The sequence below is a fragment of the Manis javanica genome, chromosome 10 (genome assembly GCF_040802235.1).
Source record: "Manis javanica isolate MJ-LG chromosome 10, MJ_LKY, whole genome shotgun sequence".
Taxonomy (NCBI): Eukaryota; Metazoa; Chordata; class Mammalia; order Pholidota; family Manidae; genus Manis; species Manis javanica.
The window spans coordinates 32,503,302-32,558,466 of record NC_133165.1 but is presented as its reverse complement, the minus strand read 5'-3'; the positions used below and the strand labels follow the sequence as shown (position 1 = coordinate 32,558,466).

At 40.5% G+C, this 55,165-nt stretch overlaps 2 protein-coding genes and 1 pseudogene across 2 annotated transcripts; 1 reads left to right on the top strand and 2 right to left on the bottom strand.

Moving 5' to 3' along the window:
• The first annotated feature begins 6,600 nt into the window (after nt 1–6,600).
• Nucleotides 6,601–18,277, top strand: OR2AE1 (olfactory receptor family 2 subfamily AE member 1). Its single transcript, XM_037011876.2, has 2 exons — nt 6,601–10,388; nt 13,242–18,277. Exon 2 carries the CDS (start codon nt 13,288–13,290, stop codon nt 14,302–14,304), a length of 1,017 nt encoding a protein of 338 aa, XP_036867771.2. The 5' UTR covers nt 6,601–10,388; nt 13,242–13,287; the 3' UTR covers nt 14,305–18,277.
• Nucleotides 18,278–19,310: 1,033 nt separating this feature from the next.
• On the bottom strand, nt 19,311–30,989 carry LOC140843849 (vomeronasal type-2 receptor 116-like; annotated as a pseudogene).
• Nucleotides 30,990–39,336: 8,347 nt separating this feature from the next.
• On the bottom strand, nt 39,337–50,752 carry LOC140844040 (cytochrome P450 3A19-like). Its single transcript, XM_073215108.1, is given in 5 exon segments — nt 39,337–40,427; nt 40,430–40,477; nt 40,480–40,541; nt 47,227–47,453; nt 50,472–50,752. Coding segments are annotated over 5 exon segments (570 nt in total). The 5' UTR covers nt 50,622–50,752; the 3' UTR covers nt 39,337–40,344.
• Nucleotides 50,753–55,165: the final 4,413 nt, after the last annotated feature.

Here is a 55,165-nt window from a genome sequence, read left to right as displayed (position 1 = left end):
TGGCCTTTAATTGATCTGTTTAGTCCCTTTATACTTAATGAAATTATTGATATAGTTGAGTTAAAAATTTTGCTGTTTAAGGTTTGCAATATTTTTTCTCTATTACTCTTTTCCTACCTTCTTTTGGGCAGGACAAATATTTTAATAAAGTATTAAACTATATATATATATATAAAGCAGTTCCTGTGTGGTGACCTCCAATGAGTTCTACACAATGGTATAAAGGGCATATCAAAGTGTGGGCAAAGGATCTGTTTGTGTTTATACAGAGGATCAAAGCCTAATTTGGCTACCCAGAAAATGAACTAAGATACGATATGAAGAAGAACTTCCAACATCAGCACTCTATGGAAGACTCATACCAGAAGATGATCATCAAAAATCCTCAGCAAAGATCCAGGCACTGCTGCAGTTGTAGCTGCATCCATTCCACCAGTTTCTGAACTTGCCATTGGAATGAAGAAGGAGATATCTAAGCTGGCCTGTGCTTTCAGTAAAACAACAAATTTGACTGGATCTATACTGTTGGAACTCAACCAAGAATTAGGAGAAGTGCAAGTTGTAGTGCTCCAAAATCTTACAACTACAGACTATCTACTGTTAAAAGAACATATGGGATGTGAACAGTTCCCAGGAATGGGTTGTTTTAATTTGTCTGATTTCTCTCAGACTGTTCAAGTACAGTTAGACAATATCCATTATATCATAGACAAATTTTCACAAATGCCTACGGTGCCTAACTGGTTTTCTTGGCTTCACTGGAGATGGCTGGTAATTATAGATCTGCTTTGGTTATGTAACTGTATTCCTATTATGTTAATGTGTGTGTGCAATTTAATTAGTAGTTTAAAACCTATACATGCTTAAATTACAAGAAGATATGTCAAAGAAATAATCAATCTTCCCATGTTTTCTTCCATCTGCTACCTCTATAGCTTTTCTTCTTCCTTCCTAATTACAACCCTTAAATAGAATTCGTGCCTCATATCAAATTCACTGAGTATCATAATTCCTCCAAGTGGTAAAGATACCTCAAGACAAATGCTGGGCATAGAAGCCACAGGGCATAAGTCTGCAAAGAAGTAAAAAGCCAACCTTTTCAAACAATATGGCTTCTCTCTCACTTACCAACTTTACATTTCCCTGTATGTGGCCCCGGAAGATGACTGGTTAGCCAGAGACGGGTAAGATTCCTCAAGGGAGGAACAACCTAAGACAGGCACAGTCGCAGGGAGGCCATCAGGTGAGAAATTGGGGATCAACAGAGGTGAGGCTTAGAACCTCAAACCGCCCCCCCTGTTTTGAGAGAAATCTTCTGCATCCGTGGATGTTTTATTGCCCTTGTCTAGCTTGCATTAACACATAGTCTACAGGCACACACCTGATCATCTACATTTGCTCTCTTACAACACTAAACTGTGTTTTCTACCTTTATCTTGCATCTACCTACCACTTCAGCATTTTATTAAGAAAAATAATAATAAAGGGAGAAATGTGGTATCCACATATAAATCAAGTATAAAAATCAAACGAATATTCATATTTGACCTGATTGTTTATAGTTCATAATGAGTTATCAAAACCAAAAGTTTCTGTGATGACTGCCCTTGTACTGTTCACCATGTAAGAACTTACTCACTGTGTAAGAATTTGTTCACCATGTAAGAACTTGTTCGTTATGCTTCAGAAGATTGGAGACTGATGAGAATTAGGCTGGGGGTGGATTAATGATTGTGTAGTGAGCATTGACTCCCCTATACAGAATTGTTAACAACCATTTGATCAATAAATATGAGAGATGCCCTCTCAAAAAAAAAGTATTAAAGTATAGTATTTAAAAATTTTATTTTATTTCACCTATTGGATCTTTAAAGAGCTATACCTCTTAAAAAATAATTTTAATTTTGATGTTTTGGCCAACTGTTCCTCAATAAGGAGACCAAGAATACACAATGGGGAAATTATAGGCTCTTCAGTAAGTGTTTTTTGGAAAATTAGATATCCACATCCAAAAGAATGAAATTGGGTCCTTATGCTATACACAAAAGTTAGCTCATAAATAGTTTAAAAAATGAAATGTCAAACTGTAAAACTCCTAGAAGGAAAAAGAGAAAAGGCTTCTTGACATTGGATTGTCAATGATTTCTTGGATATGACATCAAAAGCATAGGCAACAAAAATAAAAGTGGAATTGCATTAAATTAAAACTGCATAGCAAAAGAAATAAAATGAAAAGACAACCTACAAAATGGAAAAGATATTTAAACCATAATTTGGTGAAGGGTTAATAACCAAAATGTATAAAGGATTCCTAATAACTCAGTACCAAAAATCACATAACCCTATTACAAATGGGCAAAGGATCTGAGTAGACATTTCCCCAAAGAAGACATACAAATGCCCAACAGGTACACGAAAAGGTGCTCAAGACGACTAATCAGGGACATGCAAATCAAAACCACAGGGAGATACCACCTTACACTTGTTTGGATGGCTGTTACCAAGAAAGCAGATTATGACAAACAGTATGGAGGCTCCTCAAAAAATTAAAAATAGCTACCACGTGATCTAGCCATCCCTCTTCTAAACACAACCAAAGACTTGAAATTGGTATTGGGAAGAGGTAGGTACCTGCTCTCCCATGTTCATGGGGTATTATTCACAATAACCGAGACATGGAAGCAATCTAAATGTCCATTATCAGATGAATGGATAAAGAAAATGTTATTATCACAATAAAATATTATTCAGCCTTAAAAAAAAAAAAAAGGAAATCCTGTCACTGTGACATGGGTGAGCCTGGAGGATTAGCTAAGTGAAATAAGCCAGGCAGAAGGGTGAATGCTGTATGATACCACTTACGTAAGGAATCTAAAATAGTCAAACTCAGGAGCAGAGATTAGATTAGTGGTTGCAAGGGACTGGGGGAAGGGAGAGAGGGGGAGAAATTGGTCAAAGGGTACAAAGTTTCAGTTATACAAGATGATTAAGTTCTAGCGATCTACCGTGCAGCATAGATCCTATAGTTAACAACACTGTGTTGTATACTTAAACATTTTCTAAGAGGGAGGAGCTTATGTTACATGTTCTTATCACACACAAGCAAATAATAAGACAGAAGACAACTGGAGGTGTACGGTGTTATGAGGATGGTTTCATGGACACATCTTCAAACTCATCAAATTTTGTTAAATATATACAACTTTTTGTCAATCATACTTCAGTAAAGTGGTTTAAACAAAAGTACCTTCTTTTGATTTCTCCTTTGATATGGGTTACTTAGGAGGTATGCTATTTACTTTCCAAATGTTTGGGATTTTTTTGGAGATCTGTTAGAATTTCTAATAACGTTGTGTTCTGAGAAAATCACTTTGTGTGACTTAAATTTTTTAAAAGTGTATTGACAGGCCAGAATATGGTCTGTCTTAATAAATGTTCCATATGTACTTGAAAGTGGTATATTATTCTTTGGTTGAGTGGAGTGCTCTTTAAGTGTCAGTTAGGTCTGGTTAGTTAATAGCATTCTATTTTTTCTTAAAATATTTTTTCTGTCCCTTCTGCCTCTGCTTTTTTAAGACTCCAGTGTTATGTATATTAGGCTGTTTGAGGTTGTCCTAAAGCTTACGCTTTGTTCATTATTTCTCAGATGTTTTTCCAAATCTTGTTTCATTTTGGATAGTTTTTATTGCTACATCTTTGTGCATCAGTATTTTCTTTTGCATTGTCCACTCTGCTACTAATTCCTCTGGTGTGTTTTTCATTTCAGATATTGTAGTTTTCAAGTCTAGGAACATGTGTGTGTGTATGTGTTATTTTCCTTGCCTCTAGTAAAATGTTTAATTTTTCCTCTAGCATTTTGAACAGGTTACAGGTATAATAAGTGTTTTAATGTCCATCTGGTAATTCTGTCTGATGTAATCAACATAATAAGATACCTCAAATCGGTCTATTAAGTATCAGTTCTGGTTTCAAGTCACTGATTTTTCTATTCACATGGGTAATAGTTTCCTGTGTCTGTGCATGTCTGGTAAATTTTTAATGGATTCTAGACATTGTAAATTTTGCCTTGTGTGCTGGATATTTTTGTATTCCTGCAAATATTCTTGAGCTTTGTTCTAGAATGAAGTTAAGATATGGGGATTATTATCCTTTCGGATCTTGCTTTTAGGATTTGTTAGGCAGAACCATAGCAGGGTTTAGAGTAGGTCTAATTATTCCTCACTACTGAGGCAAAACTCTTTTTGAGTATTGCACCCGGTCCTCCAAAATGGGTTTTTCAGTTTGTCTGGCTAGGAACAGGCACCTTTCCTAGCCTGGTCCAGATTGAGGTATTGTTCCCCCAAAGTTTTCAGTAGTTCTTTTTCCCAGAATTGGGTAGTTTTACCAAACACATGGGGTGATCAATACTCTGCTTAGGACCTGAGGGAGAGCTCCTGCCCGTCTCTCTGTGCAGCTTTCTTCTCTTCAGTGCTCTGACCAGAAAATTCTAGTAAGTTGGAATTTGCAGACTCTCAACTCTTATCTTCTCAACTCAGGATGCTGGTTCAGTCCCACCTGGCTTCCTCCCAGCACCGCAGCCTGGAAGCTCTCAAGGCCAGGATCACTGTCTTTTTTTGGTCTGATGTCCAGCATCTTAAGCTGTTGTTTCATTCAGTTTATGCAGTGTTTTCATTGTTTCAGGCAGGAGAAATCCCACCCATGTCACTGTATCTTGGTTAGAAGCAGAAGTCTATGAAGTATATATTATTTTTGCCATCATTTTTTAAAAAAAGGATGTAAGCACAGATTGTTGAAGTGACTTGCCTGAGCTCACATACCCAGTAAGCAGTAAAATTGATATTTGAACTCAGTGCCTGTGGTCCCATAATCCTGTGTTTAATCACTACACCATCCAGATTCTTCAGTGGACCACTATGAGCTATCTTATTATGTTGCTTAGGTATCTTTTTTTCTTCAGCCTTTACTTACATTTTTGTCCACTCAACCTTACTTTGACTGAGAGAGGTGGATTAAACTTTTCTTCCTCCAGTGAATTTCTGTTTCTCTTTGAAGTTTCTGTAATTTTATTAAGGAATTTTATTAAGTTCCTTTTTATTAAGGAGCCTTATTAAGTGTTGCTGCTGTGTCAGTGTTTATATTTTCATAACTACTTTATTTTCATTATATGTGCATCCATTTGTGCAACATTTTAACTGATTTTTGTTTCAGTATTATTTATACTTCAGAGAATGCCCTTTAATATTACTTAATATTTGCTGTTTTCTTTGTCTTTCATGCCTTTGGAATTGAATTCCAGTTTTTCAAATGATAAGCTCAAAATCCTTATTTAAAAAATTTTCATTTGGCTCTGCCCATTCTTCAATTTTTAGAGATACATTCTTTTATACTGCATAGAGTTTGATTTTGCTTTGTGTCCTAATTTGAAAATCCTTTTCTATGAAAGCTAGATTAAGTCTGTTTACATTTATTAATAGCTTAGGTATTTTTGTCCTGAATTCTGTCACACTGTAGTCATATGCTCTCTGATTTTATTTAAAACATTTTTCTATGTGTATATCTATTTTGTTTGCTTTTTAAATGGTTCTGAAATTTGGGGAAGATGTATATTTTTGTCAGAGTAGTTTCTTTCATAATTAATCTTACATGATAATCCTTAACCCTCTGTTTTTAAAGCCATTTTATTAGTTTCCTGTCATGATATTCCTATCATGATTTAATGTGGGGAGTTGAGCATAATTCAACTGCTCCAAGGGGTGGTCACCAAGTTAAACTGTGGAATTGATTTCTTTCCCAGAGTTTTCTAAATTGGAAGTGGGGGAGCATTGGATTTTAAGCCATAAATATGGCATCAGAGCTTCCATCCATGTGTGTGCCCTCCATATAAAAGGGCCTGAGAGAATGTCAACATGGAGACCTAAGCCAAGGTGAAAGACGGTAAAAGAGGCACTGACACTGTTCAAATTACTGAATCTAGATCATTCTGAGATCAGCTTTACCCCATTCATTGCTGATTCCACTCCCTTAAGATAGTGTAAGTTTTGTTTTATGTTGCTTGCTTTTTTTTCAAACTTTAAAAAAATATTGGTATCATTAATATACAATCACATGAGCAACACTGTGGTTACTAGATTCCCCCATTAACAAGTCCCCACCACATACCGCATTACAGTCACTGTCCATTAGTGTAGTAAGATGCTATAGAGTCACTCCTTGTCTTCTCTGTGCTATACTGCCCTCCCTGTGCCCCCCACTATGTTATGTGTACTAATCTTAATGGCCCTTATTCCCCTTCACCCTGCCTTCCTACCCACCCTCGCCAGTCCATTTCCCTTTGGTAACTCTTAGTCCATTCTTGGGTTCTGTGATTCTGCTGCTGTTTTGTTCCTTCAGTTTTTGCTTTGTTCTTATGCTCCACAGATGAGTGAAATCATTTGGTACTTGTCTTTCTCTGCCTGGCTTATTTCACTGAGCATAATACCCTCTAGCTCCATCCATGTTGTTGCAAATGGTAGGATTTGTTTTCTTCTTATGGCTGAATAATACTCCATTGTGTGTATGTACCATGTCTTCTTTATCCATTCATCTACTGATGGACACTTAGGTTGCTTCCATTTCTGGGCTATTATTAATAGTGTTGCGATAAACATAGCGGTATATATGTCTTTTTGAAACTTGGCTGCTGCATTCTTAGGGTAAATTCCTAGGAGTGGAATTCCTGGGTCAAATGGTATTTCTATTTTGAGTTTTTTGAGGAACCTCCATACTACTTTCCACAATAGTTGAATCAGTTTATATTCCCACCAGCAGTGTAGGAGGGTTCCCCTTTCTCCGCATCCTCACCAGCATTTGTTCCTATTCTTTTCTATGCTGGCCATCCTAACTGTTGTGAGATGATACCTCACTGTGGTTTTAATTTGCATTTCCCCGATAATTAGTGATGTGGAGCATCTTTTCATGTGCCTGTTGGCCATCTGAATTTCTTCTTTGGAGAAGTGTCTGTTCATATCCTCTACCCATTTTTTAATAGGTTATCTGCTTTTTGGGTGTTGAGGCATGTGAGTTCTTTATATATTTTGGATGTTAACCCCTTATTGGCTATGTCATTTACAAATATATTCTCCCATACTGTAGGATGCCTTTTTGTTCTGATGGTGTCCTTTGCTGTACAGAAACTTTTTAGCATGATGTAGGCCCATTTGTTCATTTTTGATTTTGTTTCCCATGCCTGAGGAGATGCATTCAGGAAAAAGTTGCTCATGTTTATATTCAAGAGAGTTTTGCCTATGTTTTCTTCTAAGAGTTTTATGGTTTCATGACTTACATTCAGGTCTATGATCTATTTTGTTTACTTTTGTGTATGGAGTTAGACAAAAATCCAGTTTCATTCTCTTGCACGTAGCTGTCCAGTTTTGCTAACACCAGTTGTTGAAGAGGCTGTCATTTCCCCATTGTATATCTATGGCTCCTTTATTGTATATTGACCATATATGCTTAGGTTTATATCTGGGCTTTCTAGTCTGTTACATTGGTCTATGGGTCTGTTTTTGTGCCAGTACCAAATTGTCTTGATGATTGTGGTTTTGTATTAGAGCTTGAAGTCAGGGAGCGTACTCCCCCTGTTTTGTTCTTCCTTCTCAGGATTGCTTTGGCTATTTGGGGTCTTTTGTGGTTCCATATGAATTTTAGAAATATTTGCTCTAGTTCGTTGAAGAATGCTGTTGGTATTTTGATAGGGATTGCATTGAATCTGTAGATTGCTTTAGGCAGGATGGCCATTTTGACTTATTTTGAAGAGTCACTTACTTTTGAAGAGTTTTGGTTGATACAAATTCTTAACCCAATCTGATACTCTGTATTTGTTTATTTATTTGTTTTATCTTTAAGTCCCGTGGGTGAAGGGACCATGCCTGCTTGTTAATTAATGTGTACATGCTACTCAATATAGGGCTTGGGACATAGAAGGGGATCATTAATATTTGTCAAATAAATCATTGAATTATATAAATGCCATAGCTGCCTTAGAGAGACATATTCTAGTGAGAAGGAGAATGCCAGGCAAAAGCATCAGATAGGAGGTTATGAAGAAAGTGATGATGATACCTTGAATCTACTCAAAGAATAAATAATAAGCTCAGTGAAGTAAGACATTTTGTATCTGAGTTGAGATAGAGAAACAAAGAATAGTTCAACATACACTGATAATGAGGAGGAAGATGAGGGCATGAGAACGAGAAGGTAGGAGACAAGGAGATGCACAGATCTGCCATATTCTTTTACTTCCATATCTGACATCTTTTCATGTATTATGTTAATGTAATCTGTAAAATTGGAGTGTGACTGACAACTAGGATGGGTCACACCAGCAGTAATTGTCTGCTTCCATTCCTTCTTTTCTACATTATGGCACACGGGGAAACCCTCAGAAGGGTTCTCTGGGCAACAGGGACTAGATCTTTCTCACTGTCTTCTCAAAAGGGTTGGATGGAAAGGGGCCAGAAGGATCTGGGTTCCAAGATGAAAACAGCTAGAGATTCCAGGAGTTGCTTCTCTTCATTGTTAATTGGCCCGTGGAGAAGATATTCCCATGTTATCTTCAGAGCCACACTCCTCAAAACATATAATTCCCCTTACAAATAAACTTCAAGCAAAGCCCCTTGGGAGTGCTTACCGCAATGGTTGCAGCAAGTCTAATTGGCATCTTGAGAAATGGTTTCCAGAAGAGATTCAGGATGTGTCCTCTGGGTTGGAATCCCTGATGCTGTGTATTTAGTGTTCTCCATTTGCCTCAGCTGATGTCATAGATCCTCTAGGTTACAAGGATGTTTTATTTCTCACAGATGGTGCCCCTCTTGCTGCATGATCAGCTCATGTCAGGCCAAGTCTGTCTTCATTCTAACCCCTGTGATTCCTGCTGAGTCAGGAAGGGGCTTATTCTAAAAATACCAATGCTAGAGCCAAATTCTTATTTTATTAAGCAGGAAAGGAGGTTTAAACCTAGGAAGAGAGTGCCTTGAGTGATCCACAAAAGCAGAAAATCCGTAACATTTCTTTTGACCCTGGACTCATTGATGACTAAGCTGGGATTAAGTATAGCTTCTTAATCAGATAACATTCATGGAAATTTCTATTGCCCAGGCTCTCAGTGTCATTTTGGGATGGAGAGGCAGCTTAGGTATATGTTTAGAGCCAGAGGAAGCATATGTATAATTCAGAGGCACAACTAGCAGAGGTCAGAGAACTTAATCTGTCCAAATGTGTGCTGATGGAGTACAAAAACTGAGCACAGATTGTAAGAGCGTTACAGAATTACATCTACTGTCACTCCTGGTGAATGCTCTGTACCGAGGATAATTCATGTGAACAATGACGACTGTACAGGACAGCACCCTCTATGCCATTTCCACCAGTAAATGGAGACTTCTGGGGTTAGAGAAGGAAGTCTGATGAGCACCTGGGAAAAGGCCTGTTTGGATGCCCCACAGCCATTGTGTGGGTCACTGTGGGCCTATCCTGCCCTGTCCATTTCACTTCTATACTTGTTCTGCCCGCAGATCTGCAGAGGGAATTCCAGGTAAGGTAAATGTTGGGTCTTGAGATAACCAGGAAAACTTTATTAGAAACTAGGGCATCCTCTGACATTGTCAGCTAATTTCTCCATGCCTCAAGTCAGAGGTTGATATTTGGTCAGTCCATGAGGCGACTGCTTGAGAAGGCAGAGGAAAGAAGCCGCCTGAGGGCCACAGATCAGAATGGGAGATCGTTAGGAAAGTTGCCTAAGGGAGGAAGGGAGACCTGAAAGAGATGATGGAAGAACTTATGCAATGGAGATTTATAGAAAAAGATAGAAACTGACAAGGAAAGAGGGACATACACGTATACCTAAGTAAAGGAAAATGTGTGGGTGGTTTGACTGGGTTGGAGTAATCCAGGGAACATGGAGAAACCGGGCTCTTAGTTCACAAGAAGCTGAGTTTGAAATAACAGTGGGAGATGACAGCCAAAAAAATGATCCTAGGATGCATTAAAATGAAGAGAGGTAATAAATGTGGCCTCTTTCTTACTGGTCAACTTCAGCTTTGATAAATACATACACTTCTGAGTTCTTCACTTTAAAAAGGAGATGACCTGGGATGCATGAAGATCTAGGGAGATGTTTAGGGGGAAGACACAAAGAGGGATAGGGTGGATATTTGGAGGATCAATTTTTTTTTTTACTTGGGTTTCAGCATGGAGATCAAGCTCTTATTCTGATCAGTATTCCTGTGAAAATTAGGTAAGGGGCTGATTGGGAAATTTGGCTGATTAACTGTTAAAATCCTTGTTTTATCAGCCTGATCCATAATTGAAGGCTCTCATGTCTACCCAAGACATACCTCGTTTGTTTTCAGGTACGTAAGTACAAAGGCTTGTTCTGATCTACTTGGCACACCCATACACCTCTCTTTAAACCAAACTTAATCTGTAAATAAAGACAATGCCAAGTTATCCTTCCACCTAATATGATACAACTATTCCATGTACAACCAAAAACATGGTAACTTTTTCCCAAGAAAAGAATATAAAACACACCAACCCATTTTCCATAAGAGGATGGAAAAATCCCTTTTTTATCTTTAGGTAAAATTCATTCTATTCCAATCTGATTCATACTCTCCCTTTTATATCCTGCAACTTAAATGCTGAGCCATGAAGTTAACTATATTAATTTATACTATGTGAGAAAAGGGAATGACTGAGGGGAATACACACACACACATACATCCTTCCCCTGCACAGTATTCACATCAATATAAGGAGGAAATACCTATAGCTATTACAGTTTTTGTTTCTGCAGCTGCTCACCTGGTCATGGCTCATGTTTATAACCACCTTCTTTCGCTACCCAATCCATAGTCTCTTTGTCCGCAGTTGGTCATGGGTCTTTGGTCAGGTGACCCAGACTTTCATTCCTGAAGGATCTGGGCCATTAGGAGTCCTGTCTGAATTGGCTTGTTGTAGTTTTCCACTGGCTTTCATCACAGGACATTTGAGTACAGAGAGGCACCCTAGAAAATGTGCATTCCTAGACGTGCTCTTCTTTACGCCCACGGATAGAGCAGTGGCAACTCAGTTTCCCCTGCTGGCCAGGATCAGTCACACCAGCCAGTATAGTAGCCTTTTTGATTGTTGATTCAGTTATATGGAGTGTGTCGAGTGGCAGGGTGGTAGTTTCAACTCTCAGTCAACAGAACCATTATTGTGTCACCTGTTGGAAGAATTCCTCCCCTGGAACTGAGACGTCTAAACCAGCAGAGGCTAAAAGTGCAGGGGCAGGCAGCAAACATTTTGCTGGTGGGTCACAGTAATAGATGTCACAGTGAGAACACTCTTTCCCATTTCTACCTCTTGATACCTGGTCTCGTGAACCTCTGCAATGGGAGACGCAGCACCGTATATTGGATGCAGACTAAGAGCACATACCACATCTTGGAAGGCATTGCTCCAGCAGCATGAGGTGTTGCCAAATACCTGTGCTATAATTCAGTCTTCAAAAGGCCATTCCACCGTTCTGTCAAGCCAGTTGTTTCAGAGTAATAGAGAACATGGTAAGACCAGTGGATTCCATAAGCATGGGCCCATTCTCACACTTTATTTGTGGTGAAATTAGCTCCTTAGAGCAATGCTTCATGGAAAAGCGTAGTGAATAAAGTGTTCTAGAAGTCCATAGGTGGTAGTTTTGGCAGCAGAACTGTAGCCAAGGAAGGCAAATCCATCTCCAGAGTAAATGTCTACTCCAACAGGAACAAAGCAATGTCATCTTCCATGATTGGGGCTATCCAATATACTCAGTGTACCATCAAGCACCTGGCTGATTCCCCTGGGGGATGATGCCGTATCAGGAGCTCAGTGTTGGTTTCTGCTGTTGGCAGATTGGGCATCCAGAGACTGGCCTTGGTGAGTAGAAGTCCAGGTTGCTGAGCCCATGTGTAGCCTCCATCCCTGCTGCCATAGCTACTTTGTTTGGGAGTCCATTGGCATGAACAGGAGTGACTGAAAAAGAGTGCTGATGTCCACAGAAAGGGCTAGTCCTTGGATAGGGTGACCCATTGTGTGGCCAGTAGTAATGGGTATTTCTTTCTTGCTTTTATATGAATATTTTGCATGTTTTCAGTTGTATGCAGGATAGTTATATCACATTAAGCAGAAGGATGACTTTGTTGTGTTTATTTTGGAATTAAGCACATCTCTCTTCAGGAGAAGTGTGCGTGTGCCGAATTGACAGGGGATGGACTCTGTGGTTTTCTAATGTGTGGTTAGGATGAGCTACATTTCCCAGAATTCCCATTTCTGTGTGTTTCTGGTTAAGGTGGGGGTAGGAGAGATTCTCAGGGAGATTTAGAGGGCAGAAGGAAAGCGGTCACTTTGCGTTTATACACATTGTTGCCTATCTGCTGACTCACCTCATTGGTGGGAAGCAGCAGCTAGGCCTGTAATTGCCCTACCTTCCCAGATCCTTCTTTAGCATCTCTGACTTCCGGACTAGGTGTGCGTGTAGCCTCATTAAGAAGGGTCCCAGCTTCTGCAAGATAACCATAACACCCATTCCAGAGGCAGCAAGAACTGGCATGAGTTCAGTCTGCCCTCATGGGATTACCGCCCATGCTAGTGGGTTCCGGCCTGCTCTCAATCTACCACACTTTATATCCACCTTCCTTTCCAGACCGCTTGCCACATGGACTTCAAGTTCCAGTATCTGACACAATGGTGACAGCCTTACTTAGACTGTTTAACCAGCTTTCACAATCAAAGAAGGCCAGATTTCTGTACAATCCATTAAATGTATATGTATGTATCAATCTCTGAGTGGTTCAACTTCCCTGGTTAAATCTGACTGATATAATAAGCAAAAGACAGTATATATATATATATACACACACACACACTTACAAAAAATATATAATGTACATAAAACAGTATATGAAGTATATACCTTAAAGTATATATATATATACACACAGTTACAAAAGTATATATTTGTATAAATATACATATATATGTGTGTGTATATATTTCTTCTTTGATGAGGAAAGACTTTTGTTTCTAAGTTTGGCACTTGCTAGAGTCTGGATATTCTGGAACTGCAGAGTGATTGTGCTCATGAAGATTTGAAGTGCTCTCCTTTTAAAAAAGATTATTTCAATTATTAGAGTTGTTGAATGATGAGAAATAGACAAAACTTCTCTTCAAAAATTCTTTCCCAGACCAAAAGCTGCTTATCGTCAGGTATGCGGAACCCCAGTATTTCAGATGTCACACTTGATCTCCACTTCCTGCTCCCCAAGGACTGAGAAAGGGGAGATGTGGCAGAGGAATTGGACCTCTCCGGCAGACTTCATCCTTGAAGGTCTCTTTGGTGACTCCCTCACCCACCGTCTTCTTTTCTCCTTGACCATGGTGGTCTTCCTTGTGGCAGTGAGTGGCAACGCCCTCACCATTCTCCTCATTTGTGCCGATCCCCGGCTTCATACACCCATGTACCACCTACTCAGCCAGCTCTCCCTCATGGATCTGATGCATGTCTCCACAACCATCCCCAAGATGGCTACCAACTATCTATCTGGCAAGAAGTCCATCTCCTTTGTGGGCTGTGCGACGCAGCACTTCCTCTATTTGTCTCTGGGTGGTGCCGAGTGTCTTCTGCTAGCTCTCATGTCCTATGACCGCTATGTTGCCATCTGCCATCCACTGCGTTACACCATTCTCATGAACAGAGAGGTGGGACTGATGATGGCTCTCATGTCATGGTTGGGAGCATCCATAAACTCCCTAATTCACACAGCAATTTTGATGCATTTCCCTTTTTGTGGGCCTCGAAAAATCCACCACTTCTACTGTGAGTTTCCAGCTGTTATGAAGTTGGTATGTGGAGACATCACCATTTGTGAGAACACAGTGTACATCAGCAGTGTCTTGCTTCTCCTCTTCCCAATCTTCCTGGTTTCCACATCCTATGTCTTCATCCTCTGCAGTGTCATTCAGCTGCGCTCAGCTGGCAGTAAGAGAAATGCCTTTGCCACTTGTAGCTCTCACCTCACTGTGGTTTCCCTGTGGTTTGGTGCCTGCATCTTCTCATATCTGAGGCCCAGGTCCCAGCACACTCCGTTGCAAGACAAAGTTGGTTCTGTGTTCAATAGCATCATTACTCCCACACTGAATCCTTTGATTTATACTCTCCGGAATAAGGACATAGCTAAGGCTCTGAGGAGAGTGCTGGGGAGAGAGATTATTACTCCAAGAGTGCAACTGCAGTTACCTGGCATCTAAGAGTGGGATGGAATAAGCTCCTTAAACTGATCAGGGTAAACCTCTCAGATTTTTCAAGGCCCAGATCCCTGATGACTACTGCAGAATGAAGCGGCTGACACACAACTCCAGTATTCTAAGTTGGTCTCAGGCCCCTAAGCACCATAGGGTACTATCTTAGTCTATAACAAAACACCATGGCCTGGACGTCTTAAACAACAAACACCTATTTCTCATAGTTCTAGAGGCTGAGAAGTCCAAGATGAAGCCTGGAAAGTGCTAGGCATTCTCTTACTTCCTTTTAATCTCTTTTAAAATGTAACTTCGGTAAAATGTGATTTCCCCAAGTACCCTATCCAGAGCAGCACTCTTCATTCTCTGTCCCCAGCTTCTACTTTGCCTGATGTTGCATGATATTCTACTATGCTGCATCATATTTATTGTCTGTTTTACTACAATGTAAGCTCCATGAAGAAAAGGACTTTACTTTGTTTATGATTATTTCACCAGAGCCAAGAAAAGACCCTGGTATGAAATGAGTGCTCAGTGACTATTTGTTTCATGGATTAATAAATAAAAGGGACCTAGCTTATTTTACTATTCCACATGACATTAGTGATATGTGACTCAGAAACGGGAAGAGATTATAAAAGTGAATTAATACAATGGAAGGCTTGGTAAGACTCATTTGTCTCATAGCCAGATATTAATCTATGCAAATGCAGAGGCCTGACATCTCAGTGAACTTTTCTGGGGTCTATGTGTCTGGGGATTGCAAAGTAAGGGACAAATTTCTATATCTTGTTTTCTATACTAGTTAAAAAAAAGAGTCATGAAGCTCAGGGACCATCTTCAGAAGAATACCCTTAGGGTTTGAGAGCAAAGTTATGTCCTCTTTGAAAAAGCAACTATTTTCCCTTTGAGAAATAGCTTTTGGGCATTCTATAATAAGGTGAGCTGCCCATCATGAGTTGGGTGTCATCTTATCCATCTAGCTCTAAGGTTGGATTTGCCCTATAAGTAGGGTTAATTTGCACAGAAACTGTGCCTGTGTTGTTTCTGAAGGCACGAGGGTGTTGCATAAACACCTACTACATAATCCCAGTTAGAGAGAGGTGGTGGTCCTCTGCTAATTCTCCCTCTCTCTACACACAACTATGCGCTTGTCAGGAATGCTATAAGATTATTTGAGAATGAAATTATCTGAGCCAAGTTTATGAATGGTTATTTATGTAATACTAGCATCTGCCAATAGTAAATAATATAGTGCTGTTAAGGCTCCCCTTGAGAAGAGATTTAACCCTATATTATTTTAATTGTTCTTTATATATTCTAGATAGTAACCCCTTATCAGATAAATGGCTTACAAATGTTTCCTGTAATTCCATAGGTTGCCTATTCACTCTGTTGTGTATTTTGATGAACACAAGCATAAATTATTTTTTGATGCATCTATTTTTACTTTTGTTGCCTCCACTTTTTGTGTCATATCCAATAAATCATTAGTAAATCCAATGTCATGGAGCACCCCTTATGTTTTCTTCTAAGAGTTATGTTACAGTAGACGGCTTGGTAAGACTTAGCTTTAGCTTGATAAGACACAGTTTTAGCTCTTACATTTTGGTTTTTGATACATTTTTTGGTTAAATTTTGTATATAGTATACGGTAAGAGTTCAATTTCATTCCATTTACAATAGCAGCAAAAAAGAGTAAAATACTTGCGAACTTACTTATCCATGGAAGTGAAAGATTTGTACACTGAAAACTACAAAACACTGCGGAAAGAAATTAAAGAGATAGATAAATGAAAAGATATACTGTGCTCATGGATGAGAAGACTAAATATTGTTAAGACATCCATACTACCCAAAGTGACCTACAGAGTCAATACAAACCTTATCAAAATACCAATGGTATTTTTTTCAGAAATAGAAAAACCTATCCTAAAATTCATATGGAATCAAAGGACCCCAAAGAGTCAAAACAATCCTGAAAGTGAATAAAATGGGAGAATTCACAATATCTCATTTCAAAACTTCCCACAAAATTACAGTAATTAAAACAGTGTGGTACTGGCATAAAGACAGACACATGGACCAATGGAACAGAACAGAGATCCCAGAAAGAAACCTTCACATATGTGGTCAAGTGATTTTCAACCAGGATGTCAATACCATTCAATGGGGGAAGTGTAGGTGCTGGGAAAACTAGATATCCACATGCCAGAGAATGAAATTGGATCATTATCTTACACCATATACAAAATTTAACTGAAAATGTATCAAAAACCTAAATGTAAGAGCCAAAACTTTTAAAAAAAAACAGGAAGAGCTTTATGACACTGGATTTGCCAGTGATTTGGATATGACACATAAGCACAGGCAACAAAATTAAAAGTAGATAAATTCAACTACATCAAAATTTAAAATGTGTTCGACAAAGGACACACAGAGTGGAAAGGCAAAATGGAATGAGAGAAAAAAATTTGTAAACCACACATCTGATAAGGTGTTAATATCCAGAATATCAGAATATATAATGAGTGACTACAACTCAACAACAACAAAACATCATGATTAAAAAATAGGCAAAGGACTTGAATAGACATTTCTCCAAACAAGTTATACAGATGGCCAGTAAGTGCATGAAAAGATGCTCAACATCACTGAACATAGGCGATATGATTAGTAAAAATCAGCTCAAATTAGATTAAAGAATTGAAAGTAAGATTTGAAACCATAAAACTTTGAGAAAAAAACATAAATGGGTAAGCCTCTTAACATTGGTCTTGGTAATGATTTTTTGGATTTGTACCAAGAGCAAAAGCAACAAAAGCAAAAATAAGTGGGACTACATCAAACTATAAATCTTCTACACAGCAAAGAAAACCGTTAACAAAATGAAAAGGCAACATACTGAATGGGTGAAAATAGTTACAAATCATATATCTGATAAGGCGTTTATGCCCAAAACATGTAAGGAACTCATACAACTCAATAGCAGAAACAAACAATAGGATTAAAAAATGAGCAGAGGAACTGAATAGATGTTTTTCCAAAGAAGAGATACAAATGGCAGACATGTACCTAAAAAGATACTCAGTATCACTAAGCCTCAGGGAAATGCAATGCCAAACCACAATGAAAAGACAAGAGGTAGGTGTTGATGAAGATGTGGAAAAATAGGAACCCTTTTGCACTGTTGTTACTGGAATGTAAATTGTACAGCTACTATTGAAAATATTGAAAATAGTATAGAGTTCCCTGAAACAAAAATAAACTACAATATGATCCAGCAGTTTTATTTCTGAGTACATATCCAAAGAAAGCAAAATCACTATCTCAAAATTATACCTGTACCCCATGTTCATTGCAGCATTATTTATAATAGTCAACACATGCAAACAACCTAGGTGTCCATCTACAGATGAATGAATAAAGAAAATGTGGTATAGATACACAATGGAATATTATTCAGCCATAAAAAGAGAAATCCTGCTGTTCTGACAACATGAATGGACCTTGGAGGAATTATACTAAGTGAAATGTCAGAGAAAGAAATACTATATGATCTCACTTGTGTGTAGAATTTGCACAATCAAACTCACAAACACTGAGAACAGACTGGCGGTTTCCAGCGGTGAGGCTGGGGCTATGGGGAGAAATGGGTGAAGGTGGTCAAAAGATAAAAACTTCTAGTTGTAAGATAATTAAGTCCTGGGGATCTAATGTATATCACAATGACTATAGTCAACAATACTGTATTGCATATATGAAAGTTTCTGAGAGATTAGATCTTAAAAGTCCTTACAAGAAAAAAAATTGTAACTATGTGAAGGTATGGATGTTAACTAAACTTCTTGTGGTAATCATTTTGCAATATATACATTTATTGGTATAACTTGGAATAACACCATGGTATATGTCAATTATGTCTCAATGAAACAGGAGAAAATCTCACCCTTTAACACAAATAAAAACAATGAAATGCTGACTAGAATGGCTATTATTAAAAAAAATAAAATAGCAAGTGTTGGTGAGGATGTGGAAAAATTGGAACCTTTGTACACTATTTCTGGGAATATAAAATGGTGCAGCCACTATAAAAAAAAGTTTTCTGTTCTTCAAACAATTAAAAATAGAATTACCACATGGTCTAGCAATTCTACTTCTGGGTATATTCCCAAAAGAATTGAAATCAGGATCTTGAAGAAGTATTTGTATGCCCATGTTTATAGCAGCATTATTCTTAACAGCCAAAAGTGGAAGGAACCCAAGTGTCCATTGATAAGTGAGTGGATAAACAAAATGTAATATATCCATACGATGGAATATTAGTCTTAAAAGAAGATAATTCTGACACATGCTACAAAACTTGAGGATGTTATACTCACTGAAATTAGCCATTCGTGGAAAGACATATGATTCTACTTATATGAAGTACCTAGAGTGATCAAATTGATAGAGAATATAGAATGGTGAAATACAGAAGCTGGGGAGTTGTTTAGTGGCTATGGAATTTCAGTGTGGGAAGATTCTGGAGACTGGTTGTACACAGTGTCAAGGTACTTAACACTACTGGACTGTACGCTGAAATGTGGCTAAGAAAGTAACTCTTATTATGGGTATTTCATCACAATTTTAAAATGTTTATGCAAGAAAATTACCTTGGGTTGAATTTTCATCATTAATAAAATATTCATTTGGATTAAGAAAAGGTATGATCCACAAACATGGACCCAAACATGAAATAGCTGAAAACATTAGGAACATTCCCACTAACGCCAGGAACAATACAAAACTCACAATTACTACTACCAGTAAACACTGTATCAGAGAATCTGATCTCTCTCGCAAACTAATCTTTAAATTCAAAACGATTCTAATCCAAATCTCTTAGTGTGTTATGGAATTTACCAAGGCAATTTAAAAAGTCATATCAAAGAGAACACTGGTAATGTTGTGAACTGGTAACACAAAATGACTGAAAAAGAGCCACAGTGACAAACAGGTGCTGTGAGAACAGGTGCTGTGAGAACAGGCAATGAAATTCAGGAAATTAAAACAATGTGTTACTTATTCAGGGAGAGAATCAATGAAAGAACCGTGGGTCAGGGACACAGATGTTTATACAGGGATTAAATTTATAATAGCGATGACATTCCAAATCAGTGGGAAAATGATGTTAAAACATTGAGGGGGCAAGGTGTGGGAAAGAGAACTGCTTAATTTTCAAGTTTCCTAAATGTTTTACGAAATTCATGAAGTAAAGCCTTAGAGTATTTATTTTCCCCCAGAGTCTGTTTTACCCATTAATCCTGGCAGGGTAGTTCTCTCTGGCTTTAGGAGAATATTATAGAATTTGGGGCAAAGGTGCATCCTTGTAACCCCACCCTGGAAGCCAAGATGAGAAAGATCTCCACAGCCACCATGACCTTCCCTTTGGTGCTGTCGGACACAGGCGGGAATGTGATCCAGATGCTACACAACACCAGCATGCTGAATGCCAGGAACTTGGCTTCATTGAAAGTGTCAGGTAGCTTCCGGCCAGAAAAGCCCAGGAGCCCAAGTATGCTAAGGAAAGGTAGTACACAATGACAGCCCTTCTTGCCCACAATGGTAAGGAGGGTCGGCCCAGAATGGGCATCTCTGTCAGGGAAAGGGGAGAGGTTCCCAGCCCGACTACACAGACAGTAAACTGAATCAGTGAGCATATGGGAATGGTAGAATTAGGTGCCCCTGACAGCAACCCCTGCCTCATCTTTCTATCTAGTGTTGTGACCTGGAAAGCCAGAACTAGTGATGGGTTTAGCTAAGATGGTGCAAACAGCCACAGTAAACACGATGCCAAGTGTCATTCATCGGAGGATGTCTGTGGCGGTGTTGGGACAGCCAGTGAAGAGTGAGGAGCAGGGGAAGCACAGGGTGAGGGAGATGAGCAAGGTGTAGCTGAGAGCCTACTTATTAGCTTTGACCATGGGGTTGTTGCTGTCCTTCACTAAAGTCCTGAGAACCACAGCGGGGAGGACAAAGAGCTGCACAGGCAAGTGTCATCCCCACAGGATCTTCACCAGCCAAGGAGGTCGAAACCTTTGGGAGGCAATGATCTCAATCACTGTGGGGACTGACTGAGCACTTCATGTATTGCTTCACATCTGGCAAACAAAGCAGGGTGTCATTATCTTGGGTTCAGCGATTCTCACGAGTCTCCTGACTACATTTGGCTAAATCGCTATAACTGGATGCCAATGAAAGGAATGTTACAGAGGGAAAAATTCCAAGTTAATGCTGCCCATTTTTTCTTGGTATATCAAGGGCCAAGGAGCCCTAACATTATCTCTTTTATTCATCTTCCATATGCAAGGGACCAAGGTTTTTATAAACAGAGATTACACCCAAATATATCACTTAAATATAGATATAATAGGATATATCCTGGATTCATTCACTCAAAAGCAATCATTTCTTGGTAACTTGAAGTGACCCATATAATATCTCAAGTTTTGCACATGTATAGATGACCAAGACCTAGATTCTCACTTGAGAAGTTTCAAATTTACATGATTTCTGCTATCCAAATAATTGCAAACCTATTTCTTGTTCACTACCACTTCCACTATTTTTGTTCAGATGTAACTGCTATTCTAACAAAAAAGCTCCCTAATGAGTCTCCCTGTCTTGTCTTGAATCCCTCTCATCCATTTAATTACACCTTTTAATGTTTCTGTTACTTAAGTCATTTCACATTGCTTTCTTGCTTAAAATCCCAGAATTAGAGACAGAGTTCAGGCCGCCTCGTACTCCTGTCCCGTGGGTTCTGCACAGCACTGTCTCCTCCCACCATGGGGTCTCCTTCCAGGCCTGGGACCTAAAACAAGAAAACATCCTTCAAAAATTGAAAGATGTAAAGGATGATGATGAGATTATCAGACTTTTATACACAAGTATAGGTAAATGCTTTTCCGTTAATCTGAAGCAGATACCAATTGCATGGAGGGATGGAAGTTGGGGAGAAGGGGTCTTCTCAGCAATATGTTGGGAGGATCATTAGGAGATGAGAAATGTACAAAAAGAAACAGAATTATAAAAGATGTTTTGCTCAGTTTCAAATCTAGGACTAAGAAAAGGTTAGGAAATTCTATTTCCTTTTCACCAACTGGAGCTCTGCTATCAATTCAGAACTTAAATTAGAACTGTCCACTAACAGATTTCTACAGGTAGGTAGAGAACCAACATTTAACACTGTTTCAGCAGTACTTTAAAATTCAACAACTAATTTAGTCTCACAGATGAAGCTGAGAGTCTACAGGAGGTTGAAAAGAGATCAAGAGTACCAGCAAAGGTGGTTGGTAAGCCTCATGATGGAAAAAGGATTATGAGAAAAAAAAAATCCCACAATTATTCTCATGTTCTTCTAGAGCAGCGCTTCCCAAACATTAGTGGGCATTAGCATCATGCGGAGGGGCTTGTTCAAGCAGTTGCCTGGGCCCCACCACTAGAGTTTCTGATTAGGAAGCTCAGAAATTACATCACTAATAAGCTCCCAAGTGGTGCTGGTGCTGGTGGTAGAGGTAACACACTTTGAGAAACACTTGTTCTAGACAGAGTTCAAACTCCTAGCAGTGCAAAAAAAGGCCCATTATTATCTAGGTTCTACCCACTTCTCCTGTAGCAAGCACCTTTCTGAATGGGGTTGGGTAGCGAGGACAAAAAAATTAATTTTAATGTGCACCTGTGCTATTCTAGACAATTTGCTTGATAAAACACATAAGATCTCTCAATTCTCACACAATCTTGTGAGTAGGTACTCAGTATCAACCAAATGTGTAGAAAAAAATAAAAGAGGCTTAAAGAGCGTAAGTAATTTACTTGCCATCTTGGAGGTAGTGTGGGCTGGGCACCAGGGTCCATCCAGGGTGAGGCAAGTGAGACACCTGAGGGGCAGATTTAAGGAAGCATTCACTTTATGGGCCAATCCGTGCAGGACCCTGGAAGTGGTGCCTCCTTAAATGTTACTCCCCAGACATCTCACTTAACTTACCTTAGTCCCAGAGCTCCTCAAGACTGACTCCAAAGCCTGTGATCTTTCCATTACACACATTTTGCTAACTTTAATTTCACTGTAACCTTTTCTCTTAAAATGCTGTCCTTCTCGTAGAACCATAGGGTTTAAATAAATTTCTGTATTCTGATTTTTTTCTCAAGATTTAATTTATCACTGTAAAACCCCTATAGGCCAATCTCATTTATAAAATGTTAAATCTTGAAATAAAATGTTAGGAAATATAATCAAGTACATCAAAGAAATAGCACACAACACTCAATTAGGGCTTTTTAAACATTTCAAAGGGAAGGACTTGAAAGAACATTCAACTGAAAGTCGGGCAGAAGTGACTTCAAAATAGTCCAAATATTAGCATCATTATATTGAATTATAATAAACAAAAACAAACACCACCACTCCTGAAGCTTTCCTTTTAGTGTTATAGTATAGTTCAAATTGAGTGAAAATGACCCATTTCCTGAAGGTTTGATGGAATTTCCACGTGAGCCAGTCTGTGCCTAGTGCCCTTTGATATCCTTTAATACTATCAAAATCTTAAATCTATCCTCAGTCCTGAAAATGCTCCATTATCCTTGCACCTGTGCATATAACACATGCTTCCTCTTCTTCCTGGGACATCATTTCTTCCCTTCTACACCTGATGCACTGTAAACACCTGTCTCCACTGAGCTTGAGTCATCTCCCCTGAGTAGCATTCCTTGCCCACGTAAGGCTTATTGACTCCATATTTCCCCAGCATACCCTGTTTATATTTCTATAATCACTTTTTACACTTTACCATACTTTTTGTTTACTTGCCTGCTTATCTCATTAGGCTGGAGATATTCAAAGGCAATATGGTTTATCTGGAAGAGAATAAGATTGGGAGTTAGAACAGTATTCAAATTTGGGCTCATCTACTTACTAGGGGTCTGATCTTACTGATCAATTTTGTTAATAAAAAATTATGCAAAACGTGGCAATAATGCAAGAGGATGGCCAAATGCCCTTTCAATGGCAAAATGCAGCATTATTTAACAAGCCAGCCCAAGGCTTACTTATTTACCTAGAAGAATGTATGTTTGGCTTTGTGATTTACTATTCAGTTAGAGCCCAGACACTGTGCCATTATGTGTTAACCTGATTTCTGTCCAGGTGAAAGACAAACTCAAAGGTTATTATTGCCCTTAGGACATTAACCATTTTTCTATCTGACCTAGAAATCTTATCCTAACATTGTTCTATTGATTTGTGTTGTCAAAAATGCTTTTACTGATGAACTATATAAATCTGTTTTACAGAAGGTCTTGGAACCAGTTTTATCATTTTATTGATCTTCACATTAATTAGTCAAGTAAGATCTTTGATATATGTTTATTCTATATTTTGAGCATCATGGGCTTAACCTTTAAAAACATATGCTCACAGTAAACTGGTATTGTGATAACATCTATGTTTTGTCAATGGGTTTCAGCCCTGGTTCACTGTGGATTCTGTGAGACCCAGAAATGACAATGGAAAACGTTCTTGGAGTAAAAGGGTTTATTACCCAACTTTGTTCCCACAGTGGCAGGTCAATCACTAGAATCCCCTCTACTCATGGTAAGTCTGCATGCAGCACATTGGTCTCTGCCTCTGGACCTCTCGGCCCTCACAGCCTTCTCAGTCTATCCTCAGCGCTACCACCACTCCAGGGTCTGCTCTCCTGCAGCCAAACAGCCGTGCAGTTGTGCAGCAGCTCAGAGCACTGGGTGGAGCTCTTTATATAGAGTCAATAACAGTGTATTGCCCACATGTGTGTAGTGAGCAAGAGGAACAGGGCCAGGTGAAAATCCTGGCCATAGGAACCTTCACTTTCTCCACAACCCACTCCAGTGGGTTTTTTTAATGGAAAAAAATGAGTTATATATTTATATACCTGTAACACAGTCTCTCAATAAGTGGTGTTTGTAGTTAGCATCACCTCCTCTTGATATGGTATATTACATGTAATGGACACCTAATATGTATTTGTTGAATACATACATTGTTGAATATAAATACAGTTATTTGTTGAATGAATGAATGAATGAATGATCAGCAATGAGATGGGACAAGATAGCCACATATTCATCTTCAATAAGCTTAAATATCTAGGTGTTAATTGACACTAAAAATGCTGTGTTTCAGTCAGTTTTCCTAAATCTGAGCTATGTAATATTTTTAATCAAAGTTTTAATTTTGAGATAATTACAGATTGACATGCAGTTGTGTGAAAGAATAAAGATTCTGTGTACCCTTTACCTAGGTTCCTCCAACAGTAACATTGTGCAAAACTATAGTACAATATCACAACTGGGAAATTGACATTGATATTTATTCATTGCCAAAACTCTTTCTTTGCTGAGGGTTTCTATTTTTTCATTTGTTTCAAGCATGTTCATAATTGCTTACTGGAGCATTTTTATGATCACTGCTTTAAAATAGCTATTAGATAATTCTGACATCTCTGTTATCTCTCTGTTAACCATCTATTGATTTTCTATTTTCATACAGTTTGAGATCTTCTGGTTCTTGTTATGATGTGTGATTTTTTTTATTAAGGTATCATTAATAAAAAAATCTTATGAAGGTTTCACAACAGCAACATTGTGGTTACAACAGTCATCCATATTATCAAGTCCCCCCCAGCTAACTGCAGTCACTGTCCACCAGCATAGTAAGATGCTATAATTATTGTTTTCTCCATGTTATACTGCCTTTTCCATGGCCCACCTATGTTATGGGTGCTAATTATAATGCCCCTTAACCCCCTTCTCCCTCCTTCCCCACCCACTCTCCCAAGCTCCTCCCCCACTTGCTGAAGTGGCGGGAATGGAGAGCAAAGAACATCCTGGTAACGCATTCCATGAGCAACTAACGGAACTCTGCTGAGCTACCTTTGCCCGGCTACCGCTGACGTCAATACTGTGCTTGATTGTCTATTGGATAATGCTATGCCCTGGAATCATGTAACCCCACTGCATTATATAAACCCTGGACCTTCAATAAAGTTTTGCTGGTGACGCGAAGGAGCGTCAGCCCTCCCCACCTCTCTTGCATCCTTTATTCCGGTCTCCTTACGTCCTTCGGTAGCCCTGTTCGACTGTTGCGGCTGGACCACGACACTTGGGGTCTGTGAGTCCTCTGCTGTTTGGTTCCTTCAGTTTTGCTTTGTTGTTATACTCCACAAATGAGTGAAATCATTTGATACTTGTCTTTCTCTGCTTGGCTTATTTCACTTGGCATATTACCCTCTAGCCCCATCCATGTTGTTGAAAATGGTAGGATTTGTTTTCTTCTTATGGCTGGATAATATTCCATTGTTTATATGTACCATATCTTCTATATTCATTCATCTACTGATGGACACTTAGGTTGCTTCCATATCTTGGCTATTGTAAATAGTGCTGCAATAAACACAGAGGTGCATATGTCTTTTGGAATCAGGAATCTTGTTTTCTTCAGGTAAATTTCTAGGAGTAGAATTCCTGGGTCAAATAGTATTTCTATTTTGAGTTTTTTGATGAACTTTCATACTGCTTTCCACAATGGCTGAACTAATTTACATTCCCACCAACAGTGTAGGAGGGTTCCCCTTTCTCTGCATCCTTGCCAGCACTTGTTGTTTCCTGTCTTTTGGATGTTGGCCATCCTAACCTGTGTGAGGTGATATCTCATTGTGGTTTTAATTTGCATTTCCCTGATAATTAGTGATGTGGAGCATCTTTTCATGTGCCTGTTGGCCATCTGAATTTCTTCTTTGGAGAAGTGTCTGTTCAGATCCTCTGCCAAATTTTTAACTGGGTTATTTGCTTTTTGGGTGTTGAGGTGTGTTAGTTCTTTATATATTTTGGATGTTAACCTCTTATCAGATATGTCATTTACAAATATTTTCTCCCATATTGTAGGATGCCTCCTTGTTCTACTGATGGTGTCCTTTGCTGTACAGAAGCTTTTTAGTCTGATGTAGTCCCATTTGTTCATTTTTGCTTTTGTTTCCCTTGCCTGAGGAGATGTGTTCAGGAAAAAGTTGCTCATGTTTATATTCAGAGTTTTTCCTATGTTTTCTTCTAAGAGTTTTATGGTTTCATGACTTACATTCAGGTCTTTGATTTGTGTATGGAGTTAGACAATAATACAGTTTCATTCTCTTGAATTCAGCTGTCCAGTTTTGCCAACACTAGTTGTTGAAGAGGTTGTCATTTCCCCATTGTATATCCATGGCTTCTTTATTGTATATTAATTGACCATATATGTGTGGGTTTATTTCTGGGCTCTCTAGTCTGTTCCATTGATCTATGGGTCTGTTCTTGTGCCAGGACAACACTGTGTTGATTACTGTGACTTTGTAGTAGAGCTTGAAGTTGGGGAGCATAATCCCCCCAGCTTTATTCTTCCTTATCAGGATTGCTTTGGCTATTCAGGATCTTTTGTGGTTCCATATGAATTTTAGAACTATTTGTTCTAGTTCATTGAAGAATGCTGTTGGTATTTTGATAGCGATTGAATTGCATCTGTAAATTGCTTTAGGCAGCATGGCCACTTTGAATATTAATTCTTCCTATCCATGTGTCTTCTTTAATTTCTATCATGAGTGAGTGTCTTGTAGTTTTCAGAGTATAGGTCATTCACCTCCCTGGTTAGGCTTATTCCTAGGTATTTTATTCTTTTTAGTGCAATTGTAAATGGAATTGTTTTCCTGATTTCTCATTCTGCTAGTTCATTGTTAGTATAAAGGAATGCCGCATATTTCTATGTATTAATTTTGTATCCTGCAACTCTGCTGGGTTCAGTTATTAATTTTAGTAGTTTTGGGTGGATGCTTTAGGGTTTTTTATGTACAGCATCATGTCATTTGCAAACAGTGAAAGTTTAACTTCTTCCTTGCCAATCTGGATGCCTTTTATTTCTTTGTGTTGTCTGATCGACATGCTAGGACCTCCAGAACTATGTTGAATTAAAGTGGGAGAGTGGGCATCCTTGGCTTGTTCCTGATCTTAAAGGAAAAGCTTTCAGTTTTTTGCTATTAAGTATGATGTTGGCTGTGGGTTTGTCATATATGGCCTTTATTATGTTGAGGTACTTGCTCTCTATACCCATTTTGTTGAGAGTTCTTATCATGAATGGGTGTTGAATTTTGTCAAATGCATTTTCAGCATCTATGGAGATGATTATGTGATTTTTGTCCTTTTTGTGGATGTGGTGGATGATGTTGATGGATTTTGAATATTGTACCATGTTTGCATCTCTGGAATAAATCCCACTTGATCATGTGGATGATCTTTTTGATGTATTTTTGAATTTGGTTTGCTAATATTTTGTTGAGTATTGTTCAATCTATGTTCATCAGGGATATTGGTGTGTAACTTTCTTTTTTTGTGGTGACTTTTGATGTGTGATTTTTTTAATGAAAACCAGAACATTTTGGTATTATGATAGGAGGCTCTGGATTTTACATGCACTTTCTATTTTATCTGGCTTTCTTTGACATTGGCCTGGTTGGAATAGGGTCAGGCACACAGCTTTCCACTGCTATGTGAGATAGAAGTCCAAATTTTCCATCTAAGCCTCTGTTGACTCATTATGAGGGGAGATCTCATTTCTCTTTGGTGGGGGTAGGTTTTCTTTGATGCAGCATTATTGTGCTAATAACTAATTGATATTGGAATTGGTACCTGGAAGTAGACAGCAATCTATGTTCATCAGGGATATTGGTGTGTAACTTTCTTTTTTTGTGGTGACTTGATGCTGTAACAAAAACAACATGTGGTAGTTTGGTAACATGGTTGTGGGTTGTGAGAAAACTCTCAGAGGGGGTTGGAAAAGTGGTCATAAAACTATTATAGGGGACTGGAAATGGTGCCCCTTTTATAGAGAGGGAAAAATGTGATGAAACTGTCCTTTGTGATAATTAGGAAGATAGGAAATATATCTAGTGAACTCATGGACTTGGGCAAAATAGCTTTCCAGGCAGAATTTGATCTCAAGTGCCTGTGATAAAGAGACAAGCTCAGAAAAGAATTGTCTAATTTGTAAAATTAGAACTTACAGAGAATATATAGAGTCCAGAAATTGCACTGTTGGAAAATTAAACCACTTCTCAGAGAGTCAAAGGTTTAACTACTTACATAGCTTCATAAAAAAGACCCAATTCAGGTTAATGTTAGTAAAAAATAGCCTCAGAATGAAGAAGAGATAAATGATTTGTTTGGCTTTACACTCTTTCAAGACCTTCAATGTAATTAAGTGGCTAGTAGATCCTTCCAATTGGACAAATTGGCTTCTAGGAAGTTTACAGGTATGATCCCACAATAGTCTGATGTACCTGAAGTACCAGTGATTAAGTCTAGAAAGCAGGGTGTGCCTTATAAAGATCTGTGAGTGTGGCTTTTGACATAGAGTTGACTAGAATCAAATACACAGAAAACTCACAAAGTTTCTGAGAGAATTGTATTGTCAAAGACACTGAGACTGCTTGGGATGTTAAATGACCTTTAGACCCCCAATTTTATAAGGGAAGAAACAATTGGAAAATCTAAGGACATACTTTGGAATGCCCTTTTTGAAAATGACAGGAAAAGAATTGTGTGCTACAATGGACAATGAAATAAAGATCTACTTGTAGAGATCCAAATTGCAGTATAATCCAGAAGCATTCTCTATTTCTAAGACCGGACAACATTTGTTCAGTGAGGTTTCAGAATTGCCTGTCAATGACTGTTATATGCTTCCCCATCTTTCTTTTTGTGATTGGAAGTGTGTATTGCAGTTATCTTGTTCCTGTTCCATGCTGGGTGGGTGTGGGGCAAATAACTTCTTATGTTAATTCATAGGTCTTCCATAGATTCAAGAGGAATTTCAATCAGAACTGATGTGGATTCTGAGATCTCTGTCTTTGAACCTGATACTGTGATTCTAGCAGACTTCTGGAGATCTTGGGGGTGGAATACGCATAGTTTGCATGTAGAGGATCATGAATAATTGTGATCCAAAAGGACAGACTGTACTGGACTGCATTACCAGCCTTAATTATTATCTCCTTAAATGCTCTTTTCATGTAACTTGCCATGTCACTTTTCAGCTCTTCCTATTAGAGGTGGGACGTTATGCCCTACCCATGAACTTTAAGTTTGGTAATATGACTTGTTTTTGCCAATAGGATATAATTAGAAATGAGGAAGCAAGGGAATATGTTTGCTCAATTGGGCTTAGCCTCTTAAGCTCCCATAGCTGACATCAACAGTTTCTGTTGGGTAGCTGCATTCCCTCCAGTCTGTGTCTCCCAATCAAAAAATGAGAAAATCTGAGCCCAAGACATGGCATGGAGCCAAACACATAAACTCACAACCTGAAGCAGAGCAAGTGAGCTCACCCCTAGCTCACATGTGCATGAATAAGAACAAATAGTTGTTTAAAGCCATTGATCTTTAGGATGGTTGCTCCATAGTATTACTGTGACAATAGGTAGCCAATACACCCCACTCCCAATCTGAGATAACACACACACACACGCACACGCACACACACACACACACACACACACACACACACACACACACACACACACTCAGTATTCATTTGTTTCTCTATGACATGCAACCCAGTTACTGCTTTTAATTATTTTTAGGCACCTAACAGTGGCATCCAAGGAGGCAATATTCCATTTCTCCTCACTCCATCTCACTTTACCTGTGGCTATTGGTTGAGTTCCAGCAGTGTCCCCACCTGAGCTGAAATTGCCCATATGGTCCCTGTGATAACTGCTATGGACTTGTTCCCTTACACAGGGATAGGTTAGGGATCTCCTTGCTTAGTCCAAACAATCAAGTCAGGCAGCTTTCAGAAGTCCTTTGCTCACTGTGCAATGCACTGCAGAGATCAAATCCTAGGGATATGTTGGGTAAAAAATGGGGGTTTCTGTTATCTCCTCAATGGCACAAACTAAGGCTAGAATATACTAGTAGTTTGATGAAAAAAACCTGTATGGAGGGCATAAAAATCCTTAGGAAAAGGCTCGAACCATGTGAGTTAGGATTATTTTGTAATACAAGAAAAAGGACACAACATGGGAAGTGAAAGCCCAGCAAACTCATTCACCAAGTGGGAATGACAGTCTTTGCTTAGACATTAGAATTTGGACTTAATGAATTATTTGACTCAGGTCTGGAAGACTGTAATGTAATGCCAAATATCCATATCCAGAGAAGAACAGGGTTAATGAACACTCAGATCATGTTCAGGATGGATCAATCAGTTATCTTAACATAGGACATCGAATGTATGATATTCTAGTTAATGATAAATGCTGTACTTTGGTGGTATAGTAACATGAATTTAAAGGTGGACATGGGAAAGAGTATTTTCAAGCTACTGCATATGGAGCTCCATCAATTCAGTGCCAGTGACCCAGACAGAATGAGAAAGTTAATGAAAACAGGAAGATAGAGAAAGTATAGAACCAAAAGTTTCAAATACCAAAGATTAAATCTAATGAAATATGTGTAAGATCTCTACATTACAAACAACAAAATATTTTTTTATTAAGGCATCATTGATATACAATCTTATGCTCAGGTTTCACATGAGCAACATTGTAGTTACTGCATTCCCCCTGTTATTAAGTCCTCACCACATACCCCATTGCAGTCACTGCCCACCAGCATAGTAAGATGCTGTAGAAACACTACTTGTCTTCTCTGTGCTCTGCTTCCTTCCCTGTGCCCCCCTTATATTATGTGTGCTAATCATAATGCCCCTTAATCCCCTTCTCCCTCCCTTCCCACCCACCCTCCCCAGTCACTTTCCCTTTGGTAACTGTGAGTCCATTCTTGGGCTCTGTGAGTCTGCTGCTGTTTTGTTCTTTCAGTTTTTGCTTTGTACAAACAACAAAATATTTTTAAGAAGAGTTTAAAAGACTTGAATAAAAGGAGGGATATAACATGTTGCTGTACTGGGAGACTATATTTAAAGGTATCAGTTTTCTCAAAATTTATCTATGGAGTCAATGCAATGTCAATTGAAATAAAAGCAGCTTTGGGAGGTAGAGGGGGGATTATATAGTGAGTCAAGAGTAGTCAAGATAATCTTGAAGAAGAAAAGCAAGGTGGATGGATTTACACTACTAGATGTCAAGACTTAAGCTGTAATAACTGAAACAGTGTGCTATTGGCACAAGGTTATATAAGCAGACAGATAGGGCATGACAGTCTGGAAGCATACCTCACATATGACAAATGACATTACAATGCAGTGGGAAAAGGATGGTTTTTCAATAAGTAATGCTGGGTGAATTGGATATCAATATGAGATAAAGTATGTTTTATTCCAACCTCACACCATACATATACGTAATTTCCAAGTGAATTTTAAATCTAAATATGAAATATAAGACAATAAAGAATCTTTTAGAAGAAAAATTAGAAAACTATTTATGACCTGGGAGTAGCACAAACTTCTTAAACAGGACATAAAAACACTATACAGGATACAAATCAAAAGATTGAACTACATTAAGATTAAGAACTTCCAATTATCAAAATTTACCATCAGAAGAATAAAAAGGCAAGCTACAGAGTAGAAAAAGATATTGGGACATATGTTGAACAAAGAACTCCAAACCAGGGTATATAAAGAACCCCTACAAACTTGCTAAGGAAAAGGCAGACAATTCAACAGAAAATAGGCAGAGCATTTGAACAGGAACAGAGAACATTCAAATAAATATGTAAAACACTCTTAACATGGTTGTGGTGTATGAACACAATGGATGTAAACTTGCTTAGCAATGAGAACAAACAGACTTAACAGAGGAAAAAAAGGATTACTGTAAAAAAGGCATATCTTTGCTGGGACAGTATTGAAACTCTTTCTAAAAAATTTCTGGATCTAGTTTAAATTAATCAAGTGAGAAAAAACCACCAATAATCATGCCTCCAACCCTGTACACACAGGTCTTCATTTTTGAAAAGCAGGGGGATTTTCTAAACTGCACACCAAGAATGGAAAATGCAGGGTCTAAAAGAGAAAAATTAGAATATTACCTCAGAAACCTCCCCACAAATTACAGTCAAAACCCTAAGTCTGCAGTGATGGAACAGGCAGAGCTGGGAGGGAGTCAGCAGCCTCAGCTCTCTGCCAGGAAATAAAAGCCCATGTTTAATTCCCTTCTTCTGAGGAAACCCATGGGATGGGTGCCTTGGGCCCATATCTAAGGCCAGGGCACATGTGAGTCCACAAAGGATGTATAGATATGTCTTAGGGGACATGCTCAGTGCCCTTGCTATGAATTAGAGAGGCATCCTCTCCTCCCCTCAGCTGGTTGGGACTTGGGAACCACATCTGAGACCCAGGTGGAAAACACCAGAAAACAATGTTTGTACGTCACCCACTCCAGCCCCAGGCCCTGTGATTTCATCAGAGCCCCTAGAGAGCATCCCCAAGGACCATCCCCCTCTGAAGCAAAGGATCCTTCCAGCAGAGTCAGTATGCCAAGTCACAGAGTGATTGACAGCTCTAATTTCTGTGTTGGGGTTCTCTGAGAGAGTCCTAATGTCATGACCCCCAAAAGCCAAGGCAGAAGGACCCTGCTGGGGCCATGCAGCCCTCCATACCAGGGCCCACAGTGTCTTGGCTGTGCCCTGCAAGGCCTCCAGAGGACCCCTAACCTTCCAAGTGCTTTAGAATCATGTAACCCTGCCAGAGGAAATGGCAGTCAGCTGAATATTATTCATACTTATAAAGGAAGGGAATTCTGACACAGGGATGAACCTTGAGGACACTTAGCTAAGGGAAGTAAACCTGTCACAAAAGGACAAATACTGTATGACCCCATTTCTGTGAGGTCCCTAGAGGAGTCAGATTCATAGAGCCAGAAAGTAGAAGCTGGGTGCCAAGGACCGAGGCAGGTGGGGAGAAGGAGAGCGAGTGTCTCATGGGTCCAAAGTTCCATCTGGAGAAGATGGCAAAGTCCTGAAGGCGGATGGTTGGGATGGCTGCACAGTCATGTGAATGTACTTACACCACAGAACTGCACACTGAAAAATGGCCAACATGGTAAATTTAATGTTCTGTGTATTTTACCACAATTAAAAAATAATTAATTTAAAAAGAGATTAGTCTGAATACCAGACTGAATTGAAAAGCCACCTTCTTATCCCATGTCCTTCTCCTCCTTCCACCATCCCCTCCACTTTCCTCAATATATTGAAAGCCCTCACCCTGGGTAGGTTCCTAATTCCATAGAACTGGTGTCCTGATAAGACAAAGAGACATCAGAGTTCTCCATCTTCCTGTGCATGCAGAGGAAGGGCCATGCGAGCAGACAGTGAGAGGGTGGCACCTACAAGCCAAGAGGCCTCAGAGTGGAATCGATCCCGATGGTACCTGGATCTTGAACTTCCAGGCTTTCCAGAACTGTGAGAAAATACACTTGTGTTCAAAACACCCAGTCTCTGGTATTTTGTTATGGTAACCTGAGCTGCCTAATTCATCTCAGGGAGGCACATTGCTTGTTAAGATTACATTACGGAGAGCCTCTTTCCAAGATGAAATTAAAGGGGCCTGAATTCTCTCTTCGTTGCTTAAAAATTTCAGTGTATATCTGGGAAATAACAAATTGCTTGAAAGTAAGGTGGAATGCCCCACAGGGGAAGGGAGTCCAGCAATTCTCATGACTCATGATGTGTCCAGCTCCCCAGGTGGTTGATGTATGTGCCTGGAGGATCAGAATCTCTGAACTTCAGTGCCGGTTCCTTGGACATCCCCCCTCCCAGAATCCAGCCACAGGGCAGTGTGAGCCCAGCTGCCTGGGGGTGCTGTGGTCCGCAGCGCTGGTGGAACTCTAGCCACGTGAGTGTGCCCTCTAGGACATCCAGCCTAGTCCAGCCACGACATGGCCCAGCACCCTCTTGATGGCCACCCCATGGAAGGCGCTCAGCAAGAAGTGCCCAGCCAAACCCTCCCCAAATACCTGACTCATAAAATAGGGACCAAATAAAATGGCTCTTGTAGGCTGCTCGGTTTGGGGTTCTTGTATGAAGTAGCAACTGGTAACTGGAACAACCACCCAAAAGATACACACACAGATCTGCCTGGGTCAAGGGAACTGCCAGAGAACCACATGGGAAACTGGAGGAAGCAAGGTAAGCTTTAAGTTCCTGTGAGTCATGGCAGCAGCAGGGCTGTGGGTCAGTTCAGAGGAAGGAGTGCCAAGGTCTAAGCAGGGGTGACCTTGGACTCACAAGGGTTAGGACAAAAGAGAGAGGGAGGGTCCTAACTTTATCGAGCACCTTTCATGTGCTGTGTCTCCTTGACACCAAGCCTTGAGCTCCCAGCATAGCTCTAGGCAGGCCAGCCGTGGCAGTGGGCTGTGGCAGCCAGCTTTCAGTGCACCTGGTGATTGCCTCTGGGCAGTCACACCTTGTGTGGTGTCCTCAGACATGAATGGGCTGACCTGGGAAGCACTAAGACATGGTGGGCATGGTGTATGACTTCTGCTTCCTCTAGTTTCTCTCAGTTGTCATCTCTTCTGGTCACGTACATCTTACTCTACCTGAGGTGAAGGAGGGATGTTCCATTTTCCTACTGTGGGATGACAGGCCACCCTGAAACAGTGGACAGTAATGATCTATTATTTTGCTATGAATCTTGGGTTGACTGGGTTCAGCTGGTTACCTCCTGCTTGGGTCTCTCATGGGGTGCAGACAGGCTGGGGCTGGGGTAATTCTGAGGGCTCTTTTCCTGCATCTGGTTTGGAAAGACTCAGACAGCTGGAGGCTGCTATGCCTGGGCTTCATCAGACATTATTGCCCTTCTTGTAGCTACACAGATATGAGAGATAGATATAGATAGATAGGATGGATGTACATGGATGACATAGATGGATAGGTAGGTAGATAACAGAGAGATGAACAGGTAGATATAGATGACTGAAAGATAAGAGACAAACAGATGATAGATAAAATCATACATTCACACATATACACATGCAGTACCACACGTTCAAGGAGTTTCTGCATCTTCAATCAGGTTTCCATGAAAAGAATAAATCTTGGCCAGAAGAGATGAATGTGAAAATTTGGACCAGCAGAGGCCCTCCTGCCCCACAGCCAGTTGCCACTCTGCAGAATTCTCAGCCAGTCTGTCACAGGAGAGGCAGTGAATCCCTGAACTAACCAATGCTGGCTCAGCATTTCTCTAGTCCCGCCTATCTTTGACCCTTGAAGAGGGAAACCTGTCTCAGCCTAGCTTTTCATGTATCCCAGGCACCACTCAGCCTGCACACCACGAGAGAGTCTTGTCAGAACTCTGGGACCAGCAAGTGATTCCGAGGGAGGGCTGGAGAGAGGCCCCGTGAGTGTGGTGGGAGCCTGTCCCTCAAGCCCTGCAGCGCATCCCCCGAGGCTGCCCCCGCTGTGCGGTGACAAGGGCCCTCCTGGAAGGGGGATGTTCACAGTGCTTGGGGAAAGGCTTGATCAGCATCAGCTGTGACCCCAGTGATTTCATGCTGAAACCTCTGTGAAAGGTGTTTGCAGTTATTTTCCAACATGGCAGATGAACCTGGATCTGGCAACATTGGAGCCCAACTTCAAAACCAGTACTGGCCTCCTGAGGTCTTGGGAGAATAAGTCTATGAAAATAATAGCTGACAGGTACTCAGCGCTCCGTTTACTCCATGGGCTGATTATCCAGGAAGGAAGACAAGGGAGGGAGAGTAGGGAAGGGAAGGGAAGGGAAGGGACGAAAGGGCGCGGAGGGAGGAAGGGCGCAGAGGGGAGGCAAAGGGGAACAATTAGCTCCTGATACCAGCTGAAACTGTCGCATGCTGGTTGCCTTTCTGCTCAATGAATTGACTAATTGACCATCTTTCCTTCTATGTTCACTGTGTTAAGGCCCTGAGGAGTTGAGCTCGGAACACAGAGGTATAAGCAAATCCCTCCTTCCTTCCAGAAATGTCAGGGGAGATGAGATAAGAACACTAAATCATCCAGAATATATAAAGAGCTCACACGCCTCAACAAACAAAAAACAAATAACCCAATTAAAAAATGGGCAGAGGAACTGAACAGACAGTTCTCTAAAAAAGAAATACAGATGGCCAACAGACACATGAAAAGATGCTACACATCGCTCGCTAATTATCAGAGAAATTCAAATTAAAACTACAATGAGGTATCACCTCACACCAGTAAGGATGGCTGCCATCCAAAAGACAGACAACAAATGTTGGTGAGGCAGTGGAGAAAGGGGAACCCTCCTACACTGCTGGTGGGAATGTAAATTAGTTCAACCATTGTGGAAAGCAGTATGGAGGTACATCAAAATGCTCAAAACAGACTTACCATTTGACCCAGGAATTCCACTCCTAGGAATTTACCCTAAGAACGCAGCAATCAAGTTTGAGAAAGACAGATGCACTCCTATGTTTATCGCAGCACTATTTACAATGACCAAGAATTGGAAGCAACCTAAATGTCCATCGATAGATGAATGGATAAAGAAGATGTGGTACATATACACAATGGAATACTACTCAGCCATAAGAAAAGGGCAAATCCTACCATTTGCAGCAACATGGATGGAGCTGGAGGGTATTATGCTCAGCGAAATAAGCCAAGCAGAGAAAGAGAAATACCAAATGATTTCATTCATCTGTGGAGTATAAGAACAAAGGAAAAACTGAAGGAACAAAACAACAGCAGAATCACAGAACTCAAGAATGGACTAACAGGTACCAAAGGGAAAGGGACTAGGGAGGATGGGTGGGTAGGGAGGGATAAGGGGGGGAGAAGAAGGGGGGTATTAAGATTAGCATGCATTGGGGGGTGGGAGAAAGGGGAGGGCTGTACAACACATAGAAGACAAGTAGTGATTTTACAACATTTTGCTATGCTGATGGACAGTGACTGTAAAGGGGTTTATAGGGGGGACCTGGTTATACAGAGGATCAAAGTCTAAGTTGGCTACCCCAAAAATGAACTAAGATATGATATGAAAAAGAACTTCCAATATCAGCACTCTCTGGAAGACTCATGCCAGAAGATGATCATCAAAAAACCCCAACAAAGATCCATGCGCTGCTACAGGTGTAGATGCACTCATCCCACTGGTTCCTGGACTTGCCATGGGAATGAAGAAGGAGATATCTAAGCTGGCCTGTGCATACAGTAAAACAACAAATTTGACTGGATCTATACTGTTGGAACTCAACCAAGAATTAGGAGAAGTGCAAATTGTAGTGCTCCAAAATTTTACAACTACAGACTATTTACTGTTAAAAGAACATATGGGATGTGAACAGTCCCCAGGAATGGGCTGTTTTAATTTGTCTGATTTCTCTCAGACTGTTCAAGTTCAGTTGGACAATATCCACCGTATCACAGATAAGTTTTCACAAATGCCTAAGGTGCCTAACTGGTTTTCTTGGTTTCACTGGAGATGGCTGGTAATTATAGGTCTGCTTTGGTTATGCAACTGTACTCCTATTATGTTGATGTGTGTGCGCAATTTAATTAGTAGTTTAAAACCTATACATGCTTAAATTACAAGAAGATATGTCAAAGAAATAATCAATCTTCCCATGTTTTCTTCCATCTGCTACCTCTATAGCTTTTCTTCTTCCTTCCTAATTACAACCCTTAAATAGAATTCGTGCCTCATATCAAATTTACCATGTATCATAATTCTTCCAAGTGGTAAAGATACCTCAAGACAAATGCTGGGCATAGAAGCCACAGGGCATAAATATGCAAAGAAGTAAAAAACTAACCTTTTCAAACAATAAGGCTTCTCTCTCACTTACCAACTTTAAATTTCCCTGTATGGCCCCGGAAGATGACTGGTTAGCCAGAGACGGGTAAGATTCCTCAAGGGAGGAACAACCTAAGACAGGCACAGTCGCAGTGGGGCCATCAGGTAAGAAATTGGGGATCAACAGAGGTGAGGCTTAGAACCTCTCCTCCCCTGTTCTGAGAGAAATCTGCATCCATGGATGTTTTATTGCCCTTGTCTAGCGTGCATTAACACATAGTCTACAGGCACACACCTGATCATCTACATTTGCTCTCTTACAACACTAAACTATGTTTTCTACCTTTATCTTGCATCTACCTACCACTTCAGCATTTTATTAAGAAAAATAATAATAAAGAGAGAAATGTGGTATCCACATATAAATCAAGTATAAAAATCAAACGAATATACATATTTGGACTGATTGTTTATAGTTCATAATGCATGATCAAAACCGAAAGTTTCTGTGATGACTGCCCTTGTACTGTTCACCATGTAACTTATTCACGACATAAGAATTTGTTCTCCATGTAAGAACTTGTTCATTATACTTCAGAAGATTGGAGACTGACGAAAATTAGGCTTGGGGTGGATTAATGATTGTGCATTGAGCATTGACTCCCCTATACAGAATTTTATTGTTGTTAACAACCATTTGATCAATAAATAGGAGAGATGCCCTCACCAAAAAAAAAAAAAAAGTACACACTTCCAATTGTAAAATAAATAAGTAACTGGGATGTAATGTATAGCATAAGAAATATAGTCAAAATATTGTAACAACTTGGTATGGTGATAGCTGGTACCTAGAATTATCATGTATATAAATGTTGAATCACTGTGTTGTACACCTGAAACTAATGTAATACTGTGTGTCAACTACCCTTCAATAAAAAATAATTATCTACAAAAAAAACAAAACAAAACACTAAGTCAACCAAAAGTCAAAAATATAATATTAAGTGCCTCAGTTGAGTGTTAGAAGAGATATACACTCCAAAAAGGTAGGATTAATGTATGGATATACTTACTAAGCTTTGGGCAAAGTCATGGTGGATGAACTCTCATCTATTAATATAACATTGGATTTCTGAGACAGGCCCCCCACCCAGTGATTGGGAAGATCAAGAACATTTAGTCACTGGATCTCTATGTTCGGTTTATAGATTCCCCCTAATGCGCACGAAGACATCAGATAATACTTTGTAAAGAGATGTTTATTGCCTTGATCAATGTAAAACCTAATATAGAAATTGGCGTGTTATAATTGTCACTGCAATCATTCTTGTTTTCATTAGAGATGGTTGATGAAATTGTTGAGAAATTTCATTCTTGATCAGAGCTCAGGAGGAGCAGAAGGTGCTCACTTGGGGTGGACAGAGCAAGTCCAGAGAACCAGGTAAGCTGGCGCTCATTAGCGTCCTCCTGCATGTTACCAGAATATATAATACTCCACTGGGACACTGGAGAGTGAAATGAACACTCGGAAGCCCTACTCATCACGTGCACTACATTAACAGCCTCTTCATTCCTGGGTTTACTCAAAGACTCAGCTGAGGTCTCTGGTGTTGTGGGATCCAGCTTCCCCAAAGAACAAAGCGGGATCTTTATGGAAAGTCAAGTGCCGCTCAAGGTTCCATCTCTCGACTCAACCTTTAGAACAATGGGTTTTTGCGGTCCAATGAATCCTTTATTGCTTAATTTCAAGGGGATCTGCCACACGTAATCAAACATGAGAACCAGTGAATGGAGCCAGCCAAGAACAGAAGCAAGTAGACAAGACACATTAAGGACATAAACATTTAAAAACTACTTTAAGCATCATATGTCTTTAGTTCTTGTTTTTTAGCTATCAGTCAATATCTTTAAAAGATATAGGGGCAGTTTGACTACCTATTTTTCCTTGAGTGAATTTTAATACTTGCATTTTTCAAGGAACACACCCCTGCTTCCTGTGCCCTGGAAACCGAATTTAAACTTTGCTCAAGTTCAAAGGTCTGTGCATAATCACATCACAGTAACTGCACGGGCCATAGGTGACCTTTACAGTTGGGGTGCACACTTAGTGCTCCACAGCTGAGGACTCCCAGAGTCATACGTGACTCCACATAGATTCTCTGGCCTATGGAGCAAATTATTCTTTCAATAGAACACAGTATTTTGCATACATATGTACATATATATCCCTTAGTTAAAATAAACTCCCATTAAACATTATTTATCCAGTCAGTTATCAGTCTGACCTGTGTTTGTTTACAAGGTTTGAAGGAGAAGTTCTGCAGGACTCGACGATAGCAAGTTTCATGTTCAGGAGAGCGAACCTCATGCCGATGCATTTCAGGGTCCAGTTCCAAAGGGCAGGTATGTGTACGGATTTATGCTGTCCTTGTTCTTCTTACTGAACCTGGACCCACAATAGTAGATGAAGACAAGTTAAAGTAACATGAGAACCACAAAGGTCCACAGTGGGTTCTCACCCAGGGTCCCCAGCCAGGGCTGCACAGGGCCACGCTGTGGGTGAGTCAGGATGTCCCACACGGGCACTTGGTGTGGGAGCCCCTCCCGTCCCCTCTGCCCTGCAGGGGCTTTCAGTCTCATTGAGGAGATGAGATGAGTGCTGTTTAAAAGAAATTCACCTTTGAATGCTGAAATGACATTCAGGGTGGGGAGATGCTCACACTCAAAGGCAAGTAGGAAATAAGGCTGACTGAAGGAAGAGGGGCTTCCTGTCTCCCCCCACCACTTACCTGGCCAGATGCTCACAGAGGATGGAGCAGGAGACAGGCCTCCAACTACTGCAGGTGGTATTTCCCCTTCTCTCCCCTTCCTGCCCCCCCCTGCTCCTCCTCTGCTCCCCCTTCCCACCGACCCGCTGAAGTCAGGTGATTCCCGTGGGCAGCAGGCTCTGCTCTGCTGCAGTACAATCCCTGATCTCCTTGTCTGCCTGTTGCACTAGCTTCACATTCCTCCAAGGTTAGACCCATGAGTTATTCAAATCTCATTCCTCAACATTTGATTATTTATTTTAAGGAAAAATGTGGATATGGGGAAAGTGATAATGGCAATGTAGTTATATATTAGTTAAAGAGTCATTATTATTTGGAGAACATTCTCAAATAGATACAAATGATATGGATGTGCCTTTGAATACTCAAGTAGCCTTGGTGTGTGGGTGGAGTGGCTGACATGGGTTGATGGTGGCCAGGCAGGCAGTGGGCTCACACAGATGCACTGAAAGTATTCCACAAACGTGTCTAGGGAAATGCTTGTGTATATGTCAGATACACATATACTTGAGCCCAAACCCCTCCAAATAGGCATTCTTTAACCATTAGATCCTCACTGCCTGACCCCATCCCTGACACACAAGGGTAAGCACTTACTCTGTTTGATGCCTGAATGAATCAAAGAGGAGGACAGTGAGTGGCCTCTGAGCTGTGGTCGTGAAGATGCAGGATGGGGAACTGATGAACATGGAGGAACCACAGAGGTCCTCTGGTCCAGAAAAATGAGGGCGGCTCTAATCTGACATCGTTGTTAGCAAGTACTATGGGTAGACGCTATCCTAGCACTGGGGAAACCTTGGCAAACAAGACAACATCCCACCACCCAGGGGCTTCTAGTCAGGGGCCAAGAAGCCTACATCCTAGGTAGTGCCCCAGAGTTCATCCCAAATTCTGCTCACCTACACAGTACACAGGACAGCATCGGCTCTATGCAGAACTCAACCTGTGCTCAGAGCAGACCTTGGTTCTGTATTCCCAGAAAACCAAGCTCCAGGCCCATCCAGGGAGGAAGTCTCAGTGTCTGAGAAGCATATGACTTAACTTTGGAAGAGTCACCCCATATCTAAGTGGAGGTAGCTGGCACAGGACTGCAGCCACAGGCAGTACTGGGAACCTGTGCCCACCTCCACCCTCATGAGGCTGCTTACCCAGCAGGGAGCAAGTTCCACAGGTCCTCAGCCTGATGTCTGCGATAACTCAAGAGCAAATGGGGGATTGTGGTGAAAAAGATGTTGGAGTAGAGCAGAAACCACCTCCTACATGCACATGAAGGAAGCTACTACAGCAAATACAACTAACCCTGAAAACTGCCTGAAGACTGCAGAACAGACCAGCACACGTGGTGAAGAAGAGAAGACCACATAGAGAAGGGTAAAGGCAGAGCATGATCAGGGACCCAAGGTCTTCTCCCATTCCAGCCAACAAGTGGGAGAGAGGAAGAGAGTGGGGAGGGGAAAAGTGCTCAGGAACCCTGCACATCTGGCCCTGGAGATATGCTCTGGGAACACAAGTGCACATTGCACTGGGCTTTGGTGATTAACAGGGCTGGACTCCAGGGAGAGTAGGAGGACTTTGGGAGGCTGAGACTCCTGATGCTTGTGGAGAACAGGCAAACTCCACCAGTCCTGCTGAGACCCAACACAGTGGAGGCAGTTTGAAAGATTTACCAGCAGTGGGAAGTGTGCCGGAAGGGCAGGGGTTGACAGGAGCTCTCTCCAGAGGAGAAAGGGCAAGTGGATGACACTCTCCCAGCCCTTCTTGAGCCCAACTCCTTGAACTCCTTGGCCTCTTGCAGGAGCCACACCCAAATACTCCATATCCCTTGCTTACAGCTCAGCCCCGAAGTGCTTCCCTGTGCACCTGCCCACCCTTCTGCCTGTCCTGCTCCACACAGCAGCCATCAGTCTTTGCTTTCTGGTAGGCAGAGTGAGGCATTCCCAGCTTTCCCAACCCTCTCTCAGACCAACTGGTGAGACTCCTGTGGGATCTGGCTCCAAATTCAGGATCCATCTTCCTTGCGGCCCAGCCCTGTGTCACACTCCCCTGTGCACCTGCCATGCCTTCCCCATTGCCACAGCAGTGGCCACCATTGCTGTCCGGCAGGCTGAAGGAGGCCCTACCCACGGCTCCTGCAGAAGCACTGCACCACATGCAGTGGGGCACCCTGAGGTGATCTGTCAGCCTTTGCTGACAGAGATCAACCACTACCAGCAGGCAGACTGGAAGGCTGTCCCAGCCACAGCCCACCAACAGGAACAGCAGCTTCACTGTTGTTAAGCAAGGAGTCTTGACCTTCTGGGCACCACAGGATGCCCACTTCATAAAGCCATTACTTTCTAAATCAGGAGGCAGAGCTGATCTATCTCATACATAGCAAGAAATGCAGAAACCCAGACAAAATGAGGAGGCAGAGGAGTATGTCCCAAGAAAAAGTACAGGATAAGACATCAGAAGGTGGGCCAAATGAGACAGAGATTACCAATCTTCTCGATAAAGATTTCAAAGTAACAGTCATAAAGATGCTCACTGACCTGTGGGAAAAAAATGGTGATCTCAGTGAGAACTTCATCAGAGAGATAGATTTGAAAAACAGCTACACAGAGCTAAAGAACAATAAGTGAAATGAAAAATACAATGGAGGGAATAAATAGTAGATTGCTGGAAATAGAGGAGAGAATTGATGAGATGGAAATTAGAGAACAGGAAAACAACCAAGTTGAAAAACAGAGAAAAAAGAATTTCTAAAAATGAAGGGATGCTAAGAGAGCTGTGTGACAAATCTAAATGAAACAATTCACATAACAGAGGTCCCAGAATGAGAAGAGACAAAGGAGTAGAAAATCTCTTTGAAGAAATAATAGCTGAAAACATCCCCAATATCTGGGGAAGGAAATAGACACCCAGGTCCTGGAAGCATAGAGGGCCCCTAACAAAAGGAACCCCACAGAGACAACACCAAGACATATAGTAATTAAAGTGGCAAAGATTAAAGAGAAAGAGAGAATCTTACGTGCAGCAGGAGAGAGGCAGATAGTTACCAATAAGGGAAACTCCATAAGACTATCAGCAGATTTCTCAGCAGAAACTTTACAGGCCAGAAAGGAGTGGCATGAAATATTTAATGTATTGAAAGGGAAGAACCTACAACCAGGAATCCTCTACCCAGCAAGGTTACCATTCAGAATTGAAGGGGAGATGAAAAGTTTCCCAGATAAACTATGGTTATGAGTTCAGCACCAATAAACTGGCCTTACAGGACATGTAAAAGGACTTCTATAGATGGAAGTGTTCTTAAGCCTAAATATTTTTCATCAATGAAAACAAACCTATAGTAATAGTAGCAGGCCAGTTACTTACTGAGCAAGTATGAAGTTAAAAAAACAAAGTAGTAAAATCAACTATACACAAAACCAGTCAAGGGATGCAAAAGAGATGAGGATTATGACATCTTACACATAAACTATGGAGGAGAAAGAATAAAAAAGTAGTACTTTCAGGTTGTGTTAGAAATAGAGTGACCATCAACTTTAATATAGACTGCTATATATTTAAGAAACTATGACCCTTATGGTAACTGCAAACCCAAAGCATATAATACACAAAAATTAAAAAAGAATCCAAGCATAACACTACAGAAAACCATCAAACAGAAGAGATAAGAGAGGAAGAACAGAACAGAGAAAAACTACAAAACCACCAGAAAACAATTAATAAAGTGGAAGCAAGTATATACCTATCAGCAATTACCTTAAATGTAAGTGGACCAGATGCACTAATCAAAAGACATAGGGTGGCAGAATGGATAAAGAAACAAGACCCATCTATGTGCTGCCTACAGGACATTCATTTCAGACCTAAAGACATATATGACTGAAAGTGGGATGGAAAGAATATATTTCATGCAAATAAAAGGGGGGAAAAAGCAGGAGGAGCAGTACTTTTATTAGAAAAAATAAACTTTAAAACAAAGAAAGTAACAAGAGACAAAGAAGGACATCCCATAAATATAAAGGGATCAGTCAAGAAGAGGATATAACAATTGTAAATATCTATGCAACCAACATAGGAGCACCTAAATATATAAAACAAGCACTAACAGACCAAAGGGGGGAAATAGCAACACAATCATATTAAGAGACCTTAACACTGCACTTACATCAGTGGACATATCATCCATTCAGAAAGTAAATAAGGAAACAGAGACATAGAACAACACATTAGACCAGATGGATTTAACAGATATACAGAACATTCCACTGCAAAGCAGCAGGATACACATTTTTCCCAAGTGCACATGGAACATTCTCTAGAAAAGATCACATATCAGGACACAAAAAGAGCCTCAATAAATTCAAAGAGACTGAAATTGCATCAAGCATCTTTTTGGATCACAATGATATGAAACTAGAAATCAATTACAAGAAGAAAACAAAAGAAACCACAAACACAAAGAGGCTAAATATCCAATGGCTCAATGAACAAATAAAAGAAGAAATCAAGCAATACATGGAGACAAATGGAAACAAAAATACAACAGTTCTATCAGCAGCACAAAAAGGCATCCTACCATATGGGAGAATATATTTGTAAATGACATATCTGACAAGGGGTTAACATCCAAAATATATAAAGAACTCGTATGCCTCAACATCCAAAAAGTAAATAACCCTATTAAAAAATGGGCAGAGGATGACATAATGTAGTGGTGGGGCACGGGAAAGGCAGTATAGCACAGAGAAGACAAGTAGTGATTCTATAGCATCATACTACACTGATGGACAGTGATTGCAATGGGGTATGTGGTGGGGACTTGAAAATGGGGGGTATCTAGTAACCACAATGTTGCTCATGTAATTGTATATAAATGATACAAAAAAAAAAAAAGGGCGGGGGATATGAACAATCCACCAAAGAAGAAATTCAGATGGCCAACAGACACATGAAAAGATGCTCTACATCGCTAATTATCAGGGAAATGTAAATTAAAACCACAAATGAGATATCACCTCACACCAGTTAGGATAGCCAACAAAGAAAAGAATAGGAACAAATGCTGGCGAGGATGCGGAGAAAGGGGAACCTTCCTACACTGCTGGTGGGAATGTAAGCTAGTTCAACCACTGTGGAAAGCAGTATGGAGGTTCCTCAAAAAGCTCAAAATAGAAATACCATTTGACCCAGGAATTCCACTCCTAGGAATTTACCTTAAGTATGCAGGAGCCCAGTTTGAAAAAGACATATGCACCCCTATGTTTATCGCAGCACTATTTACAATAGCCAAGATATGGAAGCAACTTAAGTGTCCATCAGTAGATGAATGGATAAAGAAGACATGGCACATATATAAAATGGAGTATTATTCAGCTGTAAGAAGAAAACAAATCCTACTATTTGCAACAACATGGATGGAGCTAGAGGGTATTATGCTCACTGAAATAAGCCAGGTGGAGAAAGACAAGCACCAAATGATTTCACTCATCTGTGGAGCATAAGAACAAAGTAAAAGCTGAAGGAATAAAACAGCAGCAGACTCACAGAACCCAAGAATGGACTAACAGTTGCCAAAGGGAAAGGGACTGGAGGAGGGTGCATAGGAAGGGAGGGAGAAGGGGAATAATGGGCATTACGACAAAACATATAATCTAGCGTGGGGCATGGGGAAGGCATCATAGCACAGAGGAAGTATAGATAAGGAGTGATTCTGTAGCATCTTACTACACTGATGGACAGTGACTGTAATGGGGTATGTGGTGGGGACTTGATAATGGGGGTATCTAGTAATCACAATGTTGCTCATGTAATTGTATATTAATGATACCAAAAAAAATATGACAGTTCAAAATATATGGATGCTGCAAAAGCAGCTCTAAGAGCGAAGTACATAGCAATAGAGGCCTACCTGAAATTAGTGCTTAAGGCTATGATGACATGTGGAAACAATCACACCCATATAGCATGTTCTTCATAGTTCAATATCTAATAAGGCAAGGTTAAAAGTCAAATAAGATATAATACCACCCTAATATATACATAGAAAATGTACTTAGGACAACATCACATTACTAATGAGACCTGTCCAAAGGTATTGGGACTGTAAACAGCTATAATTTTCTTTTTCTAGTCCTAGGTATGTAAAATTTTGGCAATAAACAATGATGATTCTTGTAATGAAAAATCTAAAAATAAAAATATGTACAAATAAATAGTCACACAACCACACGTTTGTCTTCTCTGCCAAGAGATGTGAGAATATGCTCCAACCAGCCCAGACCAGGGTGGGTTCCCTCTCCAGGGGCCCTGTACCTTTCAGGGCGGAACTCCTCAGGTTATGGCCAGAGCTCTGGGCCTTGATGAAGAACAAAGATGGGCACCATCACCACTGTCCCCTTGGGAATGAGGACCCCTTTCATCTCCACATCTTTCTTACAGAGTCGCTCAAGTCTACCAGCAACTGGGAATAATCTGAGAGATTCATTCACCACCATGTCTAGGTACTCCATCTGCACCAGGGCATCGTAGGAAGGTAGCGTCTAGGAAGAAACAGATTTAGAGAAACTGAGATTTGGGATCAATTCCCAACTCAGTCTAGTCAGTACTGCTGGAGCACAGGAACTCCCACGGATAATTTATTTTGGTAAGGGACCTTCCCACTTGTACACATTTTAGTATCTATCATGTCCTTTGACTGCTCAGCAGCCCATTAGATGTGCAGAGTAGCCAGGACAACGGGAGACCACTGGGACAATCCCTAAACAGGCCCTGAAACCCCTCCCGTTACCATGTCATGGTTTTTGTTTCTCATTTGGACAAAGTGGCCCAAGACCATGACCCTTACTGACAAGTGAAATATGTCAATGTCACTGTTTCCTTTCACAAGGGAGCTCAAACATCTGTGCCAAAGAAAGAGAATGTGTAAAACAGCAAATCTCCTATTTGACATAAAGTTTGTAGTGGAAAATTCTTACTTACTAGTTAACTCTCTGATAATATATATTGAATTTTGAGAGAAATACTCTATTATATAAAATCTCTGAATAATCTGGGGAGAATCTAGTTCCTTTTTATACCTAATATGACAAATGAAGGGTATGAATGGATGAATGGATGCTACCAGGCACAGAATTTCAGCTCTAGAGGATGTTATAAAGAAGATCAGAACCCCACCTGTACCCCCTTTCTCTGTTGCTGGAATAGTCTCAGTTGTCACTTCTGGGTCTGACCATATGTTCTGAAGATCTCAGACAAGCCACTTGAGCCCCAGAGGCCAGTTCTCCTGGCAGCACAAAGAATTCTGGTTTGGGCAAAGAGAGATCTGAAAATAGCATGGGCAATACGTGGCTGTCACTTGGTGTTATATTTCATGGGCAACATTGTAGAGGCTAAGTGTTTGGCTCAGGAGCCAGACATCAGCCCATAGCTTAGCTTTTTCACTGGTAGTGACAGGAGAGTGTATGAAAGGTGTTTCATCTCTCTGAAGCTCAGTTTACCTTTATGCTATAAGCAGATAATGGGAGTTGGGCCTCACAGGATTTGGTGGCAGAGATATTCACTGGTCACCCAATATCCATGTTGTCCCCCACATTTCCCAGTGAACCTGAAGTTAGGGGACAACAGAATGCAAATGGGCTGTGAACTGAGGGGATGTATGTCACTTTGGGATCAAAACATTTGAAAAGCCAATGAGCACCACTCTAGATCTTTATTCCCAGCCAACATGAACTCTTCACATTCCAGAGAATGGTGCTGTAAGAAAGTGGAGCCTCTAGCGTGAATCCTGGAGTAACGACACTCACACACCCATCCTCCACCTACAATCCATGTTGGACATAGAAATATGAGTTATAAGTAAACCTTTGCTATGTAAAGCCACTGAGATTTGAGGGTTCATCTGTTCCTGAAACATATCCTGTCCTATCTTAATACAGAATTTTAGCAAGATTGAATTCATTTATAAGTATAAAGCATTTAAAGCAGACATACATAGTAAGAAGCAAATGTGAGGTATTAGTGTTGTTGTTAAGACTGCAATAATTATTATAAAAATGGGGGAACACAGTGCTCTAGCTAAGCTCTGTCTCATAGTGACCTTTCCATCTTATTGCAATCAAAAGGATCCCCAAATGTGATTTACCACAGAGGAAAGAATATCTCTATTTCAGGTAGGCCCTAAAATGTATCCTTACTTTATATTTGAAGGACCTATTGCTGGGAGCGAGCCTATGGACTTTTAAGCAATACTAGTTATGTAAGTCTTAAGACAACAGCAATCATTTCTGCAGTAAGGCAGAGTTGCTCTCCTAGCCAAATCAATATAGATCTTGCAGTCAGATTGCTAAGCAATGTTTCCTCCTCTGTTCTTTCCACTGGCCTTCTAACCCGGCCAAACTACTGCTTCTCAAGAACACCCGCTGCCCCAGCGGAAAGCCCCACACTTAAACCTCCCTCCCAAGGGCCCCCACCCACAAGATGGCAAACTTCCTGCTTCTCTTCTGGGTCCTCGGTTCCTGCCGGCGCCACCTGAAGCCCAATCACCTCTCTACATGTTCCCGGCGGTGCCAACTGAAGACCAATCACCTCTTTACATATATTTTCTTCACAACCTATATAAATTGAGCCTGAGAAAAATAAAATTGGTCAGCTTGATCAGACATCCTGTCTTGCTGTCCGTTCTTTGTGTCTCTTGCCCCTTCATTCTCTCCTCCAGGTCGTCAACCCCCATTGATAGTCCTGCGGGTCAGGACACCTATGAGTTAGGAAGGTGATAACCTTGTGAAAACCAGAGTCAGGGCTGAAATTCATATGGTCTATATCCTATTATGATCTTTCCTACATACCAAGCCTCTCCTGTTCAGCAAAGTTACCCAGTGTGGCAAACTCCATGAATGGCCCCATTTCTTGACCCCTCCTGTGTTTGTGCCCTTTGCCCTCTAATGTTGTGGTGTCCTTCCATTCTGACTCTGGGGTTGACCATGTGGCCTGCTTTGAAGCACTGGAATGTTGGCCAAGTGTGATGCAAGCAGTGTTTAGAAGGGCACCCACAGATTGGGCTTCTTGCTGTAGCTGTCTGTTACTGCCCGGAGAATAACACACCAGGCTAGTTTTCTGGAATAGGAGAGATGCATGGATGCATGGGTGTGGGGCTGAGTCAGCCCTGCCAGCCTAGCCAGGGCCAGCCTAGACCAGCCAACAGCCAGACGAAGGCGGGTCAAGCAAATGCTAACAGAGAAAGATATCTAGACACTTGAGCAATAAATGCTTAATGTTAGGCGCCACAAATACTTTGTGTGTGATTTTTATTTGGCAGTATTTTGGTAACAGATAACTGTATACTAGCACCAGTGCATTTTTCTCAAAGATCTTACATTTCTGTGAATAATGTATTTTACCTACATTTCTCACTTTCCTTTCTCTCCATAAATCCTTCCTAAATGTGCAGGTGTAAGAACTGACGCTTCTGCATTTTGCAAAAATCCTCCTAGGAAATGCTGAGGAGGCCTTCTTGCTAAACCTGCACCTTCTCCCACCCTCTCTGGGTATCACCCTCTCACCTTATTTGGGAAAGTTGCATCAATCTCCTCCTGCAGTTTCTGCTGGACATCAGGGTGAGTGGCCAATAAATACATAAGGAAGGAAAGAACACTGCTTGTGGACTCATATCCAGCAAAAATAAAGATAATAGATTGGGCCACAAGCTCCATATCAGATAGAACTAAAAGAAGAGAAAGACATTGAGGTAAAGCAAATGAATATACAACATCATAGGTTAGATGAGGAGAAATCAAAGTTGAACTCCCAAATCGTTAGGGAAAAAATGGGAAAGCAGTTCAGAGTCCAGCTGGGAGTGGTCTGCACTATGATGTCTATCTTTCAAAGACAAAGAAGGCAAAAGTTGTCTTGATTCAGTTTTTCCCAAGGCTAATGCTATTCTTTACCTTCTGTGGTTGGTTATGACACCCTTCCCCCCAATGTGAATGGGTAATTTCATGAGCTAGCATTTCTGTCTAACATACATGGTGTGATCAGCATATCCCTTTAAGAATTCTAAAAGTACTTTCTCTACAAGGATATGGGATAGCATTCTCCTCCAGGAAAATATGAAATAAGTCTATCTAACGTATAGCTGATTTTGTTGAGAGATTTTGCAGTATAGGCTTAATTGTAAGGAAAAGCAAAAGATATTTCATCTCCACATGTTTGGGGGGACTTAAGAGGACAATAGTGGGCTACAGATAACTCTTCCTACTCAAAGTGTGGTCCATGGACCAGCAATATCAGTTGCACATGGGAACTTATTCAAAATGCAGAAAATTAAACCCCACCATAGAACTATTGAATCAAAATCTGAACATTCTTGGTATGGGTGATTTGTGTGCACATGCTAGTTTAGGAAGCATGGATTATTATACCTTTGAGAGGCATCAGGTAACAGAAGGCCAGAGGCACAGGTTTTCAATAAATGATCTCTGTGATATATTAGAAATTACAGACACGGACAAAAGCTAGAAGAGTGGTGATTGATCCTACTCTAAAAAATGGCATAGAATAGCAGAAGAAAGAATGTATCATTAAAAGGGCACTGACCAGCATGAAATATAGAAAAACAGGGCCCAGTGAGTAGAGTTAGCAGTCCTTATTCAATCATGCCCTGAATGTCATCTTTCTTAGTACACGTCCCACTCTTTGCTCTACGTTATGCTCAGCAAACAACCCTTGTGAAGATAAGTTGCTCTCCCTTTTAATTTTCTCCTGGGACAATCTAAGCATGGTCAGGTTCTAATCTATTTTATTGGTACTATATTAGAACCTTTAGATAGTTAAGCACTGAAATGAATATGGCACCTGCCATATTCATGTACCTCACAGCTAAAAACAATACAAAATGCATGTAAGAAAGGTTTAAATAGTTCTGATTTCCTAATGATGGTTTCTAGGATGCTGTTGTTAGTAAATTCCTCTAACAAATTCTTTCATCCATGGAGTTAACATGAACTCCATGTACTCAAAGTTTAGAGCTCTGCTTTCAGTATGTCAGCCACTAGCCACATGTGCCTATTTAAATTTTAGTTCAATCAATGAAGTAAAATATAATACAAGTTTCTTCTTTACAGTGGCAATATGTGAAGTGCTCAATAGCTACCTGTGTCCAGTGATTATTGCATCAAACCAAGAAGATATAGACTATTGACTTCATCACAAAAAGTTGTTTTGGACTATGCTGATAGATTGATAGAATAATAGATGCACAGATAGAAGTAGATGTAGACATAGGTATAGATATATTTTAGTGCTATGCTGGAGTCATCCTTATTCTCTACAACCAATTGTTAAATTTTCAGGAATTTTTTGAGATGGTTGTCAAACCATTGGTAGCTTAAAATTAACCATGAAGGGAGTATTTATGTCATAGAAGTAAACTATGCATCAAGGCTTTTTTGCTGCTGTTGAGAGACAACATGTTTACAACAATGGCTATGGGTAAATAAAGAAATATGTATGTTTATCAGTCCTCTATAAATATATTTGACGTTCTCAGCTTTGTACACTGAGAAGATCTAAAAGCCAAGAAATCCTAGTAGCAATGAGCACTCCTACATTCCAGATTTTGGTTTCTAAATACCATTTCTCACTAAAAGGAACCTAGGTTTCTTGGAGAAATGGTAGATTCCAGATTTGGTCAGGGGAAAGAGAAGAGAAACCTGGAATGTCTCCCACCAGAAAGCCAGGAAGAGCTCAGAAAATGGTATTTGAAAAGGAAACAAGATAGTCTATATACTACAATGGGAGATACACATCAGTATACATTTCTGAAAACCCATAGAATATACACTGAGAGTGAACCCTAATGTAAAGTATGGATGTTGGGTGACAATAATGTGTTATTGTAGGTTCATTGAGTGTGATAAATGTCCCACTCCTGGGAGGGATTTTGACAGTGAGGGGAGCTGTGTGGGAAGGGGGCAGGGAGTGTGCTGGAAACAGCTGTGCCTTCTGCTCAATTTTGCTGTGAAACTATAACTGTAATGAAAAAGAAAGTCTTTTTCAAAACTTGAAAAATTTAAAAGGAAGAAGAAAAAAATGACTTGAGAGCCCACCTGAAAGTGGACAAACCTTAAGAGAATTTGAGGATTAAAATAAAGAATAATGTGAGAAGGATTAAAGATGGTGGCATGAGCGGAGAGACAGAAGCTTCCTCCTAAAACTGGATACAATTAGAAAATATAGTTGGTGCAACTAATCCTGAGAGAGCAACAGGAAAGAGGACAGCACCAGACTGCATACACCTGGAGAAAATAGCAGACCTCACCGAATGGGGTAACTGTACCAAAGTTGTGGCTCAGCGGGACCTGAGCCCTTCCCCCACCCCACCTTACCAGGGGGAGGAAGAGTGAGCAGGGAGGCAGTGGAAGGCTTGGGACTGCTGAATACCTGGCTCTGGAGATCTGAGCTGGGAGCACAAACCTACATTTCATGGTGCTTTCATCATACTCTTCTGATTATGGGGTTGGAAAGCTGGAACAGGCAGAGTTCCTGGGGAGACTGGGATTCTGGCCACTTGTGGAAAGCAGGGATCCATATCTGGCTGCTCTGGGACAAAAGCTTATATCTGTGTGCTCGGCCCACTGGTTCAGGCGGTGGAGACAGGCACAGCAGCCGGAAGGTGGGGAACAGCTCTTTCCTCCCCCCAGGCACCATACCGCTCCCCTGCAGGTACAGTGGCAGGAATGGGATCTCGTCCTGGTCTAGTATACCAGACTTTCATCCCCCTCCTGTGCGAGTTGCAGATGGGTCAGTAGAGAGGGCTACGGGAGGTACATGTACTGGCCATAAAGATAAAACTAAACTTTCCCATAAGATGTTCCTGCCTCCCGGACGATTGGGGTACACTGCCGTGATCTCTGGAGGCCAACTCTACTATTACTCCAGGGACACACAGGAGGCCAGCTTGCAAGCCTTTTTCCCAAGGTGCCAGACGGGCCAGTTACCGCTGGTCCATGTGTTGAAAGGTTCAGGACCACATCCACTCAAGAAAAAACTCAAAATAGAAATACCATTTGACCCAGGAATTCCACTCTTAGGAACTTACCCTAACAAAACAGAATCACAGACCCAAAAAGACATATGCACCCCTTTGTTTATCACAGCACTATTTACAATAGCCAACATATGGAAGCAACCTCAGTGTCCATTAGCTGATGAATGGATAAAGAAGCTATGGTACATATATACAATGTAGTATTAGTCAGCCTTAAGGAGAAAAGAAATCCTACCATTTGCAACAACATGGACGGAGCTAGAGGGTATTATGCTCAGTGAAATAAGCCATGCGGAGAAAGACAAGTATCAAGTGATTTCACTCATATGTTGAGTGTAAGAACAACAAAAAAAAACTGAATCACAGATCCCAAGAATGCACTAACAGTTACCAAAGGTAAGAGACTGGGGAGGATGGGTGGGAAGCGAGGGATATGAGGAAAAGTGGGCATTATGATTAGCACACATAATGTAGGGGGTTGGGGTTGTAGACACAGCGAAGGCAGTATAGCACAGAGAAGACAGGTAGTTTCTAGAGCATCTTACTATGCTGATAGACAGTGACTGTAATGGAGTATGTGGTGGGGATTTGATAACAGGGGTAAATCTAGTAACCACAACATTGCTCATGTCAGTGTATATTAATGATACCAAAATAAAAAATAAATTAATTAAAAAGCGAACATTTACTTGAATAACTAAAAATAATTCATGAAAGAAGTGATTTCAGTGTCAGCCCAATATATTGTAAGTGTTTACAATTGGAAGGAAACATCATGAACCAGTTAAAATCTTGGTATCTGCTTCTAGAGAGGAAATCCCACACAAAATCTAAAACTGCCAGGAACGGTTACAGAAACTGGAGTTTCGCATCCAGGAGGGGAGGGAGAAAGGGAGCCAGGGAGCCTGGGAAGCGGCAGAGAGTTGGCACTCAAACACACATTTCCTCATTTTACTGGCAAGTACAGCAATCCCACCAACATAGGCACCTTTATTGCCCCAGTCCTAAAAACTCGTTTAAAAAATAACGCGGAACCGTGACGGTAACGGGGTATGTGGTGGGGACTTGATAATGGGGACAATCAAGTAACCACAATGCTGCTCAGGTAAGTGTATATTCATGATACCTAAATAACAAATAAATAAATAAAAATAACGCAGGAGCCAAAAGGAGCCGCTTGGTCGGAATCCTACGCGAGCGAAATTCCTA

Coding starts and splice junctions, on each gene's coding strand:
- OR2AE1 (XM_037011876.2), top strand. CDS start 13,288: ATGTCACACTTGATCTCCACTTCCTGCTCCCCAAGGACTGAGAAAGGG.